Source organism: Protopterus annectens, chromosome 7.part0 (genome assembly GCF_019279795.1).
Source record: "Protopterus annectens isolate FY-2018-M chromosome 7.part0, PAN1.0, whole genome shotgun sequence".
Taxonomy (NCBI): domain Eukaryota; kingdom Metazoa; phylum Chordata; order Ceratodontiformes; family Protopteridae; genus Protopterus; species Protopterus annectens.
In genome coordinates this window covers 1,881,671,682-1,881,743,770 of record NC_056739.1, presented here as the reverse complement: position 1 = coordinate 1,881,743,770, position 72,089 = coordinate 1,881,671,682, and positions in this window count along the sequence as shown.

Genomic DNA, 72,089 nt, shown 5'->3' with positions numbered 1-72,089 from the left:
TATAGTATATTACAGACAATGCAGATGTTTTGTATGACTTTACTCTTCCATGCTCTGATCAATGATGCATTGCAATATTTCTAAAGCCTTAACTAATTTCTGAGGTAGCATAAAATACTGCAGCTATTACACTTTTGGACTCTGGAAAAGCCATGTGGAAAGGATTGGTTACAGTGGCTTATGACGGTTGATCCATCATGGTTAAAGGAAAAGTGGAGTTTTGCATGTTTAGTTACATCCTCTGATTGATCCCTGGTTGAAACTGGAAAATAGTTTGGGGAGTGCTGTCTACAATGGGAAGCAGATTTACAGCTGATTCACAAGTCGGGACATGGATTATGCAGAGTAGCACCTTCTGCACATAACCTCTTGAAGCTATTTCCAGCACAAGATCCAATGTTAGACCTTCAGGAAATACCCTCCTACTGCTTCCAAACAGGTATGGAGATGGACTGATGGAGGATGTCAGGTTTGGTAGACCTGCTGAAAAAAGTGAAGCAGTGAAAGAAGCTGATGGACGCAAGACAATCACACACACATACACACACGCACACACACACACACGCACACACACACACACACACACACACACACACACACACACACACACACACACACACACACACACACACACACACACACACACACACACACACACACACACACACACACACACACACACACACACACACACACACACACACACACACACACACACACACACACACACACACACATGCACACACATATGCATGCACATGCACATGCATGCACAAACACACATATACAGGCACACACACACACACACACACACACACACACACACACACACACACACACACACACACACACACACACACACAAAAAAAATATCTTGGAATACAGTATTTGCAGTATTTATTATGCTTCCAAAATTAATGCAGTATAAATGTAGAAGGTATTGCTCTCTTGTTTTGTGCATCTTGGTAAGTACAGTGAGTATGCTATTTTTATTTACAGCAGAGGCAGCTAATTTTCCCATACACTGAATGCGCTGATCGACATTGAAATAAGGGAGCAATGGGTCAAGACGTGTGAACTGTGGCTGCTTCATTTTATTTATCAACTTTTGAAAAGGCTTACAAGGAATTAGCAGGTGGCATCCACTTAAGTTATTTCACTGAAAGGTAAGTTATAATTTGGTGGGTACATAATAAAGTAATGATATAAAGCACCCGGGACAGAGACCATTAAGCCAGCAATTTGAGGGTTGTGTTCTTTGTCACAGTCGAGATGAAGAAAGGGCAGTGGTATATTCTCAAATACTATACCAGTAGATATCTGACCAGTGGATGAGGGTTTACAAGGAAGAGTTTTGTGGGGTCTCATGAGTTTTAGGTCCCAATAGGTGTTATTTAAAGGTGGACAGTTAAGTAGATGCAATGTTTAAGTTGGCTTTGAAGAAGGAGCATCAACGAGAAAAGAAAGAAAGAAAGAAGGAAAGAAAGAAAGAAAGAAAGAAAGAAAGAAAGAAAGAAAGAAAGAAAGAAAGAAAGAAAGAAAGAAAGACAATGAGGCCCTTATAGCCCTATAGCCTGGGTGATTTACATATAATGGACAAGGGTACAAGTGCATAGTCAGTATGGCGACGTAGCACGTATTTTCTTATTTTTAAAGGATTTAAAGTTATTTGAAGTTTATTGTACCTGTAAAAGAAGTTCTCAAGTAAACAAAGGAACCAGTAGTTATCTGTTAGATACCACCTGTGCATAGACCTGTCAATCTTCATTTTTTATTGATATATTTGGTGCAAGACAATTCAGGCTATTTGACTAGTGCATTCATATTTAATGGTTCAATGGAGAGTGTGTTGAGCAGATGGAAAGAGTACTTTGAGCGGCTGATGAATGAAGAGAATGAGAGGGAGAGAAGGCTGGATGATGTGCAGATAGTGAATCATGAAGTGCAGTGGATTAGCAAGGAGGAAGTAAGGATAGCTATGAAGAGGATGAAGAATGGAAAGGCTGTTGGTACACATGAAATACCTGTGGAAGCATGGAGGTGTTTAGGTGAAATGGCAGTGGAGTTTCTAACTAGATTGTTTAATGAAATCTTGGAAAGTGAGAGGATGCCTGAGGAATGGAGAAAAAGTGTTTTGGTACCAATTTTTAAGAATAAGGGTGATGTGCAGAGCTGTAGTAACTACAGAGGGATTAAACTGATCAGTCACAGCATGAAGTTATGGGAAAGAGTAGTGGAAGCTAGGTTAAGAAGGGAGGTGATGATTAGTGATCAGCAGTTTGGTCTCATGCCAGGAAAGAGAACTACAGATGTGATGTTTGCTCTGATAAAGTTGATAGATAAGTACAGAGAAGGTCAGAAGGAGGTGCATTGTGTCTTTGTGGACTTAGAGAAAGCATATGACAGGGTGCCTAGACAGGAGGTGTGGTATTGTATAAGGAAGTTGGGAGTGTCAGAGAAGTATGTAAGAGTGGTACAGGACATGTACGAGGGTAGTGTGACAGCAGTGAGGTCTGCAGTGGGAGTGACGGATGCATTTAAGGTGGTGGTGGGATTACATCAAGGATCAGCTCTGAGCCCTTTCTTATTTGCAGTGGTGATGGACAGGTTGACAGATGAGATAAGACAGGAGTCCCCGTGGACTATGATGTTTTCAGATGACATTGTGATCTGTAGTGAGAGTAGGGAACAGGTGGAGGAGAACCTGGAGAGGTGGAGATATGCTCTAGAGAGAAGAGGAATGAAGGTCAGCAGGACTAAGGCAGAATATATGTGTGTGAATGAGAGGAAGGATAGAGGAATGGTGAGAATGCAGGAAGTAGAGGTGGTGAAGGTGGATGAGTTTAAATACTTGGGATCAACATTTCAAATAATGGTGCATGTGGAAGAGAGGTGAAGAAGAGAGTACAGGCAGAATGGGGTGGGTGGAGAAGAGTGTCAGGAGTGATTTGTGACTGACGAATACCAGTAAGAGTGAAAGGGAAGGTCTACAAGAGGGTAGTGAGACCAGCTATGTTATATGGGTTGGAGACAGTGGCATTGACAAAAAGGCAGGAGTCAAGAGCTGGACATAGCAGAGTTAAAGATGTTAAGATTTGCACTGGGTGTGACAAGGGTGGGCAGGATTAGGAATAAGTATATTAGAGGGTCAGCCCAGGTTGGAAGGTTTGGAGAGAAAGCCAGAGAGGCAAGATTAAATTGGTTTGGACATGTGCTGAGGAGGGATGCAGAGTATATTGGGAAAAAGATGCTAAGGATGAAGCTGCCAGGTAATAGGAAAAGAAGAAGGCCTAAGATAAGGTTCATGGATGTGGTGAGAGAGGACATGCAGGTGGTTGGTGTGACAGAGCAAGATGCAGAAGACAGAAAGAAATTAAAACAGATGATCCACTATGGCTACCCCTAACAGGAACAGCTGAAAGAAGAATAAGATTCTTATTCAATGGTTCCTTGAGCAAGTGGAGTTTTCACAAACATAGGTTCATAGGGAAATACTAGGCTAGCTGCCCTTGTGGGCCTTTTTAAGCCTAGCCAATTTCCCTTTTTGTTCTTGAGATAATCTCATTTGGTTAGAGGCTGGAGTTACCCATCCCATGGTTGATAATTGTATATTGCCCTAATGAGATTTACTGACATCATACCATAGATAATTTGAGGGGATCTATGTATGGGATAAAGCATTTAGGAGCTGCCTGTATGTATTATTATTACAGGGAGCAGTCCTGAGGTAAATTTTCTGTTTCTCATCCAAAGATTTAAGTTGTGCTTAGGTTCATAAATTCATGGATGTGTACTAGACTAATGATCACTAGAGCCATTTTAAACCTAGCATGCATCCCGAGTCTCTAACAAGTTCTGTTAACCTTGGGAAGTGTACACAGGGGCTTCAGAGATAAAACATTTACAAGCAGGGGCCTTAGAGATTAACTATTTACTGGCTGCCTATGTCTGTTAGAGATATAGTTACCACACCAGGGACACATTTCCTGTTCCCTCTCCAATTGCCCAAATTACACTTGAATTGGTTTAGGGAGAAATTCTGCTTCAAATGGATGGGGAGCCTGTTCCATAAAAGGGGTAGTCTCTCGGATACATACCTGTTTTTCCAGCAGGTCTTATTTATATAACAGACAATGAATAAGTCTTTCGAATGGGTAATTCTGGTGCTGTTTGTTTTGCAGATATGCAGGAGGTCCATCAGGTTGGAGTCTGACAATGCCATATATGCCAGGCATAGATATCCTCTTCACAGCCTGTAAAAGACAGTATACAGTGATATGATTTTGAGGCAATCTGCATACAACATGTAACTTATGCCCTATATTCTTTTAGTTAGGAACCTCTGTAAACATTACAAATGTTGGATATGCTTGGTTAGGTGCATACAAAAGGGGCCTGTACTGAATGATAAGTCTAATGAATGCTGAATGCAGTTGAACAATGGCCTTCTTGGACCTAGATGTCATACCTGTGCTTATAAATGAAACAGGGTTCATCTGTTTAAAAGTTTTTATTTGCCTATGGCTTTAAGGTTAACTGTGTTAATTATCTGTCCTTGCTGATTGGTGATTTGACATTTAATTGTATTTTAATTGTATTTAAATACATTAGTCTTTCTTTTTTTGGTTCACGCTGAAGAGGTCTTTGCATTTTAAAGACAAAAGCGCTAAGCTGTATTTTTTCTAAGTTATAAAAGCTGCATGGCTGCAATCAGTTTTTGTATTCCCTGTTTTGTTTTTATTGTTGGATCTCAGTGTTTTTTCCCTGATACCTTTGTTTATAAGTTGCACAGTATTGAATGATTTCCTCACTACTGTAGAAACTTGAGGGTCAAAGGCTAGATTACTATCTATGTGTGTCCCCTATTCCCCGACTATTTTGTCATTTCTTATGGGTGTGTTGTCAATATGATAGTTACTATGGGTAGATGTCTTCCCGAAGGATATGATTATGCATTTCTTTGCATTTAGTTTTAGTCCATGGCTCTGACACAAGTAATTTGTCTGTGAAGCCCTTCCTGGAGAACATTAGTGTCAGTAGGGACTGCTCCAAATGTGCTATCGTCTGCAGATTTGGTAAACCAAAGGCCCTTGACACTGGCCTTGACTTCATAGAAGTAAATTCTGAAAAGGAGCATTCCCAGGATCAGTCTGTGAGGGAATACTCCTGTGACTGTCCTCTTTGTAGAGGTAGACTCCCCAATTCTACGTGGGTCCTGCCTGAGAGCCAGCTGGCTAGCCATCAGATGACATAAGGGTTTACATCTAACCTCTTGAGTTTGTGGACAATGCCTGAGTAAGTTATTGTGCCAAATGCCTTAGCCAGGTCAAGGTAGGCTGTGTGAACCATTTTATCCACATCAGTTGCTTTCATGACTTCTCATAGAAGTCTACCAGGCATGACCTGTCCTTGACGAAACCAAATTGGGTTGGGTCCAGTGTCTGGAGGTTTCCACTATTGCTACTGGTCATTTCCATGATAATTCTTTCAATGGCTTTGCACATGAGACTAGTGAGACATATGGGTCTGTTGTTTTTAGTCTCTAGTGGTATGCAAATGGAAATAGATGTCATGAAATTCAAGTTAGAGTGGCATAGTTTGAGATACAATCAGTGTTGATTACAGTAATCAGCTATGTAGTTATAGCAGTTTGGAGCATACCTCTCTACATCAAAACTCAAGAATTCTAGACAAAGCCAAAAATAATGGGGGGAAAAAGGGCTAAAAAATCAGGTAGAGATTTTAAATTCTGCTCTTATAAACTTATTAAGTTACTAGAATGACAGCTTTTTTTTGATAGTATGCATTTTCTGAAAGAAATGAAGTCTAAAACTTAAATGCCTATCATTATTAAAAGACTTCAGTTTGCCAGAAAACCACAAATATGAGGAACAGACTAAAAATATGACTCAAAAATCTGGACAAGTTGTGAAAAAATTGACAGTTTAGAGTTAAGATAAGGATCTGATTGTCTTTGCACTTAGTGGCAGTGATAAGAAGGATATTGTTATTGCTATATGAAAGATATACATTGTTTAAGAAACGTGTTTCCAAGAGTTGGAAACATATGATAAAATATAATTCCAAAGAAAAAAGTTCTATGTTTGATCCCTTTAGGTAATATGGTTTACTACAGTGTGATATGCTCCCCTGAATACTTCCAGAATGTGAAATCATCTACTGATAGTTACATTAAGTATGTATCATGCTACACACCAATTCATGTTCTCCTATAATTGCTATTATAATTTCATTTATTTTTATGCAATATTCCATTATATTTCTTAACTAATGAACAAACATTATAGAATGTTCTAATATGTCCTATAGGTATGTGTTCAGAAATATACATTACACTTTTATATATGTGTGTGTAGTTATTACTTTTTGACAGTTTCTTTCTTTTCTTTCCAAATACCCTACTGAAAATGGGTTTCCAATTCATTTGGACTTTCCCAATAAACAAATGCAAACAAGTACATTCATACATAAATAAATGTCAGTTTGTAATATGACCTCAAGTATAAGGATCCCACATATTACTGATTGAACAGATTGCATCTCTGAGAAGCAGATTTTGCTGTTTTCAAATTACATATGTAGTTTTTGTTTCAGGAGCTAGAGATCTGTAAGGCCAAATAAATAATTAAAAAATGGAAGGTAAATGAATTCAATTGAGAGCTGTGATGGAAGTTAGGTAAGGAAATCTGAAAGTGCATTCAGTTTAAGAAAATGAAGACTGGGGTTAGTTCAGGCTAGTTAAAAAAAACAATATATACATAAATATATATATATAGGTGGATGCTAGACGGAAAAGGGGTTTGTTGTCGTGGGATAGTGCATTGCAGTGAGAGTACTGATGCGGTTAATTGGAGAAACAAGCTGCAATTCATACAGTGCAGAGAATGCAGCCTTGAAAGCAAAATGAGCTTCTGGATTTTAGTAAGGTGCAGCGTCCATATTTTCCCTGTGAGGCTGGGGGCTGATGACTCTTTGTGATATAGGGGTGAATTATCCAATTATGGCCTTTTCTGATTTTACATGAGATGGCATGAGCTGTGCCACCAATGATTACAGCAAGAATGAGGAAATGCCTCAGTTACCAATGGATTTAACAGGACAGTTATACTAAGCTGGATTGTTGTGGGGTTTGGTGGATGTCACCACAAAGAATAAGCTGATCATGCTCCCACTGGATGACTGCCCTGATAGAGTATATTCCTGTGCTTCCTAGCCTTAGGATTAATCAGAAAATTAGGCAAATTGTGTCGAAGTCAGAGGTAATTGGCAGATGTTCTAAAGTAGCAGAATAATACAGGCTGGACAGGGTATGATCCAGTTAGTATTAGATGCCAGACTACAACAGATATGCTATAGAAGGGACAAGCTGGTAAAAAAAAAGATGATTTGATAGTAACATAAGATTTGCCTTTCTGATGGTTAGAATAAAGAATTATGGATGCCTTGATAGGTAGAAAATAAATGATACATATATCTATCAATATAAATATAAATATATATAGAGAGATAGATAGATATAGATATACATATAAAGATGTTGAATGGTCAAAATATATAAATGCATCATATATATAATAATTCTTTGTCGTAATGAATGCATAACATTGTAAATGGCTTGTAAAAGCTAACTGATTAAGTGCTCTGACACGGCTGCTACCGAGTCCTACCTGCAAATAATGCCCTGATCATACTCCAGGTTATGTTTTATTTATTTATTTAGTTATTAGAGTATGGAGAAGCAGTGCAAGACAGCTATTGTGTGGAAAAGATGAAAAGTTTATTGTATCACTGTTTGCTACCTTCTCAGCTGAGAACAAATATCTTCTTAGCAATATTATATTAATGAGACAGGATAAAAGGGACAGACAGAGAAAGTGTTCTCACACTGGAAACAAAACATAAACAGCATTTCCTACACATATATAAGGCTTAAAGCCCAGAGAGGCACTGTAGAAGTTAAACTGATAAAACCCATTTTAATAAGTTGCCTAGGGTATTGCCTGATTACATGGAGGTAGACTCGCATGCAAATGAACTCTTCATCTATACTCTTAACTATCAAGTGCAATATGTGAGAAAGAATATTTGAGATTTGTTTTACAGAGGCATAACAGGGTTAAAGTACATTGTCTAGGCATGTATACAGCCTTAAGGGAATAAAAAAGCTGACCAGCCATCAGAAAGGCTAGCCACAAAAGGAGTACATGTAATGCAAGGTCCACTATTGGTCCTTGCCACACTTTTCTTCTATTCAGAATTTTGCACAATGTCCCTGATTTCTGCATTACATTTTTGCCCTGTCCTTCATAAAATTAATGATTTTTTGATAAACCACTGAGGATTGCAGTCACTCAATAATGACAGTCATTAGACTTTCATACCTCTTATTGTTCAGAAAACTCACATTTATATAAAACCTGCCGTTCTGTTAAACTTTAAAGTGAAGTCAAGTAATACTTCAAAATTGTCACAGAATTTGGCCCTACCACACCCCATTATTTTTGGCTCTAACCAGAATTTTTAACAAAGAAGTTGAGTGGTATGGTCCTTGGATATGGAGCTCATATTACAGTTCCCTAGCAAATATAGCTTGTAATTAAGAACTGAAGTACACTTAACTTATAAAACATGCACTCAACCCTGTACAGTTTAAGAATAAACAAACAACAAAGAAAAGCAATGCAAAAACAAAAAAAATAAATACATTTTGCAGAGTCTAGCCTCCTTCACTACTTGTATAGATGGCTGTCCTTTATTAGTGTTACTCAAAAGTCACTATAAATTGGAAGAAGCGTGATCAGCAATGCACAGTGAAAGTATCCAGGATTCTGCAATCTTAGACAACATCACATAATATCACAAGAGTTTCAGCACATCACTCCTACATAAGACATGAGCAGTGTCTTCCTCAACCTGTATTTGCAACTTCAGCAACTGTGATACAAGGAATTTCATAATGAACAGCATGTAAGCACGTGTTTAGTATTTGTCTCAATTTGGAAAAGAGTATACATTATTTTTGTTTTACCTATTTATTAACCAGACCTTAGGGCACAATTATCTCTTTTCAAGGGCAACCAGGGAACACTGCCTGGCTTAGTGACTTGCTCAGTCACACATCAGACAAATAAAGGTGCAAATAGTTAAACCCTGTACTCACGGCAAAGAAAACAGTTCATAGCATTAGTTCTTTGCAATAATTGCCAGACTGTTATGCTCCTTTTCACACTCACTGGTGTTTAGCAAATGAGAAATAAATGAATGACTAGTATTAGCTGGACATACTAAAGCAATATAAATTTACCTGATCAATGGAGGTAGAATACAGTTGACATAATGACCTGCAGTCCCCTCACTAAAAGATCAGATACCTTTAGACTTGCTTAGCATAACATGAAAGGAAAAACTTAGTCAAACTTCCCAGATCCATTATGAGTCCTTGAAACTATCAGGTTTATATTGCAATTACCATGCAAATATTGCTTGTAGCTGACAGAATGAGTACAGATTTATTCAGAGCATGTATACTCAGATGTCTTTAACAATGAGTAAGGAAGTTATAAGATAAAATGCTATAGAAGTGCTTTTGGCATGAGAACTTTACATCCATACTTCATTATTCACACCCAAGATTGCTGAATATCCAAGAAAGATAACAATGACAAGCAATCAAAAGCTACCTTACTCTTCTGTCTGAGATGCTGCTGTATAACACAAGGATCGATACCATCCGAGCATTGCTTCTGTGCAGTGTGAGCAAACACACACAGCAAGCTATTGTATCAATTATTTATTTATTTATTTATTTATTTATTTATTTATTTCCAGTTTGATTACCGGCGAAGTCCACTGGGCCCAGAGAGCCCATTTTCAGTGGAGGCCTGCAGAGAAAAGCTCCATGAAACAGATTACAGTAAAGATAGCAGTCCAAGAAAAATAAAAGTACAAGTACAAATACATATCAAATAATGCAATGCGTGAGCAATATTGCCTATAGTGGAAAAATATCATGCAGATACATTTTAACAAATTCACACAGTTAAAGTCAAAAGTCAAAAGCTATTTACAATATTTACAGAGTGTGAGAGATCATACCTTGGTCCAGCTGGTGAATCTGGGAATCTTGAGGCAATGTTATAACTGCCTCATGTACACAGACAACCCTCTCCTCCTCCCACATAACACAAATACTTGCGAGAGATGCAGCTATTTAGCCAAACTGGAGGCTGAGCTCTCTCAACTCAGGACTGGGAAGACCAGACAGGAGGAGAAGGCAACTACACACACCACAAAACCAGCCTCACATAATGCTACCACACCACTGAATCAAACACATAAACACACAAAGACATACTCTGAGACTCTGAGTAAAAATTTACCTAAACAGCAGAGGCCTCCAAAGCAGACACCCAAACAACTGCTACCTCAAGACACCCCACAAGCAACACATAAACCACAAAAGCAGTGTGCAAAGCAGTCACAGCCCTTAAGGCCAAATACAACACCAAACATACTTGTCATAGGTGACTCCATAGTCAGACACACTGACGTCCCACTCACCAGGCTGAACAAGGAGAGGGTCACAGTAAGCTGCCTATCGGGTGCTAGAATCCACCACATAACACAAGCACTCCGGTCACTCCACGGCAAGTACAAATATGACACAGTCATTGTCCATGCTGGTGTGAACGACCTGAGACGTACCTCCCTGGACTACATGAAAAGAGACATAGAGGAGCTCTCTGATTATGTAGCCCAGGCAGGTATGACCCTGACCCTGAGCAGTATCCTTCCTTCACCAAGAATGATGCCACAATATAGAGACAAGATGATCAGCTTTAACAATTGGCTTAATGTCTGGTGTCATTCAAAGGGGATCCAGTGCCTGTCTGCCTGGGATGACATGCTTGACAAGCCACGCTGCTTCGCAAGGGACGGCTTGCACCTGTCACCCCTGGGATTCTGGATATTGGCTAAGGCTCTTGCCACCCCCATAGTGCCTTTTTTAGGCAAGGCTCAAATTCTAAACCTACCACCCTAGAAAACAAAAATGGAAAGAAACTGAGGGTAATGCTGCTCAATGCCAGAAGTCTAAATCTCAAAATGCACGCACTCGAGGCCCTTCTCAGTATGGAGAACATCGATGTCTGAGCTGTAACTGAAACCTGGTTCAAGGCTCCTGAGAGCACCCTGGCACTATTAGGTTTTACCTCATATCATGCGTTACGGCCCCAAAACCCGGACCACACAACAAAAGGAGGGGGTGTATCCATATTCATAAAGGATACCCACACCTCCAGGTTGGTGGCAATGCACAAAGCTTCGGAAACCATCCAGGTGCAACTAACCATAGGCAAAACTGCTCTACAAATTGTAGCATGCTACAGGCCACCCTCTCAAACTCAGGAACCCCACACAGCCTTCCTGAAGACACTAGAGGGTATAAATGTATCTCCAAACACCATCATATTGGGTGACTTCAACTACCCAAATATAGACTGGGAACATTACTCAAGCCCTAACTTTCTAGCCCAACGGTTCCTGGAGTTCATAAATTCAAATGCCATGGAACAGCTAGTTACTGTTCCCATGAGAGGAGAAAATATACTAGATCTCATTATCACAAACATGTGGACAAAATGCTCCACACCGGAAGTATATCCCTCATTGGTGAGATCTGATCATAAACTAATCTCACTGGAAATCCACATCCCGCCCCAACCCGACTAAAAAAGACGACAGTTAAGAACTTCTCTAAAGCAGATGTCACACTACTCAAGACTGGTGTGGTATCCTTCAAGGCCCCTGAGCCAGTGGAAACCACAACCCAAGCTGCGGAAGCCCTTACAAATGCCTTCTATGAACACTTCCAGGACTGCATGGATCAGGCAATCCCAAATAAAACCAAGACTCTTTCCAAAAGGGCAAACGTCCAGTCTGGTGGACCCCAGCCATTAACAAACTTTACAATAAGAGGAGAAAGCTATTACATGATAGAACAAAATCCATAAAAGGGAAGTCACCCTGATCATTATTAGTAAAAAATACGAGCACTCATAAAATCAACTAAGGCCAATTTTGAGAGAAAAATTGCCATGGATTCAAAGGACAATCATAAGGCCTTTTTCAGCTATGTTAGGAACCTGGGTGGAAACTCCCAGATATGCTCAGAATTAGTCCAAAATGATACAAAAATCACTGAACCCACAGACATTGCCAACATACTGGCAGACAGGTTCAGTGCAAACTTCACCCCTCTCCCCTAAAGGAGAGATAACTATCCCAGCAGAGTGTAGCCACCCAGACATCTCAAATGGGCAGGTGAAAGCTGCTCTCTAAAGCTAAAAACACAGCATCAATGGGACCGGATGGTGTCCCCGGCTGTGTGCTACACGAGCTAAATGAGGAATTAAACCCGCACATAAGGCAGCTGTTTAATCTCAGCCTTACCACAGGATATGTGCCCAAGGAGTGGCGAACGGCAACTGTGGTCCCACTCCACAAAGGCGGTGCCTCTACGGACCCTGGTAATTACCGCCCCATAAGCTTAACAAGTCTAGTCTGCAAAGCTATGGAGAGGATCATAATGGAGCTCATAAACAAAGATATAGGGGACTTGCAGACATTGGACCCGACCCAGTTTGGCTTCGTCAAGGGCAGATCATGCCTTTTGAACTTGGTCGACTTCTTTGAAACAGTCACCAAGGCCATTGATGAGGGAAAGGCAGTCTATACAGCCTACCTTGACCTTGCAAAGGCCTTCGACACAATACCCCACTCGGGTATTGGAGAAAAACTTACCAGCTTAAATGTAAACCCATATGTCACAAGATGGGTTGCAAACTGGCTTAAGGACAGAACCCACAGGGTTAGAGTTGCTGGCGCTATGTCAGACTCCAAGCCGGTCACAAGTGGTGTCCCACGGGGCTCGGTCCTTGACCCCCTATTGTTCGGCATCTACTTCTCAGAAGTACAGGCCAACATGGGAGGACTTTGGCTGACAAAGTTTGCAGACAACTGCAAACTGGGCGCCATAATGGAAAGTGCATCGGACACGGATATCCTTCAGAAGGGACTCACGGAAACAGATAGCTGGTGCCAGAGCCATGGCCTGAAGTTAAACGCCAAAAAATGTATAGTCATACCCTTCGGGAAAAACAAGGTAACCCCAAGCTACCATATAGGTGGCAATCCACTAAGCACAGAAGAGGTTATCAGGGACCTGGGGACCCAGGTTGACAGTGGCCTTTCTTTTGACACTCACATTGCTAAAGTGGTTAGAAAGACCTTCTACATTGCCCACCTGATCATGAAGGGATTCACATCCAGATCTGGTGAGGTCATTGTTCCCCTGTACTCTTCACTTATCAGACCAATGATCGAGTACAATGCCCCATTCGGGATGTATCTCACCCGACATCTGCAGCATTTGGAGAGACCCCAAAAGTTCCTCACCAAAAGGATAAAGGGACTCCAAAATCTGTCATATGCTGCCAGATTGAAGAAACTCCAGCTCTATTCAGTTGCATGCCGTCTGCTCAGAGGTGACATGTGCCTGACATACAAGGCCATGTCCAACCCACCTCAAAAAATCCAAATCCACCAAAACCACTAGAGCAAGTGACTCAAACCTTAGCACGGATATAAATAGGACGTGCAGGAGGGATAGATTTGTCACTCAGAGACTCCCTATGCTGTGGAATAAAATCCCGATCCATGTGAGGCAGAGCACCTCGCTGGCTCTGTTCAAGAGAAATCTTGACCTGTGGATGGGAGATCGTAGGTTTATCCCGGGAATCATCTCTGTGTCACTGCTGGACAGAGGCACAACAAACTAATGGGCACAGTATTTTTTCATATAAGGGGTGGCGTAAGCCACAAAAATTTGGGCTAGGCTTATAAATGCCTTAGGGCCGATAGCCTAGTATAAACCTATGAACCTATGAACCTATGAACCATATGGGAATAAGTAATAGAAGGTTATAGCCAGCTATAAGGTGCTTAGGAACTCAGGAGGATACCCACCCAGGGGCTTTTGTTAAAGAGTTCTAGGTAGGAAGAATGCAGTTACATTTACATTTGGAGGAGAGGTAGGTGTAAAGTTGAGTTTTGAAGTTGTTTGCTGTCCTTAGTGTGGAAGGGAGAGAGTTCCATTTCTTACCTAAGGGAAAGGAGAGGAGATGTTGTCCAGCAGGACATTTAGGTTTGTGGACAGTAATTAGGTTCTGGTGTTCAGATCTGAGAGTTCTATTTGGGGTGTATAGGAAAGGATGTTAGTTAGAGTGGGGCATTTGGTTGGATTAAATATTAGTCTATGTGCTGCAGTGAGCTGGAGGAAGTCCATGTAGTCTGTGAATTCTAACCAGTTGAGGGATTGGAGGGTAACACAGTGATGAGTGGAATGTTGGCTTTGGTGGCAAATTTAGAAATTTTGTTATAACAGTTTTTAAGTTTGGAAGTGATGGAAGAGGATAGGTTAGTTAGTAGTGGGGTGCCATACAGAAGGGAAGGAGGTAAGAGGAGGCCATAGTATGCCTGGTAGAAGAAGAGAGGAAGTGGTTGTTCCTGTAGAGCATACCTAGTTTCTAATGGGTTTTCTTTATATTTTGCTGAATATGGATGTCAAACTTGAGGTGTTTATCTATAGTTACAAAGTAAACATATGCAAATATGATGTGGGCAAATGTGTGTCAGCTCACTCAGTCCCCTCACAAAATGCACGTTCCTGTGTATGTTTTATAGCATATAATTAAACACAGCATTCACATTCAGATACATTCAGAGTTAATAATGTCTACAATGAAGGTGGGCAGCATCAGCCCAGATAATGCATCTAAGGGCTTGCCAAGTTAACCATGTCTTACAGTTCTCATATGCAGTCCCAATGCTCCAGAGGTGCAATTCACAGAGAACCATCCATGCTGTATATGATTGACTGTGCTAGGATGCTGACATGGCATAATTTCTTGAGTGCACAATTCTAGCTCTGCAAAAGTGTGTGAATTATTAATACAGATGAAGATCTCTGAGACTTTTTAATGTATGATGATATTATGTGTCAGCACTGCTAACTAGATTTTGACTCACATACTTTTTATTTTCTAACATTCAAAGTCCTACACTTTGTTAACATAGTTCGTACTTTATTTGCAGAGTTGCAAAGCACTACTCTTGTGCTCATACACACACAAAATACTAAAACAAAATGACCAATTAAAATACAACAAGCTAGTTAAAGAGAGACTATTTTCAATTAGCAACAGTCTTCAGACTGATTGATTTATTGAAGCTTGGTATTTCAGCATTAAGTATAACTTTTCCTTTCATAGTCTCTAATCTCCAATTCATTATTTACATTCAAATGCCTCTTACAAGGAGAAAAAATCTTTTATTAACCCAAAAACATGGGACAAGATTCCAAATGAGTTGCTCTTGGTGTAAGTTTTCCCTGATTCCAGAACTCTTGCTTTCAATGTAAGTGCATATTTCTGTGTAAGGCCTATACATAAACAGGCTTACACCGGGAACCAGATTCCAAACGATCTGCTCTCAGCTTTATCTCAGTGTAAGTGGTCAACTTACACAGAGATCAACCCCCAGATTCACTATAGTCCTGCATGGAAGTGGCTGTTTAGGGGCAGGACGGCAGTGCTCCATGCATATTAATGAAGGCGCACTGCCTGAGCTCCTAAACGGACATGGAGCATGTACGAGCGCAGAGGGCATGTCTGAGAGCAGAGCTGTCAGAATATACATGCCCCTGCAATGAAGAACAGCAGAGTATGAATAAGAATAAGCGAGACCACTCATAGGTGTTCGCATACTCCCAGCAACATCCCCCAGTGTTTACAAGAGCAATATATAAAACAGTAAAGATGCAGAAGTGCTTTTTTTTTTATAAAACAGATGAAATTTAACCACAGTTGCATGGGGTTGCCCATTGTTTAGCTATGGTTAATGCAGCTTAAATGGCAAAAGAGGATAAAAAGCAAGATATGTACACATGACACAGTACAGCAATAGTGGAGTGGGCAGAGATTTGCCTTGTGAGCAGTCATTCCCGGTTCAAGTCCCACTCCAGTGCAATTCATATCAAATCACTGTATGCTCAATTTATTTTGTTGCATGACCTACAATAACATATATTTATAACATTTATTTTTATTTTATTGTTGACCGGGCTAGTCCAGCTGGATCAATGTCCATTTTCAGTGGAGGCCTGAGGAGAAAAGCTCCATTGGTTAAAACAAGATTAGAAAAATACAAATACACATAAAACAAAAGCAATAAGCATAAAGGATAAGAAGATTTTAGTATAGGTAATACACATCTAAGAGTAAAAAATATCCATAACAAGAAAATATTCAAGTAAATGGTTAACGACTTTCAATACGAAATTTGATAGTATCTAGTCATACAGTGCATCAATACATTGTTTTGAAAAAATGGTAGACAATATAATTTTTTTTTTTTTTTTTTTTTTTTTTTTTTAATACAACATATATGAGATCAGTAATATCTACAAAGATATTATGTCAGAGGAAGTCAGTCAGGATATCATAGCAGGAAGGAAGAATTGTGGTAGAGGAAATGAAGAAGACAGGTTAGTCAGGGTTGGTACAAGAGCAAAGCCAGAATTTATTAAGATGTATTTGCAGTTGTTTTTTAAAGAGTGGAAGAGTGGCCAAGGAGGAGATATTTGATGGAAGGTTGTTTCATATTTTGTCAACTGAGTTGGAAAAAAGGCAAATACCTGCAGAATTAATAGTTTTGGTACTATTAACTAGTAGCTTGTCTGAAGAACGTAGTTGCTTCAGGTTGTTGTAGGGAGTCAAGAGATTACTGAGAACTGGTGTTTTAGATGGTTGATATAGAATTTTGTGAGCTATTAAGAGTTGTTGATAAATGAGCATGTTAGGAAGTTCAAGCTAGTCTAGTTGTTTTAAGTTTAGACAGTGGTGAGTTCTAAACTGAGATCCTGTGGCAAATTTTGAGCAATATTATGGTAAGATGTAGTAAGTTTCTTAAGGTTACTTTTAGAGAGATTAGTGAAAATAGGGTAAGCATATAGAAGGGTAGAGATAAGGTGTGATTGGGCTAAGGTGGTCTGAGCTTCAGGTGTAAGGAAGGTTTTGATTCTGTACAGGGATCCAATCTTTTTATTAACTGCTTTTATTGTGTTGATGTGACGATCATAGTTAATATTATTGTCAATAGTAACACCTAGAAGTTTTGTTGAAGAATCAGGAGAAATTTGAGTGTTATCAGTGGAGGTAATAGAGAAGTTTATAGAAGTAGATTTATGGGTAGGTGAAAATAGTAACAATTTTGTTTTCTTAGGGTTAAGGAGTAGACAGCGGTCAGAGAACCACTGTTCAACAGTTGAAAAGGCTTTTTGTGTAAGAGACTGGAGTTCTGTTTGAGAGGAAGCAGTGCAAATTATAATGGAATCATCTGCATATTGTATGCAGGTAGTGTTAGGGATAGCTGACTGGAGGTCATTAATAAAGATAGAAAATAGAAGTGGGCCTAGGATAGACCCTTGAGGTACTCCTAAAGAGATATGAAGGAGAGCAGATAGCGAATTTTTCCAGAGTACTGCCTGGTGACGGTTTTCTAGATAAGAAGTAAACCAAGTTAAGGAAGAGGGATCCAGTGCAAGAGATTTTATTGTGTGCAGAAGAAGTTTATGATTAACCATGTCAAAGACTTTTGATAGGTCTATGAATAGAGAAGATGTAAGTTTATTATTGTTACGGTTATAGTTGATGGTGTTGGTAAAGGAGAGTAAAGCTGTGGTAGTACTGTGGGAAGGTCTAAATCCATGTTGAGTGTTAGCAAGTAGGTTATTATAGAGGAGATGGTTAAGTAGTTGTTTGTGTATACATTTTTCCATAATTTTGGCTAAGGGAGATAGAAGTGCTATGGGACGAAAGTTAGAGAAGTCATTAGACTTGCATCCTTTGTGTAGGGGAATGATGGGGGATATCTTCCAGATCGCAGGGAAAATACCTTCTTTTATAGATCTATTTATTAGGATAGAGACTGGGTAAGCAATGGCTTTTGCTGCTATTTGCAGGAATTCTGCAGGAAGCTTGTCTGCAGATGGGGTGGAAGGTTTAAGTTTTTGGATTAGAGATTGGATATAGGAGGTAGATACAGGCTGTAGGTGAAGGGGAGGAAGAGTGTTTTTTAAAGTAGGTGAGAGTAGTTTAGAAGTGTCAGGAGATAGGTGGTTTGCTAGAGTTTGTATGAACTGGTGAAGAAAGAATTAAAGTCATTGTCTATTTGTTTGGGATTGTCAGGGTCAGAATCTTGAGGGTTGGGTGTAATTGCTTGGCCTGGGGTTAGAAGATTATTAATACTGTTCCAAAATTTTTTAGGTTCGTTTTTGGTGGTTTTCTGTAGTTGAAAGTAATAGTTCTTTTTATCTGTCAGAATGGCTTTTTTTGGTACTGTTTCTAAGCTCTCTAAAGTTTTGGTGGTCAGTTTGGTTTTTAGTAGATCGCCATTTATCCCAAGATTTATTTCTGAGGATGATTTTTTGCTTAGTATTCTTGGTTAGCCAGGGCGCTGTTTTAGTTTTGGTTCTAATGGTACGACTTGGGGCATGTTGATCTAGGATAGATAGGAATGATGAATTAAAGTATTCCACTGCTTCATTCAGTGGGAGATGTTTTAGTGGGGCCCAATTACATTGTGAAAGTTTAGCTTGAAACTGAACAGGGTTAAATTGTTTTTTTGAATGTAGAGTTCTGAAAGTGGTAGGTAAGGTTAGGTTAGTTTTGCATCTAATGATATAGGTTAGGGAGTGATCACTAAGGTCATAAGGAAGGGTGTCTGATTGGTAGGTTTGCAAAGGAGTATTAGTAAGAATCCAGTCTAAGGTGGTTTCCGTATTGTTTGTTTTATTGGTTCTGGTGGGACTATTTATGAGTTGTTTAAAGCCATAAAGGTTGATATGGGAAGTGGGGTTAGCACTGTTACAGGAATGCCAATCTATGTTAAAGTCTCCTAAGACTAGTGTTTCTTGAGGGAGTTTGGTAGAGAGTTGGTTAAGGATATATTCAAGGGTGTTGATATTATTTCTAGGAGGGAGATATGCACAAATGAGGTTTATGGATTTAGTAGTATTGACTCAAAGTTTAGAGCTAATTACTTCAGCATTATTGTCTTGAGTAAGAGTCAGGTCTAAAGGAATAATTTGGAGTTTTGTTTTATACAGAATAGCTACCCCTCCTCCCTTTCTGGTAGTGCGATCTAGTCTAATAATGTTATAACCAGGTGGGGTAATTTCAATGTCTTTAATTGAAGGCTTCAGCCAAGTTTCCGTTAGGCATAAAATATCAAATTGCTGGGTTTCTAAAAGGGCATGGACTTGACTAATTTTATTACAAATACTACGTATATTGAGATGGGCAATGGAAAGTGAGTTGGAGGGTTTAGAGAATGAGAGAGATAAAGGTTTGGTTTGGTTTTGTTGTGTTTTGGTTTTATTATGATGTGGGCCTGGATTGGGGTGAATATCTCCATCTAGTAGTAAGTGGAGGAGTGTGAAATGTTTTTGTTGGGTAAGTTTATAGAGAGAGTCAAATGTTTTCTTGGATTTAATTTTTTTTAACTTGCAGTGTACTAGTCTGTGGTATTTGGCTAGTAGGTAGATGGGTTGTGAGGGTGGGTGTAAGAAGGCTGGGGATAAAGATGTTGCAGGTGTAGAGGTGTATTTTGAGGGAAGTGAAAGAGAAACATTCAGGGAGTATTCATAGGAGGTTAGGATGTAAGTAGTTACAAGAGAAGATAATAGTAAACGGGAGATAAGTATTTTCAGTTGTGGATGGATGGTTGATATGGGCATCTTGGTTTGAATGGAGGTTTGCAGAGAAGTGAAATATAGTTTGAAGGTGTGGTGTAGGGTAGTAGTACACTGGTAAGGTGGGGGAGAAGGTAGTTCTTTGATGTAGTAGGTATAGTGTTAAGATAGGGGAGGAGGTAGTTTTGTTAAACTGGTGGGTGTGGTTTTGACAAAGAGGGTTTAGTTTGAGATGTTAGGGATTTGATTGGAGTGGATTGGAAAGGGGTGTGCCTACATGTGAGATAAATGTAGGACCCCTGGGGGTGGGTGGGAATTGGGGGTAGAGGAGCGGAGTGAGCCCGAAGGGCAAACGGAGCAGGAAGAGCCAAAGAAAAACAGATTCAGGTGAAACAATCAGTGAAGTGCTAATAGTACAGGTGAGTAAACCAAGGGGATATTAGTTTGTTTGATGGCGAGAGTTAGGAGTGAGTTAATGCTAGAAGTAGTAGAGAAAGTAGATAGAGGCGGTGGAGCATGAAGGGGCTAACAGAGGGTAAGATAAAGAGTGTTTACTGGGTAGAAATTGTTTACAGAGGGAAATATCCCTAGGAGAAGGGAGCCACCTAGTGGCAACAGCAGGTACTGCAACCATGGCTACTTACAGGGCTTACAGCTTTAAAAAGGTGAGGCAGGTTGCTGGGGATACTAATGGGAGTCTTTGGTCCGTTGGTTGGGAGAAGCATATATTTGTGAACTGGAGTACTGCATTAAATGCAGATATGAGGTGTCATTGTCATAATACTGCAAAGTCCACAGATAATCACAAGTGCCCCATACATTATATACATACAGGAATCAGGGATACAAATGGAAGGTAAAATGTGTAATGAAAGATAACTCCATACAGTTTCCAAATCCACCACCTTTCCAAGGACTATTAGATATTACTGGCTAAATTAGCATGGTGGTAAGCGGGAGTAAGTACTAGTAAGCAAATATAAGCATAATTAAGCAGTAGTAAGCAGGAGTAAGCATATCTAAGCAGTAGTAAGTGAGTTTAAGCTTGTTTGTATGGGGTAAGCAATGTGCACACAGGTTAAGGAATATTGAAGCTAACTCTCTGTAAGCATATTTAACCGGAAGTTAGCATTGCTTACCTTCACGCAAACCCATGCAAACCCGCTTACAATTGCTTAAAAGTGCCTTAAGCACTCTGTATGCATCAGCTGCTGTTCTGGACAGAAACAAAATAAACATCATTTGCTGATCTTGAACCCAGGACCTTGTACACTATAGTCACCGTAGTTAACCACTAAGTCATCACAGCAGTACATAAGACTGAGGTATCACCAAACAGATCCTCACTATAGGAAATTCAAACTAAACATGTGAAAGGAATCTATATGCAGTTTTATGTTGTATAACCTACTACATTACATAAATATGTGAACTGGAGTACTGCATTAAGCCCAGATGTGAGGTGTCATTGCAATAAAGTGTTGAAATCCCCTGATAAACACAAGGACCACATACAGTGTATGTACACATGAATCATGGATACCAAACACATATATAACATGTAATGAATAATAATTCATGCCACAATGGAAATATAATGCAACTTAAATATTAAACAATGCTAAGCATTGCACAGCCAAGCTTAGTAGGTGTAAGCAATGTGTAGGCCAACTAACTCAGTCTGCCCATTGCTATACCCCTTTAAGCAATGCCAACCTTAGGTAAGCAGGTTTGCCCATAGTTTAGCCTTTTCAAAACTGTCCAATCATGGCAAAGTGCAGGAAACCGGCCCTATTTAAACCCAACAGGTGAGAATACATGTCATAACTGGTTGTAGCTTCCCCTTGTAGGCACTATGCCTGGAATGGGAGAGGGTGTGTGCTTTTGGGCGCAGTGCTGGGGCATCCAGGAGTCCAGCGTCATGGCAGGACTCCTTTTGAAAGACCATGACATGAGACTGCTGCAGTGCCAGTACCAGGGCTCCCAATACAAAGCAGAAGCCTGGGACCATCTTGCTCGTGACCTCACCAGTGCCGCTGGCATACCCCGAACTAGTGAGCAGGTCCGGCATCACTATGCCGACCTGAAGCAGCAAAAGGGGGATCTCTTGGATCAGTGGATCCAAGAGGCTAGGAGGACAGGAGAGGTCCCAGCCATGTGTAAGTATCAGTCCCACTACCTGTTTAATAAGTGCCAGCTCATGTATATTATGGATAGGTATGGCTAAATATTCCTCTTATGTCTTTCACAGCAGCAAGTGAGCAGATTATGAACCAGGAGGCCCATGGATGTAGATTGGAGTGGTTGCGACGTGAGGCAGGTTAGTAATACTCTTGCATGTACTGTCATAGGAGATAAAACTAAAAGTAGTAGTAGGTTATTTGCCTGCATAAAACCTGTATTGTTTAAGGCATGTATACACCAGAGAATTTGGCAGGAAGAGTCTCATATAGGTTGTATGTAAATAAATGCATAATAGCCTGACAATAAAGGTCTAACTGCTGGACTGCATGTGCCTACTCTAGTATTATATGGTAATGTAGATTTGCAATCACTTAATAGTACTGTTTTATTAAGCACTGTTACCCACACTGTGCTACAAAAATAAAATTTGTAGGAATGTCTGTATATAACTGGTGTAATCCCAAGATGTCATATAGTACAACTGAGAGAGACTTAGACAGAAAATAGAGAGAAGACAGACAACAAAATCTAAGTAGAGCACTCAACTAAGACGTAAACTGTTGTTTTTTTTTTGCACACACAGCCATGGTTCAATTCCTGGGAGTGGTAATAGGCTGCATACCGAATCATAACCCACAACTGTTCAGAATGTCCAGTAAATCGGCCCATATCTGCTGCCTGTCACCCTGTCCCCCTGGGAAATACATGGGGTGATCCCAGTCATTTAGGCAATAAACAAGAAATAAAACTGATTGCCAGACATCTATAAGAACAAACCTGTCACTCTAGCAACTCCCCAAAATGTTATGAGAGTAATAAGCCAAGTATGCCCCATCTACACCTCCATGTTGTCAAGCTGTGACCAGAGTATGTACAGTAACAGAGTGAGATGTATGTTCATAGGTTCATAGGTTCATAGGTTCATACTAGGCTATCTGCCCAAGGGCATTTATAAGCCTAGCCCATAGTTATGTGGCTTCCGCCACCCCTTTAGTTTGAATAAAAACTATGCCTATCAGTTTGCTGTGCCTCTGTCAAGCAGTGACACTGAAGTAATCCCTGGGGTATATCTGCAATCTCCCATCCATTGGTCAAGATTCCTCTTGAACAAGGCCAGAGAGGTGCTCTGCCTCACATGTACCGGGATTTTGTTCCACAGCATAGGGAGTCTCTGGGTGAAGAATCTGTCCCTCCAGCACGTTCTATTTATAACTATGTCAAGGTTTAAGTCTCCCACCCTTGTGGTTCTGAGGGATCTTGATTTTTTGAGGTGAAGCATATTCATCAAATCTGGGTTTGACATGGCCTTATATGTCAGGCACAGGTCACCTCTGAGCAAGCGGTATGAGACTGAATAGAGCTGGAGTTCTTTCAGTCGGGCAGCATAAGACATATTTTTGAGACCCTTTATCCTTTTGGTGAGGAACTTTTGGGGCCTTTCAAGCTGCAGCAGGTGTCTGGTCAGATACATTCCAAACGGGGCATTGTACTCAATCATAGGTCTAATAAGTGATGAGTACAGGGGGACGATGACCTCCCTTGATCTAGATGTGAATCCCTTCATGATCAGGTGGGTGATATAGAAGGTTTTCCTAACTACTTTAGCAACATGAGTGTCAAACGAAAGGCTACTGTCAACCTGGGTCCCCAGATCTCTGATGACGTTTTCTGTGCTCAGTGGATTGCCACCTATATGGTAGCTAGGGGTAACCTTGTTTTTCCCGAAGGGTATGACTATGCATTTTTTGGTGTTTAACTTCAGGCCATGGCTCTGGCACCAGTTATCCATTTCTGTGAGGCCCTTCTGGAGGATATCTGTGTCAGATGTGTTTTCGACTATGGCCCAGTTTGCAGTCATCTGCAAACTTTGTCAGCCATAACCCTCCTGTGTTTGCTTGTACTTCAGAAAAGTAGATGCCGAACAAGAGTGGACCCAGGACTGAGCCCTGTGGGACACCACTTGTGACAGGCTTTGAGTCTGACATGGCTCCAGCAACTCTGACCCTGTGGGTTCTGTCACTTAGCCAGTTTGCAACCCATCTTGTGATGTATGGGTTTACATTCAAGCTGATGAGTTTTTCAATGATACCTGAGTGGGGTATTGTGTCGAAGGCCTTTGCCAGGTCGAGGTAGGCTGTATGGACTGCCTTTCCTCATCAATGGCCTTGGTGACTGTCTCGAAAAAGTCAACCAAGTTTAAGAGGCAGGATCTGCCTTTGACAAAGCCAAACTGAGTTGGATCCAAAGTCTGCAAGTTCCCTATGTCTTTATTTATGAGTTCCATTATGATCCTCTCCATGGCTTTGCAGATAAGGCTTGTCAAGCTAATGGGCTGGTAATTTCCAGGGTCTGTGGAGGCACCGCCTTATGAAGTGGGACCACAGCCGCGCCACTCCTTGGACGTATCCTGAGGTGAGGCTAAGATTAAACAGCTGTCCTAACTGTGGGTTTAATTCCTCGTTGAGTTCATGAAGCACACAGCCGGGGATACCATCCGTCCCATGGATGCTGTGTTTTTGCCTTAGTGAGGGCAGTTCTCACCTGGGCGTTGGAGATGTTTGGGGGCTACAATCCTCTGGAATAGATATCTCTCCTTTGGGGAGGGAGAAGTTTGCACTGAACCTGTCAGCCAGTATGTTGGCAATGTGTGTAGGTTCAGTAATTTTCACATCATTTTGAACTAATTCTGAGCATATCTGGGAGTTTCCTCCTAGGTTTCTAACATAGCTAAAGAAGGCCTTATGATTCTCTTTAGAGTCCTTGGCGATTTTTCTCTCAAAATTTGCCTTGGATGATTTTATGAGAGCTCTTAGTTTTTTACTTATAATGATCAAAGGTGTCTTCTAATACTAATGTGGAATCTGGTAAGCTCTGTGGCACCGTTCAGGTAGTGCTAACAAACATTGCTCCCACAGGTCTGTCAGATACGAACACTGTGCCTAGAAATAAACTATTGATACCCTGTACTGGTACTGTTTATTCTGGTATTGTATGCCATTGTTAGTGTTGCAGTTGCTCTGAATAATAAGGTATTACTCATCACTGTCACCCACACTGTGCTACATAATATAACTGTCTAGGAAATCCTGTATAAGTGTGTTGTAATACAATGTCCGAATGTAAAACCACAGGAGAATTATAGACAGAAATCAGGTAAGAGATACACAGCAATATCTATATAGCACACACTACTGTGATGGACACTGTTTTATTTTTAGCAGACACAGCTATTGTCCGAATCCTGGGAGTGGTAGGAAGCTGTATTCAGAATCATACCCCACAAGTGTACAGAAATGTCCAGAATGTCTAGTTAATCAGCTCATATCTGCCGGCTGTAACCCTGTCCCCTGGCATATCAGTGAGCTAATTTCTAACATGTAGGCAGCATTTCATGTCATATATCTGATTGTCAGGCCTGTACATATTGGGAAAATGTCAATGAAAACAAACCTGTCATTGTACAATTCACTAAAGGTTTATGAGAGCAATAGTCAGAATGTGTCCCAGTTCACCTGCATTTGGTCAAGACATGCCCAGAGTGTGTGCAAAAAGAGATGGACAGATATGTGCATAACCTGGGATCTGGGAGTATGTGTAAAAACAGTTAGTTAGTGTTAACAAACAATTCCTTCACAGGTATACCAGATAAGAGGTGTATACTGCAGATAAAACCAGTTCATGTATATAGTTGTCGACAGCCATACCACTGTCTAAACTAAGGTAATAGGGTAGTGTACTAATACTTTTAATGTACAGATAACCACACCGACTAGGGAAGCAATCGCAAACTACAGGATTATACTAGTTATTAATTGAAATCTTTCACTCCCCCCACCATATCTGACACAATAAACTAAATACACAACTCAATTAGTATGTGCTGACTTAACTCTAATGTTGGGATATATGTCCTATTGCTCGATAATTATTTAAATATGTTTCTATGCATGTGCTATGTTGAAATACTCCCACATTGGTGGCATGGCGCCATCAATGTACCTGCATGCTGTTGTAATTACCGCTGTGGTCCCATATATGCATGTGTTCTGTTTGCTATGCAACTGTTCCATATCTGGTGTTTGGATGAATGGGAATATCTATGCATGCTGTTATACTTAATCCTGGAATGTGTTGACTATTACAAACCCACATATGTTGATAAAACTTAAACATCATAGCATGTATGGGAATGTGGGTACAAGCAGACGCACATGTCCCACCTCAGCTGGACGTGGCACCGTCCACCAGCACATTTTGGGCCCAACCTGGGAACTCCTTGTCCATTGGTCCTGCACCACCTTTGGGTGGATCCACCTCAAGGGATGGGACTGACCCCCCTGGGAGCAGGCACAGATAGGAACCTGTCACCCGTCACCAGGTTTGGTTCATGGTGCACAGCGAGCTCTGCAGGGAGGTCAGAGATCTGCTACACCAGCTTGAAGGCCATGTGTCATGACTAGAGGGTCAGCCTGGCTCTCCTACTCAGCCCCCAGCGCAGCCATCTTCAGGGCTGTGAAGGTGCACTGGTGACTGCCCATGCACGGGGAGGGGACCTCAGTCCCACTGCATTCACTAGGGAGCTCATGGGCTTCTGCTTTCCCAACACCCCTCCCCATCAAGCTGTTTACCCCCCACATGAGTCATATACTGCCCCTGTATGCTTCTTGTTTGTCTTGTGTGTTAACCTACCCAACCTATCTCCCCAAATATACCTACTATCCTTCCCCAACATCCCACTCTCACCTGAAAAAAAAGGCAATCTGTTCCCAAAAAAAATCTCGCCTCAAACATAACTGTCCATTTCGCACACATGTCCACTCGACACATGCAATCTGGTCTAATTGGGTTAACAACATATTACTGTTGTTCTCACCCTTCTTTCAGGGGTATGAGTATCCAAATCTATCTCCAAATTCAGTGTATATGCACAGCTGTTGCTGTAGAAGAAGTGGGCATCTATGGACCTTCCCTACACCATTCCTGCACATCCCTAGCTATTTTCCCTACTGTCTTTTCCTTTTTGTGCCCCTTTTTCACCACTTTCCTATCAACCCTTTTTCATTTCTTTTAAAGAAATTAGCACAGGAGTAAGCGGGAGTAAGCACTTTTAAGCAGCAGTAAGCGGGTTTAAGCCTGTGTGTACGGGGGTAAGCAATACCTACACAGGTTAAGCAATTTAGAAGCTGAGTATAAGAAACTGTAACCAAAAGTTAACAGTGCTTACGTCCATGCAAACCTGCTTACAACTGCTTAAAAGTGCCTTAATCACTCTGTATATATATATATATATATATATATATATATATATATATATATATATGTATATATATATATATATACATATATATATATATATATATATATATATATATATAAAACACAATAAACATATGCATACATCTATAGATATATATGTCTACATATATATGTCTCTCTCTCTCTCTCTCTCTCTGTCAATATATATATATATATATATATATATATATATACATGCAGAAATATATATATATATATATATATATATATATATATATATATATATATATATATATATATATATATATGTATATACAGATATATATCTATAGATATAAAAGAAAACATAACAAATACATTTATGATCACAGGCACTGTTAATGGTATTGAGGGGGCCCAAGCAACATACGTCTTGTACGTATTGATACCCCCCCCCACAGCCAAACAAACCTGCTCTGCAATACAATACCAACTGCTGCAAGTCCCATAACCAGGAAGTGACACAACATGGCACAAGATGTTAACAGTAATCCATCCCACCTGTATGATGTCAGGGTGGTATCAATAACATATCATGCAGTACAGTCTGGCTACCATAGAGAATGTACAATGTGGAAGCAATAAACATTCTTAAGATACATATATACACACACACACATATATGCAGCTACACACGCACACACACACACACACACACACACACACACACACACACACACACACACACACATATATGTATACATATATATTTTGCTACACATACACACACAGAGATATTGTATAGTAAGATACATATTTATATAAGGGTGATGTTCAGAGCTGTAGTAACTAGAGAGGTATTAAACTGATCAGTCACAGCATGAAGTTATGGGAAAGAGTAGTGGAAGCTAGGTTAAGAATGGAGGTGATGATTCGAGATCAGCAGTATGGTTTCATGCCAGGAAAGAGCACTACAGATGCAATATTTGTTCTGAGTGAGTTGATGGAGAAGTACAGAGAAGGTCAGAAGGAGTTGCATTGTGTCTTTGTGGATTTAGAGTAAGCATATGACCAGGTGCCTAGAGAGGAGTTGTGGTATTGTATGAGGGAATCGGGAGTGTCAGAGAAGTATGTAAGAGTGGTATAGGATATGTACAAGGGTAGTGTGACAGCGGTGAGTTCTGCAGTTGGAGTGATGGATGTGTTTAAGGTGGAGGTGGGATTACATCAAGGATCAGCTCTGAGCCCTTTCTTATTTGCAATAGTAATGAACAGGTTGACAGACGAGATCAGACAGGAGTCCCCGTGGTCTATGATGTTTGCAGATGACATTGTGATCTGTAGTGAGAGTAGGGAAATGTTGGAGGAGACCCTGGAGAGGTGGAGATATGCTCTAGAGAAAAGAGGAGTGAAGGTCAGCAGGACTATGACAGAATATATGTGTGTGAATGAGAGGGAGGATAGAGGAATGGTGAGGATGCAGGGAGTAGAGGTGGCAAAGGTGAATGAGTTTAAGTACTTGGGATCAACAGTTCAGAGTAATTGTGAGTGTGGAAGAGAGGTGAAGAAGAGACTGCAGGCAGGATGGTGTGGGTGGAGAAGAGTGTCAGGAGTGATTTGTCACAGATGAGTACCAGTAAGAGTGAAAGGGAAGGTACAAGAGGGTAGTGAGACCAGCTATGTTATATGAGTTGGAGACAGTGGCATTGACAAAAAGGCAGGAGTCAGAACTTGACGTGGCAGAGTTGAAGATGTTAAGATTTGCACTGGATGTGACGAGGATGGACAGGATTAGGAATAAGTATATTAGAGGGTCAGCCAAGGTTGGAAGGTTTGGAGACAAAGCCAGAGAGGCAAGATTACATTGGCTTGGACATGTGCTGAGGAGGGATGCAGAGTATATTGGGAAAAAGATGCTAAGGATGAAGCTGCCAGGTAACAGGAAAAGAGGAAGGCCTAAGATAAGGTTTATGGATGTGTTGAGAGAGGACATGCAGGTGGTTGGTGTGACAGAGCAAGATGCAGAGGACAGGAAGAAATGGAAACAGTTGATCTGCTGTGGCGACCCCTAATGGGAGCAGCTGAAAGAAGAAGAAGAAGAAGACACCATACGGAACAGCCAGTATGCCTACAGTTGCCCCCTTACCAATTGGACACTGTATAAGTCACCCATACAAAAAGACAATTGTTGCCCGAAACATATACCCACAGAGAGGTCAAAGGATATGACACCACACACAGGTTTGCATACATGAGAAAGCTTGTGTACTAGTACAGTTGTATATGCCATGTTATATAGCTGTTTAGACTCTGAAATACATATAAACAGACTAATGCAAATCTCAATCAGATAAATTAATGCAGTATTCCGGAAAACATTACATATGTTTTTGTCCTGGCCAAGGCCTTCAAGTAGTACAACAGTAAACACAGACTGGGCCAAAGGATAACAATCAATCAACAGTACGTAATGCAGCTGTATAGTCCAGCATTCTCTATTTATACTCTGTACACAATCCCTTGGGGGTAAAGACCTCAGTGGACACAATGGGATGCATCTGTTACATAACAATACATAACTGAAACCATCATAATCACACTGACAAACAGAACAGTCTGTATGGCAGGAAACAGTAGGCCTGCATTTAGCCAAGGTGAATTGCATGGTAATGTACATCCAGATACCTTAAAGCAGCTTACCCCAATACCCCTCACGTGTTGTAACAGCCTAGGTTAGTTATGCTTCCCCCCATAGACTGACATACGGGGCCATATACAACTGTTACATACACTGACCTCTGGACTGCATAAGGTCACACATGTATTGTGCAGATGAAGCCCACACATATATGGACACAACCCCACAATATGTGTGGGGGCCACAGCAGCAGTGGAATGATGGCAGGAATGGCAGCATGACATACTCACAGGCCACTACATAACCCCTGACAGCATGTCATATGGACAAAGCCTGGTGTGTAGGTGGAGGACAGAGGCTGGAACACAGGCCCATATGTGAAATAGTGTTGTCATACACTAAGCAAGTCACTGATGTTACAGAATAGTGTGCAACATACCCTTAATCAGGAATATGAAGTCAGAAACACAAATGGATGTAGCCATGTACTGATAGCACTCAACACACACATAGCCAGTGATATATCTGACACAAGACCTGTGTGGTGGACAGGCAAAGCATAACACGCACACCTCTGGCCATCAAGTGGATAGGCACACAGTAGAGAACTATGCAGACAGACTGCAGTCCATGTTAAACTAGTATGTACACACAAACCCTGTAACACTGGTGCTATACAATGCATACAACAGTACTCACACTCTGTAGTTCTGGAACCTCATACAAATATGTAGCTGGCCTGAGTGTGAAAGTATTCCTATAAGAGGTATTGATACCTGCTGTCTGTAACACTGCTGCCCACACACAGGAAGGATGCCCACCATACAGGAAAGATAAATGGACCACACCTACAAGATGTAGGGATTTATAGTAGTGGGTTGCCATGACAGTGGTAATTGGAAGTACTACACAGCATGCTGCATGCAGGTAGCAAGTGGAGGACACTGATTGGTGCAGAGGCCATCACCTCATCATGTGCATCACCCACAAAAGCCATGCTGCAATCTATTCCAAGCAGCACAATCCATTTCCTGGAGACAGAGAGAGAGAGGTGGAGAGAGAGAGAGAGAGAGAGAGAGAGAGAGAGAGAGGAAACAGAAAACAGATGCAGAACCAAAACCAGAACCACAACCACACCAAAAACAGAAACAAAAGAAGTAGGCTAAGGCCATAGCTAAGTACAGAAAAAAAATCCAACAAGGATACTATCCACAACAGACCTCATCCCTACAACAGGTATGTGAAGTATATATACATGTAATTGACTGTAGTACTTGGTCTATAATACTGGGGTAGATGATGTGGAATGATATACATGTGCCATCAGTTGTTGTTGTTGTAATGATCTTCGGCTGAACAACTGCTATGGACATTAGAGTCTCTGTGGGTAGTGGGCAATACCCATCAACTGTGCAGTTCAGCACTGACTGACAAGATATAAGCCAATATAGTGTGTGTTGTGTACTGGAAAGGATGTATATTACTGTGGCCAATAGCTGGTAGTAGAAGTAATGCCATAATGATGGACACGTGGGTTTCAGAGCCCACCACTTGCAGGACACTCAGGTTAACATGTATTGCAGCATACTGAAATGCCATAGGTGTGTAATAGGCTTACCTGCAATCTGGCCTTATATATAGCCCCATAATGTTAGGCTGTGTCCATATGTGGCACATGGCTGTGTTGTAGCAAGGCAGAACAGTGCAGCTGTGCAGGAAGGAGAGTTAGAGATTGTGGACCTGATTTCTGTACCCCATATATAGGTATGTATATGTGTACATATATATATATATATATGTGTATATATATATATATATATATATATATATATATATATATATATATATATACGGATACCCATATGTAGATATATATATAAACACATATATACAACATAATATATATCTACACACACACACACACACACACACACACACACACACACACACACACACACACACACACACACACACACATATATATACAAACACACACACACACACATATATGTATGTAAATACATGTCCCCTATATTACCATCACAGTGCTGCATGCTATGTGTGAGGGAACAGCGCACATAGCAATACACATAGACATATGCAGCTCTAAGTGTGTGCAACATGGACGGGTATGCCACATGTGAACCCCTTGTTGGGACTACATTTCCCTTGCCTGTGAAGTAGGGGATGGGAATATGGAGAAGAATGGCAGGTATATTTGTGGAGGTGGTTTGGGTTGGTAGATATAGAGGACAGCCTACAGTGGTGGTATATGACACATGTGGTGGGCAAACACCCTGGATGTTGTGTGTGGTCTGTGATGTGGAAGCTTCATGGGCCCCCATATGGAAACAATGGGAACAAGTCTCTCACCCCTTGCTACTCACAACAGCGGTCTATGGCCCTAAAGATGCCTAGCCTGGAGGCTGAGCAGGAGGAGCATGTGGACCCTGTGAATGTTTACTGGGTGCCTCAAGGTGATGTACCACATCCCACAAGTGTCTGTGGAGCCCCCTATAGAACAGACCCTGGACCTGACCTAGGGTGACAGGATCATGTCTGTGTGTGCCCCCAGGGAGGACAACATCCCCTGAGGTGGTTCCACCTGAAGGTAGTGCTAGATGAGTAGATGAGGAGGCCTCAGGGTGGGTCCCACATGTGATGTGGCCTGGTAACATGGCCAGATGAGGTTGGAGAGGTAGTTCTGCTGGAAACTATTCCTTCAACATGCTATTGTGTCACTGTATAGAACTTATGTGGGTAGTAATAGTCTACACAATCCCGGAACATATCCAACAGCATACATAGATAACCCCAATAACACAGAATGCCAGATGTACAGCAATCATATAGCAAGCATACCACATGTATATATGGAACCATAGTGGCCCTGATAATGGCATGTAGGTGAAATAGTCCTTAACTGGCCAGCAATGATAGTGTCCACACAGGGAACATGGTTACAATCACATAGCACGATGTGTGGTACAATACAATATATGTCCCACTGGTAGGTAAGCTGTAGCCATACCTTTTGAGTTGTATGAGCAGTTTTTTGTCACTGATATAGTGGGGGGGGTGACAGAGATGTGTATAAAGAACTATGGTAACCTTGCTGTATGAGTTTCTCAGACCTGTTTCCATCTTTATGTCTTTCAGGCAAGATGGCCTATGGCTGCCTACCTGCATATTCCATGGCAGGAAATGAGGTTGAGTTGGACTACCTAATCCAGGACTATCCTGTCCTGTTTGGCAGGGCCATCCATGAGCAGCAGGAGTGGACCGCCCTGTGGAACGATCTAGTCCACAGGGTCAATGATGTCAGCCTGCATAGCTACAGTTATGAGCAGGTCCGGCACCCTTGCTCTGACCTGCTTTGCAATGCCTGTTGGTGTGCCGCTGCAGTCCGGGGGGATCACCTTGCAACAGGGGGGGTCATGTCATCCACCCCCGACACATGTTGAGGAGCTCCTCGCCAGCCTCATGGCACCTGCCCGTCCTCACACCCATCAACTGGCAGACACCATTGTGGAGGTGAATGCTACCCACATAATAGCTGAGGAGCATGCAAGTAAGGCCACAGGGCACATCAGTAGACCACTGTTGCCTATGCATCTGCATCTGTACAGGTAGATCATGCATATCTGACATGTCATATATACAGTTTGTTGCTGCATAGTAGTAATAAACAGATGTGCATAAGTGGTAATATTGTAGACATGCACCGTTGATGTACTGTAATGCTGCACCCACCCTGTAGCAGTGTTCCAGCTGTGGCCACTGACATTGCATCTCTCACACTCTTATGTAGGTCCCCCTGGTATACCACCAAGGCAGCAGCCTGTAGCTGGTGAGAATAGTTTATGATTATGCTTGCCAATACACAGGGCATGTAATGGCTATGGTATTTTCCATGTACACATCTAACACACCTACCCATAATGCATGCTGTGCATGTTCACATATTGTTGCTTTTAAATTCACTGCATCACAGTGGTGACTATGATGGGGTATCGGAAGGGTATGTCAGATACCTGCAAGATAACTAACATCTTGTCATTGTGAAATGTATCCACAGGGATTAATATAATGATGGGACACATGCCCCGGGATTCATGAAGCTCGGCGTAAGGCTTGCGCCGTCCGTGCAGTGTATATATGAAGTAGTCGCGCCATATGCATATTAATGAAGGCACGCAGCTGCCACAGCCACGTGCATAGGAAACGTGCGCAAGTGCATGGGGCGTAATGAAGTTGCGCATGGAGGAGTGTCAGTGTCGGCTGTCGATGAGCAACCTAAACTGCTGAATATTATATTCCACCTGCAATAGTAATCGCACCTATCAGTGTCCATGGATACTGAAATGTATGAAAAGCATGCAAGATAGTCCCTGGGAACAGAAAATGAAGAATCAAACACAAATGCACGGTAGGAAATAACGGGTTCCTACCCTTGAACAAATGACATGAAAACCGTGTACCTGAAGTCCAACATAGTGTTGATAGCTATACCATGTGGAAGTGAAAAGTATCATATGTTAGGGCACCGCCAGTAGGTACGTCCAGCCCAATGGAAAGGGTCACCACCTGACCCATAATGTGAGGGAGGGAACATAGCTGTGCAGATGTGTCCATAACAAAATACATGAGTAGAAATGTAGATATATGTAGTGACCGTATGTCTGAATCATATCCCACAAGGCATGTAATAGTCACATACAAAAGGTATGTCCATATTTCACATACCAAATGTGATAGGAAATAGCATACACATGTAAACGAAACAGAAGGAGCATATAAACAACTATAACAATAAGGACACATAGGCCGAAATGAAAAGTATGATCCGTACCATCGACTAAGATTACCACCTGTCCCACTTTGCGAGCGACAGTCCCTCTGTGGGCAGATGTGCCCTGACACAAACATGTAAAAATGGCAAATGTCCAGAGAATATAGGACATAATTATTCCATAGACGTCATGTAATAGTTGCATTAAACATATTTCACTGAACGTATATTACATAAATGTCATAAGAAACAAAATAAGACACCAAAATGCTACAAGAATAAGCTTAGATATAGGCAAGAATTGTAAGTTCAACTGCTGAACTGACCGTGGGTATGTGTTGGCCTGTAAAATATGCTGTGTTCACCACAAATGTCACACTGTGGCCAATTGGAAAGGTGGAAACACAACTGTCGACTGTGGGGAGGCATTGTCCACAACAGTCAGACATGTGTAAGGAATTGCTTGGACATAGGAAAAGGTGCCATCCTACCAATGAGTACAACAGGCTAGCAAAATCCAGAAGTCAGCTGTATAATCCGAATGTGTATGTGACACAGTCAAACGGGTAGTACCCGGATATACCAACCAAGTAATGAAAGTGAAGTATGGGCGTGTACCTATGTGCGTGAGGTATAGCATGAGGAAAGCAAACATGGCAGGGTAGTCCACACAACCATAAAGGTACCCGACACATGTAGGGTAGTCAATGTGTAACTCTGGCCGTGTCATGGGCCAACAACCAAAGTAGTGTTCTATGGGCTGTGATGAATTTGTGTGTGAGGGGTGGGTGGTTACTGGTAAAATCCTCAAAGGTGATACTGTGTCATATGCAGAAAAGGTGAACCGGAGGTGTACGAGGGGGCAGCGGGTGAAGTGGAAAGAAACACAACCATATGTAGAAACAGCTGCAAGACAAGCAGACAGGCCATAGTGTAGAACACAATCCCATTAACATATGAATATGGAAATGTGCGAGACAAATTTATAGATACGTCACCGTCACATACCCACAGATGGGTCCTGATGAAACTGGCCATAACAAACGCAACACACCTGGATGCATAATGGCCTACTCAGCATACCCTCCACACCACACAACCTGCCTCCATACCAGAACGTCCACCAAATCCAGCCATACTTGGTCCACTGGTTTGTTGCAGACACAGCTACACACAGTGACCCCTATGCATATGTAGTAGGTATTGTCACCCTAGGCAGTGTCAGGATTGCAAACCATGTATCCCCTTCATGTAAAGACTCCTGCACGTTTTCGTAAAGCCAAAAATATCTTCGTTATCTGACTTGTTTTGGTCTTGTCCAATTTTTGGGATATCCCTCATGGGATAACCAACCTGTGTAAATAGTAGAATGGGTGTGACGACATGATGTCCAATCCTGTAGATATCTGGACACAAGTCAGAACATGCAGTGGAGGTCCATGACACTGTCCAGCCCTAAGTAGGCATGCATAACCTACTACCCAGGATAAAACACCTTTCCGTGATGCACGTGTCCAGACACAAATATAAAAGAGAATATAATGCATACATTCACATAGTGGCAAATGGCATGAGGGTGAGGAAGACACTGACTTAAACAGGTCAACCCTGATCAAGTGTGAGGGACACTGACTGTGTGCAGGCGTGACTGACCATACCCGTCAACCTGTGTGAGCAAGATATCTGGACAGAGCCGTGAATACAAGTGAGACAAAGGTCCAAGAACAGGGACAATCTGTAAAGATAGCCCTTAGAAACATCAAAATATGACAGAATAACAGTTTGCACATTGGCATTAATGTCTGGAGTATGAAGTCTGAAACCCAACTGTCTGTCAGCACGTTCCGACTGCAGTCTTTAATGCTGAGTTACTGCTGTGCCAGAACACAACAGCGTATTACAGAGGTCCGTACCATACCACTCAACTGTCCAGATATTCGCAGAATGACTAGGGTTACCACCTGTCCCACTTTGCGAGTAACAGTCCCTCTGTAGGCAGTTGTGTCCTGTGAAAAAAATCAAGACATAGCAAATGTCCTGTGATTTTAGGACAGAGTTATTTCCTAAGTTTCTTTAATAGTTGCATAAAACAGTTATTTTATATATGAAACTTCTATATTTTATGTGAAGTAGCATAAGCAATTCAAATGTTACTAGAATAAGCTATTATTTGTGCAAAAAAGGTTAAGTTCTGTACTATGCATGGCTATAGGTATGTTTTGTCCTGGAAAATCTGACATTTCTACAGAACATGTCCCACTTTGGGCATTTGAAAAGGTGGCAACACTAAGAATGACCAGAGGTTTGCCTCATATTGTTGTTGTGTGCCTCCGACAATCTGCACCAGTCTGGTAAATAGCTGAGGATTGACATCACTAAACAATGAGAAATATCCTGAGTTCAAGACTCCACATCCTTCAGAAAAGTCATGCTAATGCAAAACCTAGTATTCTATCAATGTTCTAAGCTTGTAAGAGCAATCGTTAAAATGTGTCCCTAATTGTCCCCCCATCGTGTAGGTTTTGTGCAGATTTGGTGCTCTAAGAGGTTGAGAGGTATGGTCCGTACATATTTACAGTAACAACCATTCACATTTGTGTAATGTACAACTGCATATCTGTAGTCACTTCATGTCCAAAAATAATAATCCCTGTATGACTGTATACAGGTAATAGTCAAATGTGAATGGGAACACCCCTCACCGTGGAGTATGGGCTGTAACAACCCCACCCATAATATGCATTGCCAACATAATAAGCTGTTGACAGGTGCCCAAACACCTGTCTATATACACAGGTAAAACTTCTTAATAGGGAGAAACTCCCTGTCCATATGCTTTGTCTGACATTTGAACTCGGCCAGGGAAGTTCCGTTCACCAGGTGGACAAGCCTAAACCCAGATCACTACATGAACTCCCTGACAATCAAAGACCTGTATGTGCCAGGACTATATGCCTTGGTGTACTGCATATCCTTGGAGTGATTAACAATGCAGCTGGGGTCTACAGCAGTAGGCAATAGGGAATGTGGAATATGTATTACCGTGTTTTTCCCAGCAGGAGAATGGATACCTGTGTGGTAGGTGAAGCGGTGAGGCGTATGTTGATGTAGCTAAGTACTATGGGTATGCATATCAATGAGGGAGAACACCAATAGAATAGTGTTTCCAGCATCCGGCCAACGTGAATGCAGTCCCGTTGACCTACGACCACTGCACATATAACTTGAAAGTGTAATGAATGCGTTCGTGCTGTACACACATTTAAATATGTAAAGGTGAACATGTGTTTCACAGCAGTCCGTAAACTGGAATACAGATATGTAACTGTTACGGTCAGAATTATGAAAGTCCACGTAAGCACAGATATCTATGAAACATATGTAACCCACAATAAGGATACAAGTGCGCCTGCGCGTGTGTAATCCGCTCACAGCTTAGCAAATGAATGCTGTTTTCTCCACGTTCTATGTACATGGCTCATACCTGTTAACCCCGTAAAGTACGAAACCGGTCAAAGCCATGAAACAACTGGTACAAATAGGGACAATCCCCAGATATTGCCCTAACAAACATAGAAAGTGGATAGAATAACAGGTGTGTCACTAGCATGGATTCTCTGAAGGGTATGAAGTCGTAACCTGAAATGTTTGTCATTATTTACCAACGTCAGTCTTTAATGATATGCCACTAAATTGCCAGATAGACACAAGGTTATGAAAAACGGATCAAAGATAAGAGGCAAACAGCTGTACATGCAGCAAAAATCTGTACAGTTGAACGGTATGATATGGATATATATATACACATATATCCACAGACTTAAACCAAAGCAAATTATGAAATGAGGAATGTACAGACATATGTATATATGTACATATATATATATATATATATATATATATATATATATATATATATATATATACACACACGATACATGAATAGATATATACACAACAAACCTATGTCCCTGTACATATAATACATGTACATAAATAGGTCACAGTATAGCTATTATGGATAGACAGACAGACATGCATGAAAGGTGAATACACTGCTGCTTTTCAAACCAATGCCCGGAAAGTACCAGTGTGACAGGGCCTGCAAGTTCTACACGTTAAACATGAATATAGGTGTCCTTTGCAGGACCCCAAAAATTGATCCCGTATGAAGTGCGAACCATCATTGATGCAAAAGATGTCACAACTGCAACTACGCTATAGCTGTACATGCAACAGTAGCAGGTGCAAGGGTAATAACACATGGGTCGATAGAATGTATGACGTACGACCTGATATCCGGAGAGTGGGGAGTGCTCAGAAGTGTCCTCACACTTTATTATCGCTCACATTAAACATGTCTAATGGGTACTGTGGAGGGGTGTCAGGTATGGGAATCATGAGTATGCAGAAATGGGCCTAGGTGTTGGTTGGCACAGATCTATTAGGTACACCCCATGGGAGTGATCAATATACCTATGTGGGTATAGCACACGCCTATATTCTCCAAAAAGGTGCAACCCATCTACTGGATATCATGTAAACCACTGGGGGAAGATGTAGGGACCTATATCAGTGTCATGTAGGCGATTATCATGGATGGACATGCGTACGACCAAGATGGTAACCATACCTGCCAAACTTTTAGAATAAGACAGCTGGACTAAGGCAAAGTACATGAAATACAAATAGGGACTATATTAAATATACCCCAGACAAAGTCAGAACGTTGATAGAATAATGGCATAGTCAAGAATACAAATGTTATGAGAGTTAGTAGTCATGAAATAGAAATGTCAGTCATTATCACCTAAACGCACAGTCCATCATGCCTTGCCAGCAATCTACCAGAAACGCACATTATTATGACAATTGTAACAGAATCATAGGTCAAACCTCAGGACATTTACCCATAATGTGTACAGGTGAGAGGTATGAAGGTAACCCGTCCTAAATAAATGTACAGAACTAGTGATACTAGGTGGACAGGTGAGAAGACGTCAGGACAAATGACAAAACATGTACAAGTCAAAAGCATGTATTTCCACAAATGTGAATGACAACATATGGCCTGTGAAAGTCAATGTGAAAGGTTAATAGACTCAAAATACATGTGTCTCTCAGAGTGTCATGCAGTGTCACCGATACAGTGCCCAGTCCCCCATACTCGTACGTGAGCTCTGCTACTGATGGAAAGCGCAAATACCGGCCTACACATAAGGTACATGATAGAATAATTAGTGTGGATAAGCACCTGTTGGCCTGTGTGAGGAATATAACCCTCTGGGTGGGTGTGTCCTGCAATAGGAATGTAATGGCATCTGCCTGTGATGGTGCCATATATTGTGTGTATTGGTGTAAGAAAACTGATATCCTGTATCAGAAACATACCTCGCAACTGTACAGAGTCTCGCAGAATGTGCAGATGTATGCCTCATATGTTTGGTGTGTTCCTCTTACAATCTGTACCTGTCTGGCAAATACCTGAGAACTGAAGTCATTAAATAATGACAAACATTTGAGTTTAGGACCCCAAATCCCTCAGAAAAGTCATACTAATGCAAAACCTATTATACTGTCAACTATCTACGTTTGTAAGAGCAATATTTAAAATCTTCCCCTATTTGTCCCCCCATCATGTTAGGCTTTGTACAGATGTTTTGCTCTAGGAGGTTGAGAGGTATGATCAGAAACAGATACATGTCTGAGAAAACAGCATTATCGACCGCAAAATAACTCAGAAGGTATGAAAAGCGCTGCAGTAGGAAGTTCTGTATTGGCCGCAGGTATGTGCTGACATGTCAAATGACACAGCAGTCTACATGATGTACCTATAGAGCTGTCACCTTTACCAATGATGACAGTGGGATATACCCACAGTCATGCATGCACCACAAATAGACATAGCACACAGCAAAGCCTAGGCCATGATACACGAAGCCTCCGGCATGTATGGATTGAGTGAGAGTACAGCAAGGAAAGATGACTGCCAGGCTATTCAGCAAACACCCGTAGGGGCATGCATGACCACCCATAACACGAACATTGCACGGACAATGTTGTGATTTGCAACATACCCCATTTGTATGTGAAAGCTATGCAAATGATGTAATTACACGATACATGAAACAGTAAGCTGTCCGTGTAAGAGCAGAGTTATGTGCAGAAATGTACCCGGATGTTAGGCGACTAACGTTCTGCATGTTGCAAAATGGAGCAATGACAGCTGCAAATACAGTATGAATACAGTCGAAGAAACATGCCAATGTCCAAGACCAAGGCCAGTGGCAGCTTTGTCCATTGGATATCAATAAAACAGTAGTTGTCCTCCCCTGATCTCCGGTGTGGAACTATAGCGCAGCGCCATGAGAACACGCTGTGCTTCAAAACAAGTCAAATATGTATAATATATATACAAAATGTAGGTTTAGTTAGATGTTAGTATGCCATGCAGATGAATGGCAAGCTGGAGACAACATGGCTACTGCGTACTGGTTGTTATGTGTGGAAGTGCTCTATCAGAGATGTAATGAAGCATTTGTAGGCAATGTGATGCAAGTGAGGCTGAAGATAGTGAATCACAACATGTCATGCCATATGGGCCAAGCCTCTACAGTGTAGTGTAGGTTAAGGGGACTATTAGAGTAGAAGATAGGTAACAACATGAGTGTGTATGTATAAAACACTGTAATCACACTGGAGCAGTGTCACATGTTTGCTGTCAGTACTCAGTGGAAGAGGCGTGTTATGAGCTATCCTAGGGAATGTCAGGAGACTGACGGTGTATGCCATGGATACTACCGATGTGACTTGCAAACCTGCCCACAGTGTGTCTGTGCCTGTGTGCGCCAGTAAGCCAGAGTAAGCATGTGTGCACGCGTGTTAGCCCATGTGCACATGTGGAGGAACGAGTAAGCTAGTGTACGAATGGTGAAGCCCGTGTAATGTCGTGTATGCCAGTGTATGTGTTTGTAAGCATGTATACATGTGTACTACACACATCACCCACGTACTGCACACTCAGACACACATGCTGCCAATACTACACAAATCAGTGAAATAGCACATGGATGGAGAATACATTATCAGAATTAACAGTGCTGTAAACTATGCTACATCGATGGTCATAGCTGCAATGCATCATGCCTGCTGATATACACCTGGAAGTAACACACTGTGTGTTAACAGCATGCTAACATCAATACAGTGGAATAAAGCCAACGTGTGCATCAGCACCAGGTTAGTCTGATCCTGCATCAATGTTACACATCACAGGTGGTGGCACAGGTGACATCATATGCACAGGGTGTGGTGTTACATTTCCAGAGCTGTCATTGAGCCATTCAATGTACACATAGGTGTGTGTGTGTGTGTGTGTGTGTGTGTGTGTGTGTGTGTGTGTGTGTGTGTGTGTGAGGGACAATGGTTATTGCATGGCCCAATGGTGATGCAATGGGTTTGTGTATGTGATAGCCATAGCTGTTTGTGGTAAGTGTGTGGGTCTGCATATACACAGTTACAGCATGTGTCAGCCATATACAGGGGGTTTTGGGACAGTCACAGACTGTACCTGCCAGGCTGTAGAGATCGCCGTTACTGGCCATGGACACCCCTCCATGCATCCAACATAACCCAGTCCTGCACTTGTCAATGTATACACATACAGTCCTGGGATCTGTACCACAACCTGTGGATAAACCTGAGTCTGCAATGTTAACCTGAGTTGCATAGAATTGTCAGTTACTACATACAGATATGAACCATACTCAAACTCCAATGTAATAACCACTGCTGACTGTTGCAGAGATGTGCATATGACCATTCAAAGGTGCTGTACTAACATTGTTTCCAATGCCCATATAATACCCAGCAACACAATAACCAGTCACGACACAAGTATAACCCACGATCACTACAGCACACAGTATGTGCACTATCACAGAGCCATAGCAGATGTACATACATCCAAGGTGTTCACGTACAGATAATGCAGAACATTCAAGAGTGATAATCCCAACATACATATCTATATACAATATATATATATATATATATATATATATATATATATATATATATATATATATATTTATATGTAGATAGATACATATACACACACACAACACATGTGGCAGGGTTGGGAGCAGAACACAAACGTAACCACTGTACCACACAACAGCATTACGCAGTTACAGAATGAGCTACCGTGATTAGTAGATCATAGGATTCACACAGGCATACGTCTAGCCTGCAGACAGCAGCATCAAAGGCAAAGACGCCGCACAGATGTTATGGAGAGTGAATACTGTAAAAGCAATGTACTGTTGTCATGCAGCTGGAAATACACACTTGGCAGGGCTGGGAGTCGAACATACACCAAACTACCCTATCACACTACAGCATGACGCATTTACAGAATGCGCTACCGAGATTACTAAATACAGCAGTCCCAGAGGCAGACATCTAGCTGCGTGTCATCATCCGCACAGGCAAAGACATCGGTAGGAAATATCTGTGGTGTTAGGCATCTAAAAGCAAGACTGAGTCCCCTGGCGGACGGGAGCATGCACGCAAACACACACACACACACACACACACACACACACACACACACACACACACACACACACTTTGCAGGGCTGGGAGTCGAACATACACCTAACTACACTATCACACTACAGCATGACGCATTTACAGAACACGCTACCGAGATTACTAAACACAGCAGTCTCAGAGGCAGACGTCTGGGCGCGTGTCATTATCGGCAAAGGCAAAGATGTCGGTAGGAAATATCTGTGGTGTGAGGCATCTAAAAGCAAGACTGAGTCCCCAGGCAGATGTGAGCATGCGTACAAACACACACACACACACACACACACACTTGGCAGGGCAGGGAGTCAAACATACACCTAACTACCCTATCATATTACAGCACGACGCATTTACAGAATGCGCTACCGAGATTACTAAACACAGCAGTCCCAGAGGCAGACATCTAGGCACGTGTCGTCATCCACAAAGGCAAAGACATTGATAGGAAATATCGGTGGAGTGAGGTGTCTAAAAGCAAGACTGAGTCCCCAGGTGGACGGGAGCATGCGCGCAAACACACACACACACACACACACACACACACACACACACACACACACACACACACTTGGCAGGGCTGGGAGTCGAACGTACACCTAACTACCCTATCACACTACTGCATGATGCATTTACAGAACACGCTACTGAGATTACTAAACACAGCAGTCCCAGAGGCAGACATCTAGACGTGTGTCATCATCCGCAAAGGCAAAGACGTCTGTAGGAAATATCGGTGGTGTGAGGTGTCTAAAAGCAAGACTGAGTCCCCAGGTGGACGGGAGCATGCCTGCAAACAAACACACACACACACACACACACACACACACACACACACACACACACACACACACACACACACTTTGCAGGGCTGGGAGTCGAACATACACCTAACTACCCTATCACACTACAGCATGACGCATTTACAGAATGCGCTACCAAGATTACTAAACACAGCAGTCCCAGAGGCATATTTCTAGGTGCGTGTCATTATCTGCACTGAGAAGGACGCCGTCAGGGATTGTATAGAGAGTGATCAGTCTGAAAGCATACAGACATATTACTGTCCCACGGTAGACGTAGACAAACATATGGCAGTGATGTGATCGGGGCAACGTAAGATTTACGGAGCACCACAACAAGAGGACATAGACACAGGACGCGCCACAGACAGTACACCCTTCAAGATAGTCGACCAGTGTGTACTCGGTAGGCATCCATCGTGTCATTGAAAATGGACATCTGTTGCCTGGATGACCACCATGGCTATACAGGATGTCAATGGCCATGCCCATGCACAGAGGGACATCACCGACACAAGGTGTCACTGGCCATGGCCACACGCTTAGTAATACACGTCCGTTCGGACTGTACTGTGTGTCGATCTACACAACAGCGTACTGGGCATGCTCACACACTTAGCAGTTGCAAAGGGCCGACTTGCATGCAGACGGAGTCTCAACATGCAAGGGCTCAGTTTGGACTGTCATGTGTGTCCATCTACACAACAGCATACTGGGCATGCTCACACAGCCGTTGCAAAGGGCCATCTTGCATGCAGATGGAGTCTAAACACGGAAGGACAGGGTAAGGTATAACTGTCCCTACGCATAGGGTGGGCCATCCTGCATACAGACGGAGTCTAAACACGGAAGGGCACAGTAAGGTATAACTGTCCCCACGCACAGGGCGGTCACACACATGCAGTGACCAGTACACACTCAGCTGCCATCACAGCTGTCACAGGTGCAGATCACAGACATACACACTGCAGTCTACACTGTAGCCTGTGAGACATCACCATGTCATTGCTGCAGCAATACACAGCCATACATTACCACAGCACAGTGTGACACATGACCAGTGGACTGTACAGAGGTCTACAGCAACTGTGCAGAGTACACATGTACTGACAGGGTTCCAACAGGTGTTATGCATTGCAATTATACCACTATACATGACCAGGTCAGCTGAAGACATACCAGGGGCCCTGGGTCTTATACAGCTGTGACAGATGAGTGTTGCTGTACACCAACGAACACACATGTTTGGATATGTCAAACATGTGATTGTAGTGGATGTGTGTATGGACCACACACACAACACATATGTACATAGCTAAGCCTTTGCTGTCCCCTGTGCAGAACAGTGGCCTAAGCAATCATACGCACTCAAATGGAAGGTGGGTCCATGTCTGTTGAATGCTCACAGTACAGGAGGTAGCAATGTTGATGGAGGACACATTCCCCTGTAGTAGTCGCCCATGACACCCGTGATATCATACCACAGTCCATGTGTTATGTATGGCAACACACATGTCCACCAATAGCAATGCATACAAACATGGCTACAGGAGACACATGTAGGACCAACGCACATGTACAATCTGTACTGTGCATGCAGCAACCATGCATGTGCAATGGCCGATGTCTGTAACACAGCTGTGCCTAATTATAACATGCAGTCGCAATGCAGCCCCATCATTGACACCTGTATATGGTGACATACAGACAGTATGGTTGGGTGTACATCACTTATGGAAGGATGTGTGTACATAAAGTGGTGATCCACCTGTGTAGATGTATGTGTGCCGGGGATGGCGCACAGGTGTGTCACACGCCATCCTACCATGCCATGTGCAAACAGTACGCTATGTCACTGTTACTTGACGGTGATGACATAACGCATACACAGTGGTCAGGTGTTACCAAATGTATGTCACATGACACCTGTAACACTGACATCCTCCCGTGTGCATATAGCCACAGAATTGCCAAACATAGCATTGGTACACATACTGCAGACATTACGGCTGCATGACTATCAAACGGCTCATCATATGGCAGGTGTATCATTCCCAGCACTGCCATGTGTGTCTGCTTGTGTGACCACACATGCCACATATGGTGGGGACTACATCCCAGTTGTAACACATCCTGTACACTGTTGTAGAGATCTGTACATACTGCAGTGTGGAATGCATGACGTTGGCAGGTGTGGTGCATCACACACATCGGCTATCCGTACACACATATCTGGTCACCACAGTGTGTGTGTGTGTATGTATGTATGTATGGCTGTCTGGTGCTTGGTGTGAGGGTGTATGCTACCATACAGTGGAAACAGGATCTCTAACCCCTCATGGTGATGCAGTCTACTACCCTGTTGATGCCATCAGTCCCAGCTGTACTGGCTACCTGTGCATGTCCCTTCTCTGTGCCATGTCGTGTGGGTGCAAAGTACTGTGAGGGTGATGACCACATAGGCAAGGGTCCACACCTCAACACTATGGGGTGTGCATTATAGTGCAGTAGACCCCGTGAATGTGGCCATGTCCCTGTACTGTGACAGGGTATTACTGCTACACAGTGTGGCCTCATGCTATCAGGTAGCATTTAACGTCATCATTGGCCAGACCGCTATGTACAACCACTGCACCATGTCAACATACCGGTAATGTTTCCCGGTATGTATGTCACATCTCTGTCCGCTGTAGCCTGTTCAACTGACCACATGCTTCAGGTGCAGTATATGTGCGGACATCTGTGTCATGTTCGGACATCTGTGTCATGTTTGACTTTCCAACAGTCAGGTAGAGGGTACATTTAGCATGCTGATATTGCCATACATGCCTGTGAGTACTCCACAGTTACACATGGGGGAATGCAAACACTGCTACCTGTAGGCACATGCCAGTACACCATAGGAGGGAACCAGGGCATCATTACCAACATGCTGTTACTGTTGTAACCGAGACACATATTTTAAATATATCACAATGCATGCTGCACCTGGACTACATGGTATGACTGGTGCATGTCGACAGTACACCACTGATGTCACATACGCATCTCTCAGTATTCACAGACAACCAGTGGAACATACACATCCCTCAATATGCATACACAAGTAATGTTAGATACACCTCTCACATCTCTCAGTATTCACACACGACCAATGCAACATACACACCCCTCAATATGCATACACAAGTAATGTTAGATACACCTCTCACTTTTCTGTTCACCCTGTGCATCAGACCATTTGAGCATATCCCTGCACTCAGTATTCACACACAACCAATGCAACATACACATCCCTCAATATGCATACACAAGTAATGTTAGATACACCCCTCACTATTCTGTTCACCCTGTGCATCAGACCATTTGAGCATATATCTGCACCGATGGTGTGGATGACAGGGATGCGGCACAGACTTTATCATATGCACAGGGTGATACTGTTTGCCAGGGGCAAAGGCTGCACCAATGGATGACATCATGTGTGCGGGTAAGGGTCGGTGATTTCAATGGACATGTCTGTTCCATATGCATGTGGGTGTTGTGAAGCTCTACAGTTGTGTTTGCTGTGAGCGTGTATGTGTGCACACAGTTCTGTCATTTGTGAGGCATACACAAGGGTATTATCGACAGCTCCAGAATGTACAGACCAGGTTGTACAGCTCACTGTGACTGGACACGGCCACGTGTCCTGTGCCTGCCAGGGGTTGCACAGGCACTACCAGGCAGAGGTACAGAATGGCTACTGTCTGACAACACATGGCCACTGGAACCATGTCCCCACTGGGAACGTCCAGGGCCATGTCCACGTGGCCTGCTGTGACCTGGTGTGGATAGTGCAGCACCAGCTGCACTGCTGCTGCTACCAGCACTATGGGAGCAGCCATGTGAGGTGGCACGCTCACATTGACCTGCACTAGGTGGTGTAGCTGGCCTATGTACATGTGTCCTATGCCTCACCCCTACCAGATGTTCCAACACAGACAGCTCACGCTCGCGGATTGCCATGCCATGGTCGAGGATTCTGACCATATCACCCAATCGCCTGTCCAGAACATCAGCAAGCTGCTGTTGAGCACCTGCCAATGCCTGGATGCTGTTGTTTAGGGTACTGATAGCAGCCCTCTGCAGCCTCTGCCCTTCTCTGTTCTGCTGTTAGGCACGTGCCTGTGCCACCATTACAGTCTGGAACATGCGTCTGGTGATCCCAGCTGCTGCGCTATGTCCTGCAGGTGCATGTCTGCCAGAGGTCCTCCTACGAGCTGCACCAGCCACATGCCTGTGTGGCACATCTGCAGTCAGTATACTGCCACCATGGTGAGGAGACACACTTCTGTAGCCACCACACGTTCCTGTTCAACGCTAACAAATGCTGACTGTCCTTCCTCTATGGCCACTGTAGATGCGGTATGTGTTGGCAGATGAACTGTTTGCGGGGAAGAGGGGGACATAGCTGGGATGGCAAACGTTGGCACAGATTCCACCCCTGACATCCCTGCCTGTACCTCGTGCATATGTTCATCACTGCTAGCATCTGTGGGGACACTATCAGATGAACCGCAGGAGGGTAATGCACCTACATCACCTGTGAATGCAAAGAAAGACTCTAAATTACAATAGACACACACACACACCGACACACACTCACCGACACACACACACTGACACACACACACTAACACCACTAACACACACATACTGACACACCATGCATATGAGATGACAGATGGTATACACACCCAACCATGCTGTGTCATGTGACAGATCACTGGAGGACATACAGATGACACCCCTGCATGATGACTACAGAGTGTTAGCTGCTTGGCAACCATGTCCACACATAGCGGACCTGTCACGTCACCATTTCACACATGACATTGATTTACCATGCACACAAGGTGCACAGCTAACAGTGATGTCCTATGGCAGGAGGGGAAAAGTACAGTATCTGTGGCCTGGTGTCAGTGTCAGTGGAATCTGTGAAGGTGACTACCGTCATGCTATGACACAGACGTCATGTTCAACACAGCTTATGAGGTACACGTCACTGACACCTCCACTAGCTGTGCACAGGCATTTAGGATGTGCAGCGTACCACATCACCTGTACAATCGGTCTAGTACAGCTGTAATTGGACCATCTGTGGACAAAGTGGGACAGGGTGTATCCACATCCCATCTTCTGTGTGGCTACATGTCTCTGGCCATCCCCCATGGCCATGTGTGCACATGTGTTGGTCATGTATGTGATGGCCGTCTATCACACGTCTGTGTTGTCCCATATGACATACACCCATACATGTTGGATATGTCACCATCTACACGGCTATGCAGACAACAGGTGAATGTGTGGTATGTGGAGTATGGGTTATTGGAAATTGTGACAATATTGCAACCAAAACGCTATGTGTCTCAGACATGGATGGAACATCACAATGTGTGAAACCATTGCAGGGGCATATAACACAATAGTGATGCCTGTGGTCTGCCCATATCACTGCTCACTGTGCGGTACTGGTTTGTGTACCACACGTTTTGTTCCACTGTATAGTACATATGCCTCCATTGTAGAACACCTCCACCATTGTATGCACAGCTGGACACACATGTAGCAATGTATAATATTGTAGTTTCATGCCTGTGTATCATTTCAGTTGTATATATTGCACATGGGTGGCCTGTGTGGATGATGGGTGATGCGACCTGTATATCCATGTATTAACTGGCCACATGGCGAATAGATCTATGCTTTGACATGCCTGATACCAATGACAGTCTCACCTGCAACGGACTCTTGTCTGTGCGGCATGCCAGAGGTACCTGTATAGGGTGACACAGCAGTATGAACATTATCCATGACTGTATGACAGCCACAGGATACACAGTGCAAGTTAACACATTCGCCTATACAATAGCATATAGTCAGCACATGTGTGCGTACCATACCTCTCAACCTCTTAGAACAATAAATGTGGACAAAGCCTACTATGATGGGGGACATATAGGGACAACTGTGACATATTGCTCTTACTAACTTAGGAATTTGCTAGACTAATAGGTTTGCATGCACATGGGCTTTACATGGAATGTGCAGTCATAAACACAAATGTATGTCATCATTTAATGACTCCATTCTTCAGCTATTTGCCAGAAAGGGACAGATATTAAGGGTAACACACCGACAATATGAGGCAGACATCTAGACATCCTGGAAATACCTGTACAGTTCAGAGGTATGGTGCATACACAGGGTAGCATAAAGCATGTGTGTCCACATACCTTGCATATGTTGTTACATTACATGATGTACACTGACACATGCACGTACGTGGGATATACTGGCCATATGTTCAGTACTGACTTACCAGGCAACTCCAGGCTCATTGGTTGGGAGACACCCACCTCCCCGATGGCAGCTAGTGTTTGTGGGGGCTGTTCCGAGGGTGTTCCCAGACTGGCCAGTAGCTCCTCTGTGTGTGTGACTGGAGGCTGGGTTGGTGGCCCACCACCTGTTCCACCTTGTTCCCTGGCGATTGCAGTGGCTTGCTGTTTTGCATGACATATCAAGTCCATGCAGTGTCTGCGCTCCAGCTGGAAGGTGCAGTTCAAGCCGCCCACTTCGTTGACCCTCCAGCGAAGATCCTGCCAAAGGTCATCCCGCTGCTGTGCATGCTGTAGCATATGGCTAAATAACACCTCGTAGCTCTCATGGAGGTACGGGATTATGACATTATCCTCCTGTCGGCTGTATGCTGGTAGGCGTGTACGCGGCATTATCTGTAAGATATGATGAAGGTGATAGGTCACATTTACAGACATGTACAGTGATACTGCTGCACATACATTTCTAGAACATCTGCACAGTTATCTTTGCAAATCAACATGACACTAACACGACTGGCATGTATGTGTCACACACATGTAACACCCAGTATGCATTGGCTATCATCCCCATATATATGTGTCACCTCATTAGTGTTCCTACTGCATGTGACGTCTGTCTCCATGTGGGCATGTCTGTTTGCCTGCACTGGTGTTCTTACCTATCTACACATGCCTGATGTATCCACAGTAATGCTGTTGACCATGATGCTGTGGATATGTCACATATCAACACAGACACAGCCTTACTGGACTTGGGCAGTGGCAATGCACCAAGTATGCATGGAAACCTGTACATGCATTGGTTTTGCCATAGACATCTACACTGCACTGTACAGCTGTTCAACATCCTGCCACGGATCGCCTGTGTTGCACATGTGATAGACATGGGACAATGGCTAGTCGGACATCATTCGCAGGTAAGGTTATCGGCTATAGCATGTACGGGCTGGGTTTTCTAGATGTATCCGACACCCATTACACCACCGCAAGGGGCATCAGTGATACATTACTGATCCAAATAGATGATACTACATCTACCATACAGCCATCACACCATGTATGACAAGGATGATATGTGCAGCTATGTGAACAGGGCTGCGTGGTATGGTGGGAGTATGTCACAGGGATCTGTCCAGCATGTGGCCATCCTAGTCATAGGACAGTGGTTGTCCATGACGTATATCTTTCAGATCAGGCTATGGACATGTAGCATGTCTAACAGCATAGTGTGGCATATGTCTGTATGCAAGGTGGATAGCATGCTGTATACTGGAGGTGAGTATTGTGGAGGCTGGTATCGGCCATCCCCACATGGGCCCTACCCCTGGAGGGTGATGTGTATTCCAATATTGGTCACACGGGTGATGTGTATGCCTGTCAAATGATCTCCATGCTCATGGATACCACCCTGTCATGGGTACCTCGGATGACTACCTAAAGGGCCAGGGAGATGTCTCCAGCTCAGGGAGGTGTACTACACAACACCATCCCTAACACAGTCTCCATACTGTTGACCATAGCCTAGGTGTTTCTTAATGGATACGGGGGTATTCCCCTAGTGGTGTCATTGCTGATAACATCCACCAGAATGTGCACATTTGTCACACACATCACACACACAGCCCATTCTGTATGTTGTTCGCAACACTGTGACAACTATTGCCCATAGGTCATGGCCATTCACATCCTCACATACACAGATGGCTGGCATTTGTCTGTGTGGTATGGGCTACAATGCGGGTGGGGTACAACACATTAACCCTGGTTTACTGTAGCTGACACCATGTGATATGCACAAGTCACTGTAGCACCTATAGTAGTTGTGAGCCTGTCAACAGGCCACTAGTAGAACACTCCTGTGACATACAAAGGCATTTGTAGCCGAACATCCGTATTGTCTTGTACATCTGTACTGCTAACATCTACACTGATAATGGTTCATGGACTTGCAGACCATACCCGGCAGTGTTCTGATGCGGTGCCACCAATCATGACTGTTGTCAACACTTGTGGGTTGATATTATCCAACACCCTATCTGTAATGTATGGACATGCTCGACACTTGTTCAGAGCTTCTTGGCACGTTATGAGCTACTGCTTAGTTTATCACCCATTTCACACCAGTTCTCACAGGTACACTGTCTGTCCATACATTTCCAGCTTCATAACTGTACAACAGCTGTCGTACACACATCACTCACATACATCGTGAGACATGGTTGTTTATACGGTATGTCCACCTGGCACGTACCACTTATATACAGGCATGTCCAACTGGCACGTACCAGTGCTATTGCCTGTCACTATGATGACTATGTTGTACATGTGGCAATAGAGCTATTCTCATGCAACATAACATGCAACAGTACAACCTGTGGGGGATGCACACATGCAGCTCTGCTGGGGGGTATACTGTCACCAACCCTGACTGCACCTGACAGTCATGTGGGGATGTGCAACATTGGCAACACACCCCACACATCACATAGTCCCGCATGATCCCCACCACAGGCAACACATATGGAGACACCTTGTACAATACCCCTCCATACTCTGTGTGGACACCAACGACAGCCCACATCGCCAAACACAACCACACCAACCTATAGCCCACAGACACATGCACCCAGCACATACAGCCAATAGGGTGTCATAACATACACAACACACCTGTCTTAGGTGACTGTCGGCAGTCACACTGCTGTTCCACTCAGCAGGCTACACAAGGTGATAGTGACTTACATCCTGCTGTCAAGTAACTGGTTCTGCAACATAACCTATGCACACATGCCACAAGTTAGCAGGTACGATGTGACTCATCTTCCATGTTTGTGTGACTGAAGTTGTATCTCAGGGCACAGACTATGTGTGCAGGGACATGCAATAGTCCACCAGTGCTGTAGCCCTGATGGTATGGTCCAAGCCCTGGGAATCATTTTGCGGTCATCTGGACCTGTTACCACTGTACTATGAACAACTGTGTCATCCCAACAGTTGTCCATGCTTCTGCTGTCATTCCACAAGCGTCTAGTATACGTCCACTTTGACAGACCCAGTCAAACAACAGTTGACCTGCACCTGTCAGCCCTGGGAGTACGGATCACATGGTGTACTCTTGCTGCTTTTATACTGCCTGTCTTGCACAGTGTCCAATAACAGTCACCACCACAATGGGAACTGGCTAGCAAAGCACGTGGTCATGTCACACAGTGCTTGACATCATCCTCTGTGATGCACGCAGGCAAGGCACACCTGATACTGCACCACTTCAGTATCTCTGCAGTGACTGGGACCTACCACTTGGCTCTGCAGAGCACACCTGCAATGACTGGTTATAGACAGACCATACCTCTCAGGCACGTGCCTGGACTGGCACACCCATGGCTGAGGTGTCCCCATATTCCACTATGTTGTACACACATCCTGGATGGTTACTTAGCACAATGCATCACAGGTGCTCCACGTGCATATAACTGTGTCCGGAACTACTGCTGCTACTAATGTGAGACTGACAGTAACGCACACTTAACTGGATAGCTGCACATGTACTGACACATAAGGTGTACGCTGTGCATGAGTCATAACCTCCGCTCGGCTGGTTCAACCCATACACCACCTCCAAGACCAACAGTATCCTTGACATGGAAACTACCAACATGTGACTGCTATTCCACACCTGGGGTTATCCCCTCATTGGTGGCATCCGAACATATGCTACTTACCCTTGTTAGCCACAAACCGGCACCACACACTTCACAGCATACACAGTAGGTGAGTACTACAACACCAACTACAGATGTCGTATGACAGCGGTTGTTGTTGTCGTGACACACGTGCAGGTGGACAATGCACATGCAAATGCTGAGACATACCCCAGTGCACTACATTAGCACGTACACAATAATATGGTTCATGCTATTCCACACAGAGGCAAGATGGTACACACCACATTACAGATGACACTCTGGGGGTGCGGTCCCATGGACATACTTTACAACAACAGGTGGGGGCTGTTACACAGTGGTGTACATTCACATGGATAGGGTAACTCACTGGTCAGCTTCGGTAGGGCCAAGGATCCCTCATCACATACTCCATAACTAGCTACATACACATTACTGCGACACATTCCAAGATGTACCACAAGGCATTATGGTGGTATGTCAGTAGTCGTATGCAATACCCACATCTGCTCACACATACAACTGTTACTCTGGAACATGACAGTAACAGGTGATGTTGGCAACATGCTGTCTGATGACATCAATGCTAACATTACACCCTCTCACTCCCTGCAGGGCCACATTCCTTGCAGGAACATTGCGGTGTACCTGCAGTCACACCTACACAGTACTGACATGCACTCTATATGTCCTAGGACACAAGCCCCTTGTCACCCTACAATATCCCAGGCTGTAATGTCCACAGACCTCTGAACAGCATGTCTCCCCACTGGGACACCAAATTCAGTAATAGCCTTGTACCAGACATTGTGGCCCCTGCCTGGCACACAGCGACAGTAACACTCCACACAGGTGGCGCCACAATGCACGACTGGGACTATTGCCCTACACACCTCACTGGACTGTTATGCATGGCTATAGGGCACATCATCATGGACATCATTCGCTGAGTCTTTGTTGTGTTCCAATCCTTTGATGCCAGCTGGGTTGGTCTGGTTGGGGACACAGCATGCCTCCTACACCTGTTGAACACCTTACATACAGTCACCAGAGTAGTTGATGATGACACGGGGGACCACACGGCCTGCATTGTCCTCTCGGTGCCATTCAGCACCGTTCTCCATTCTGGTATTGACAACATACACATCCACCTGCACATCACAACATATGTCTCCGGATGTTATGCAAAGTGATTAATGGATGGGACACACACACTGAGGGTGGCATACCATATCACATACTGCATTCCAGTTACACTTGGCATACCACAGTCCTCAGTCATGGGGCCCTCATGTTCGGTATATGCTTCCCTGAGGTACAGGCTACCACTGAGGGGACTTCCCTGCCTAGCTTTACAGACCACTGCATACCCAGCACTGTTGTTGCTCCACCAGCTGATACAGACCCCATCCATACGGATGTCACTGTGACAGATACTGATATGAACATCATGGCCTCTACCTGCATGATACTTGGTATGAACATCACCTTTGCAGTACACCATCAACCCACTGGTTATCACATAGGTGTTGGTCCCCTACATACATGTCGCATTGTACGTGTTTGTAAGACACATGTATGTCGCACACACTCCTGTGATTACCACATTGCCACTGTGGCGTGGATATCCATCTGCGTGTCCACAAATGTCTGTACTGGGTGTGTAGCTGGTACATAGGCACCCATTGTACCTCTGAACAACGGACTTATACACACATCCATGGGTACAACACCCAGCTTAGGGTGTACCTTACACAACAACTTTACATAACTCAACATTAAAACGCCATGACGTTTATTGAGCTATGACTGTTAAAGTTTGTGGCTTATGTACAGACACCACGTCTGTACACATTTTCGCACTACATACTCAGGGGTGATGTCTGCTGCAAAGACAGGGCCCATGTCTGCAAATATGTTTATGGATATACTCTGCATATACGACATACACAATAGCCACTATGAGCATGATGCTCATGGATATGTGCACACACGCGACAGTGTGTGGCATGTGCTTGGGGGTTGCATTCCCAGACTGGACACTCACCATGCTTTGGAACATGATTCCTATGTACATCACGCATGGACAGTCAGTAGATGTGTTCATGTGATACCTCGCTTGGTGGATGGTGGACACATGTACACCAGGGATCACTGCAGTGGCTGTACTGTGCAGAGATGCAGGTTACACATGGCTCTTCTGTTCACAGGACACTACCCTAGAGATGTGCCACTGGTGTGCACACTGTAGTTGTTGTTACACATAGACTTGCCAGATTGCATGGTACCCCACTATGAACCTGTGGAGCTATTACATGTCCTTTGTGCATGGTTACTGATATAGCCCTTCCAGTTAGATTGGCTGTCATGCTATTACAATGTCCTGTGACTACAGGCCATATGTATACTGTTATTGTACACGCCAATCATGTTCATGTTTGTCTGTCACATCTCTTCTGCTATTCTAGTATGGGAGTAATGTTTGCGTCCTTTGCAAATGCACAAAGTGGATTACATATTATTTATTTCATCATAACTGTTTATACATATATTAATTACATACTACTCACATCACTATATGATACCTTTGTTATGCATCATATGCCTGTTCTCCTGTGTAGCATATCTGACATATCAATCTACTGTACTATACATTACACATGTTTTACATGGTATCCCATAATTCAAAGCATACTTGCACAGAGGGTCCACCTTAGACATGTCATTGATGGTATATGCCCATACACATGCGTACTGTTACAGTATATCTACATATACTACCCCTGCTATGGCACGTACTTATTGGACATACCCTGCCACTGATGGTGGGTCGTATGACATTGTTCTGTTTAAAGCCGTCATGTTGCATCCCTTGTGGTGTCTGTGCTGTTTACCATGTGGCCCACTGCTGGATGCACATCTTCTACAAGCATTAGTAGGATCAGCAAGACATCACTACATAAATACCATTCCCCACTTTATGAATGACGGACACTTTTAATTATTGCAAACCAGGATATGCATACACTGACATAACGTAATACAGAACATACTATACATACAGTTAGTGTTCTACATACGTTGATATCGTTCTGGTGTTTCATCTCTATCTCGCTCTTCTGTATCACTCTTTCACCTGTTTTACGGTATGAGCATACAGTTTGCATATCTGGCAAGTCATCCTTATATATGTCCATACCTGCAACATGTGGTTTACTACCACCAATTGGTGGTCCGGTGTGACTAATTATGTGCACTTCAGCTGTGCAGCTACTCCATTCACCAATTAAACGGCAACAGCGTGGTATAATTGAATTCTCCACTTGGGCATTGGCCATTTGCCCTGCCTTTGGGGAGACAGCCTGTATTGTGTTTTGTTGTGTGTAATTGCAACTGCTATGTGTAGAGCCAAGTCTATTTTGGAGTCATGTCCCCCATGAATTGTGTGTGATGGCTTGAGTATGTGGTTCTACCTGTGACTGTACCTGTCATCCCACCCATCTGATAAAGTACTATTGCAAACACCTGTAACATCACCGTTTGTTCCGTTATACGACGGATACAATTTTGCATGGCGCCTTTAAATGTGTCTCTCACAAGGTATGTTAACGGTTTAGCAGATGTAATTGACTAACTAGATGTTTGGGCTGTGGTTATGGTCTATATTGCTATTATTTCCAGTGTGGGGATGTAGGCGGGTGTACGTAGCATATACGGTTTTGTGGGGCTTGCATTTCTATGTAGTCCATATATATGTGTGTGGGCCCCTTCCCTAATTACATTGCTATCACTTAATAGACTTCTGTTACAGGAATTTACTTTGGGCCTTTGTTAATTGGTTTCTATATGGTATGCAGGTGAGGTTGATACTTCCATACCTCCGGATGTACGGCGATATATGCAGGGATATTTGTAAATAACCGCTATCCCGTGTATGTCTGTCCCAGATATTTGCAGTCATTGCAGTGGTGTTGGTGTCAGACCCTCTGTCACATGGCTTGCCACCTTTTCATATGGCCATAGTTGGAAACTAGAGGGTCACACAGTGGTGTTTACAGACTGACATATGGCCATGGTCAGTACACAGGATAGCACATACTTTTATCCTCATTACATACCAGTTGTTCTTGGTCCTTCACTAATCGGTTTGCATGTAAAATTTCCATTTCTTACATACAGGCATGGGTATTTCCTGCAACTATTGCATATTATTTGGGTCATACTAATGTCCTAAACTCTCGGACAGTTGCCCTTTGTAATGTTTCATGTCAGGACACACCTGCCCAGGGGAGGCTGTCCCTCCCAATATGGGACAGGTGTTTACTGCATGCCTACGGCTAGCTATACCAGCACTTACCGTAATCATCTACCTCCGAGTTGCCACCTACAGACACACAATGCGGACACACACTTTAGTCACATGGGAACACACATGGCACCCTCAACACACACATACACAGGCTACATCACTCACAACCACAGTTGTACATGGTACCTACGTGGACTGACCGCCGCCAGCGGTGACTACATGTCCTTACTATCGTCATATTACTCGCAGTTCTACTGTTCCAGTACTGTGTTCTTTCTGTCTTTCAGCCTCCTGGTTGCGCGTGTCGGTGTGTGACACATTCCATAGTTGGCGGTATCCTGTTTATTTGTACCTCAAATGTGTTTTGAATGTCATCGACCTATCTATATATTTGCAGATGTCAGTGACCCCTTGTATATCGACATATATCACACTATCGCCCTTTATATCTGTATTATATATGTGTAGATATGGGAACACTACTAAATCTCGAACGTTTGAAATCTCGAATTTCAAATGCTCAAGACCATGTAGCCGAAATCGCATATTACCGAAAGACCAGAAGCGCGAAATTCAAAATCCCGATGGTAAGAGATTTTGAGTTAGCACTTCTAGTGTTGCGGTTCAGGTAAGTATGTGTGTGTAAGTGTGTTTGTGAGGGGCTTTAGTGTGTGTGTGTGTGTGTGTGTGTGTGTGTGTGTGTGTGTGTGTGTGTGTGTGTGTGTATGTGTGTGAGGGGCTATAATGTGTGGGTGTGAGTTTGCATTGTGTGTATGTCTGTGCGATCTCGGAGTTGGAATATTAAAGTCAGGGGGTGTGGGGGCATAGCCCCCCACATGGGGGGGTGTGCAGGGGGCTTTGCCCCCCTGCTTATCTTTAGTGTAGGGTGGTTTCTTTGGTTATGGGGGGAAGCTGTGTATATGTTTGTGTGTGTGCTGTATGTATGTAGTATTTTGGCAATTTTGAATTTCGTGCTTTTAAAATGTCGGTAATGTGTGGTTTAGGGATTTTAGTCTCGGTATTGTGGGCTTCGGGAGTGTGTAGTTTCGGTATTACATAGTGATTCCGTAGATATGTATATATATATATATATATACATATATATATATATATATATATATATATATATATATATATATATATTTAAAAACATACATATATTGCTCCATGTAGTGTATGCTAAAAAATAAAAATACTATTTAAATCCTTGTTTATTAAAATACTATATAAATCCTTATTTATTAAAAAAGAAAATTATTACATCTAATTTCGTCTCATTTTAAACTTCCTATTTTTTAGAATAGGTTTTAATGGTACCCTGTCATTAAGCCCTAGACTAATGTGGGCTTGAGTTAAAAAGCATGCAGGGGAACAACCACGTTTTACTTACAAGAATAAGAAAAACCTGCATAGGTTACTATGTTTTAGAGACTCAATACATCAAAGAGAAAATTTGAGCTTTGAAGGTACACAACCATGCAACCATTGTAACTTTTGTTGCTATATTAACAATATTAGTACTTTTGTTCAACCAGTAACTGGTCAGGTTTTTTCTGTTAATGTTAGTGCTAGTTGTGAGACAAAACATGTGATTTATATTGCAAACTGTGTGTCCTGTCATTTGTTTTATATAGGCAAGATGGATAGGATGTTAAAAGAAAGAATAAGAGAACACCTATATCAAATTCGTATTAGATCCGCGGTGAATGCCTTATCTAAGCACATTAGCCAGTATGGCAATACGCACATGGTTTTGTTCTCTGTATTGCAAGTAAATGTACCCAATATTAGAGGGGGTGATGTCAGTAATTATACTGAACAAGTTGAGACACAATGGATAATAAGAACTCAAGCCCACATTAGTCCAGGGCTTAATGACAGGGTACCATTAAAACCTATTCTAAAAAATAGGAGGTTTAAAATTAGATGAAATTAGATGTAATAATTTTCTTTTTTAATAAATAAGGATTTATATAGTATTTTAATAAACAAGGATTTAAATAGTATTTTTATTTTTTAGCATATATATATATATATATATATATATATATATATATATATATACATACATAGATATATATATATATATATATATATATACATATCTCAGACAGGGGTGGTGACAGGCATGATACGCCTTTCATTGTGTGTTTGTCAGTGTATACTGTGTTTCCTGGACTCCGCATGTTTGTGTCTGTACCTGTCACATTACACACCTGCCATAGGTTAAGATTACCTCCCATCCCACTTTGCGAGGGACAGTCCCTCTTTGTGCAGTTGTGTCCTATGAAATATTTGTGAACATAGCAAATGTCCTGTGACTTTGGGACAAACATATTCCCTATAGGTTATGTCATAGTTGCATAACACACTTATTCCGTATCTGACCCACCTACATGTTACTGGACACGGAACACGTACCTGCGACCATTACTAGAATAAGCTTTTTATCTATGCAAAACACTGACGTTCTGGTTTTCATACTGGTTGGGTGTATGTGTTGTCCTGCAGACATCTGGAGTATGTCCCACATTGGTCATTTGAACTGTGGCAACCCTACTGTATGTACATCTTGCCTAGCAATAGTGTTGGGTGATTGTATACATGACTGCCTGTTCCACTCCTGGCAGTGGTCGTTTTACTCTTCAGAGCAGGTGCTATTTGTTCAGGGGTGACTAATGCTGGTGTCACCTGTTCTGTACATCATTGACCGTGATCTGCGCAGTGGTCGGTGATGCTTAGCCCTGTTTCGCGCATATCCGTATAGTCATTTTTAAACATCGCTTACCAGCTTGTGGGCAACGCTTATTCCTGGTAACATGTGCTACACATATTCTGATGACCTGCATCTGGAATGCATTACCCGTGCCGTCGGGATTACGTTACATCCCTTGCGGGACGTGGGACCGGGAACATGCATGACAATCACTGGATGTACCACTTGGACATCTGGGGGTTGTACACAAATTATGTCATTTTGTATGTGCAGTACACTACAGCAGTTACTCCACACTACACTCACATGGATAACTCCATTAGTTTACAAATTGATGGGTCCAGTTAATGGTATGTCCATGTGATGTTTACTGGCTGTACTCCGGCATTGGGTATGTATATCACAATTAGCTACACCCGATAATTTGCTACACCTTCATATGACCGTGGATGCAGCATGCCGGGGTGATGAATGCCTGTCATGGGTACATCCCCTGCCTTGACACAACATCCATGATTACATTTTGTGGAGCCCCTCAGTAATGCTGCGGGTGATCCATGATGACTGTGTGTAGGACAGTGCTTACACACGTGCTCCCGCGATTGCCTCTGCTCCAGTAGGCAACAGTTGCTTACTCGATGTTGTGGCGATGGGAGTCACTGTTTGCTCCGTTTGGTGTTTTGCCTATGAGAATCGGGTGTGTACCTACCGATGTACCTGAGAACCTATACACACAGCACCGACAGATGCTGATAGGCGCATCTACTGTTCAAGTGTTGACATTTCCGTGTTCCAATGGCTGTTGCGTGTACAATGTTTGAGGGCTGCCTATGTAGGATTCCACAGTGGGCCACATATACATCACAATTTACAGCTAGTCGTGTTTGTGTGCCATCCATGTTACTGTGTGTGCAGGTGGGGAGGGGTGTCAGTCCTTGGGAGCCTACACAGTCAAGGTATGTGCTATACGTTCCCTCTTTGCCAAGGCGTAGGCTTATTGGGCACACCTCTGTCTGCCTACTGGGGCTGTCACAGTGTGTCTGTGGTCTGGATGCTTCTGTGCCTGTGTTGGCCTTGGCAATTGCAGTGGGCTGTGAGGCCCTCCCCCATTTTGACCCTGCTGCAGCTGTTTCCGCAGGATCATATTATGTAGCATTGCACATACTATGAAGATGTGGGCACACATGCCTGGAGAGTGCTGCAAGGCTCCACCAGATGTGTCCAAGCACCGGAACTGTGATTTCAGCATCCCAAACACACGCTCTATCAAGATTCTGGTTTGTGCGTGTGCCTCATTATAGCGTTCTTGCATTGATGTGTGTGCATTTCTGATGGGGGTCATCATCCACGGCTCCAGTGCATAGCCAGCATCCCCCACAAGGTGACCTTGTGAGATGTCCCCCCTGACAAATACCTGATACAGCTGTGAGGCATGCCAGATATGGGAGTCGTGGTAGCTTCCAGGGCTGCCAGCACACACATCCATGATAAAGCCCTGGGCATTGACATGACCTGGCAGTTGATGGAGTGGAATCCCTTGCGGTTTATGTAGCGCCTACCATACTCACTGGGTGGTGACTTGATTTGTATGTGCGTGCAGTCTATCGCACCCAGTTCCTCTGGGTAGTTTGCCACATGGTGGAAGTGACACATATTGCTGGCCAACTCCTCCTGAGTTTGGGGGAAATATATATGCTCATTGGCATGTGGTAACATGGAATTCAGGAACTGGTGTAGTACCCTGGATACCGATGCCTGTGAGATCCCCATTATATCTCCAGTTGGCCTTTGAAAGGCACCTGTGGCTAGTATTCACAAGCTTACACATACCTTCGTGTCCACTAGGATGGGTTCCACTCTGTTGTTTCTGGTTCTCAGGCGTGGCCAGCACAGCTCTACTATTTGCTGTAAGATGCCCCTGTCCACCCTGTAATGCTCTACTATCTCCAGATCATGTAGCCCCTGGTAGGTTACCCTTGGTCTGAACACTCTTCTCCTTCTCCGAGGCCTACGGTGGTTGTCGGCATCATCCTCCACAACACCGTCGGTCTGTAACACATGCTGATGAATCACAGCTATGGCAGCTCCCAACATGTACATTTTAAAAGTTCCCCATCTATTTACACCTATGGTGTGGTGTTTGGGAATACACAGGTGTGTGTTGGGTGCTTTCACACTTCATACTGTTTTGCTGTGAACACTGATGATGTCATAGGGTGTGTATGTACGATTGTGGCTACAGGGTATCTTCTGTGTTTTATTAATGGAACCACTATTGTGCTGCCTTTGGTGTTGCATTACATGTGGATGCCGTGAATTACCTCCTGCCCTTCCATTTACATTTGTGCATGTTACACCTACCATTTGCTGGCATGCATCCAGCTGCCTGCTTTTATTTGTACTTTCCTAGACCGGGCTTATCTTGCATAATGTGTGCTATTGCCGATCTACTGTGGGTTTGCTTTGCTTTGCTATGGCAGTTCTCCTATATTTGCATTCCAGGTCCTCCCCTCCTTTCTTTGCAATCCTATGCCTTCCCTATCCTGTTTTGCAGGTTTCTGCATGCAGGCTTGTCTACTGCCTTCGATTTGCCGCCGTGAGTTGATTGGTGTTAATTGCTCATTAGTACGCCAATTACCCTGCTTCTGCATTTTCTTCTTTTCTTCCCCTGACCTTCCTGTTTGTGCTATTGTTCGCGGCGCGTGCATCCGCTTACCGGGTTTGGGGCATGATTTCATCCCCGTACACATGCGCTTTCGGGCACCATGTGTGCTCTCAGCTAAACAGTTCTATACTTTCCTCCCCACCCTTGTCCTGCAGCTTTGCTTAGCAATGGCCAGGCCAGATTTGCATTGCTCCAATGTGCTTACTGATACGGTGGCACAACCCTCTGGTGATGTCATGTATCACCTCTGATACACTCCTCGGTGTTATAGCGCTGCGCAGTCAGGTACATAATTAATCTGACGGGACATTTGCGATTCAGTGCTACCTGCCTCATTTGCATGGCATTGACTACTAATTCATAGTTACAGAGCTGAACACTGTCGTGGGCCCCTGGCAACCCTTGCACCTTGCTTGTGGTGTGCCATGCCTACCATTGCATATTATGGTGCAATCCTAATTTGTCTTTCATTGCGATTTTATGACATTTGTATATATTTCCTTTGTATTCCTGTTTGCATACACATGCCCTGTGGTTGTACTGTGAGTTACTATGGACATGGCATTAAATGTTGTTTTTTAGGTTTTGTACATCTTTTCTTGTGCCATTGGCTGTGTATTTCGCCGTTGGCATATGTTATCTTTGTAATATATGAGTCTGGTCCGCTTCCATAACTCCGATGTTCTGTTTGGGAAAATGTAAACCATGTTTTTTGGTTTCCATTTCCATGGGCTTGTGCTACACCTGCACCACTTCGTGAATTGCTGTATGCCTTCATTAGCATGGTGCAACACTGCGCATGGGGTGATTTAGATACCTATGCCAAGGGCTGCATAGATCTGGCTTATGCCGGTAGTGCACGTGGAGTTGGTTCGTACCTGAATCGCTCGGCGGACATATTTGACGTTGTCCCGCATGTGCTATGCCTGCACCCGGCACAGGCTTCATGAATCCGGGGGATGGTCTACAGTAGGGACATGTGTGAAACATCACCCTTATACAGTGCAACAACAGTGTGTGTATACCAGTATTACAATGGCAACTGTTACAGATCTACACTATGGCATAACATATCACTGTGGTCCACATTATTAGCTGAGACTAAGCTGTAACACATGGTGTTCAGTGTATGGGACACTGAAAACTGACACTAGCCCTAACACCCTAGCCCAAAGGTTCCTGGAATTCATAAATTCAAATGCACTGGAACAACTAGTCACCTCTCCCACTAGGGGAAATAATATAATAGACCTGATCATCACAAACATGGGGACAAAATGCTCCACACCAGAAGTATACCCCTCACTAGTGAGATCTGACCACAAACTAATCACCCTGGATATACATATCCCACCTCCACCCCCAGCACAAAAGACCACAGTGAAAAACTTCTCAAAAGCAGACTTCACTCTTCTTAAGACTGAGATGGTATCCTTTAAGCCCACTGTGCCAGTGGATACCACATCCCACAATGCCGAATCCTTCACAAATGCTTTCTATGGACATCTCCAAAAATGCATGGATCATGCAATCTCAAACAAATCCAAGTCCCTCTCCACCAAAGGTAAGTGTCCTGTCTAGTGGACCTCAGCCATAAACAAACTGTATAACAAAAGAAGGAAGCTACTGCACGTCAGAGCAAAATCCCATGAAGGGAAGACATCTCTCATCAACATTAGCAGAAAACTACATTCTCTCATAAAAACATCCAAGGCCAACTTTGAGAGAAAAATCGCTAAGGACACTAAAGATAACCACAAAGCCTTCTTCAGCTATGTTAGAAACCTGGGTGGAAACCCTCAGATATGCTCAGAGTTGGTTCAAAACAACAAAAAATACACTGAACCCACAAATATTGCCAACATTCTGGCTGACAGGTTCAGTGGAAATTTCTCCCCTCCTTCACCCCCAAAAGAAGAAATACTTATCCCAGCTGAATGTAATCTCCCTGTCATCTCAGATGTCCAAGTGAGAACCGCCATAAACAAAGCAAAAAACACAGCATCAATGGGACCTGACGGTATCCTGGGTTGCGTGTTACGTGAACTCCAAGAGGAGCTAAACCTACACATAAAAATGCTATTTAACCTTAGCCTTACTTCGTGATATGTACCTGAACACTGGCGTACAGCAACAGTGGTCCCACTCCACAAGGGGGGTGCCTCTACAGACCCTGGAAACTACCGCCCCATAAGTTTAACCAGCCTGGTCTGCAAAGCTATGGAAAGAATCATTATGGAACTCATAAACAGAGACATAGAGGACCTACAGAAACTTGACCCCACCCAGTTCGGCTTTGTAAAGGGCAGATCCTGCCTTTTAAATCTGGTTGACTTTTTCGAAACAGTCACTAGAGCCATTGATGAGGGCAAAGCAGTCCATACAGCATACCTGGACTTGGCTAAGGCCTTCGACACAATACCCCACTCAGACATCATAGATAAGCTCAACAGCTTAAAAGTAAACCCTTATGTCACTAGATGGGTTGCAAACTGGCTAAAGGACAGAACCCATAAAGTTAAAATCGCTGGAGCAATGTCAGACTCAAAGCCAGTCACAAGTGGTGTCCCACAGGGATCTGTCCTGGGACCCCTCTTGTTCGGCATTTATTTCTCAGATGTTAAAGCAAACATGGGAGGGCTGTGGCTGACAAAGGTTGCAGATGACTGCAAACTAGGCGCCATAGTCGATACACCAGCAGACACACACATCCTACAAAAAGGCCTCACAGAAATGGACAACTGGTGCCGGAGTCACGGCCTTAAACTAAATGCCAAAAAATGTATAGTCATCCCCTTTGGGAAAAACAAAGTACCCACAAATTATCACATAGACAGCAACCCACTGAGTACAGAAAAAGTAATCAGAGACCTAGGGGCCCAAGTCGACAGCAATCTCTCATTTGACACCCAAGTTGCCAAAGTGGTTAGAAAAACATTCTACCTTGCACACCTCATCATGAAGGGATTCACATCCAGATCCAAGGATGTCATTGTACCCCTCTATTCCCCCCTCATCAGACCCATGATTGAGTACAATGCCCCATTTGGTATGTACCTCACCCGGCATTTGCAACAGCTGGAGAGACCACAAAAGTACCTCACCAAGAGGATCAAGGGTCTCCAACATATATCTTATTCTGCCAGACTAAAGAAACTTCAGCTCTATTCAGTAGCATACCGCCTGCTCAGAGGTGATCTCTGCCTGACGTACAAGGCCATGTCCAATCAGGATCTGATGGACATGCTCCACCTCAAAAAATCCAAATCCATCAGGACCACTAGAGCTAAAGACTTAAACCTCGGCACAAGTATGAATAGGACATGCTGGAGGGATAGATCCATAACCCAGAGGCTTCCCATGCTTTGGAACAAGATCCCAGTTCGTATTAGACAGAGCCCCTCACTGACTCTCTTCAAGAGAAATCTTGATGAGTGGATGGGAGATCGTAAGTTTACCCCAGGAGTCACATCTGTGTCACTGCTAGACAGGGGCACAGTAAACTAATTCTATTATATAAGGGGACCTTCATTGTGTCACTACTAGACAGAGGCACAGTATTCTAAATTTATTCTGTACATTTGCTGTACCATTTCATGGGGTGGCAAAAGCCACATCACTATGGCTAGGCTTACAAATGCCCCAGGGCAGATAGCCTAGTACTATACTATGAAACTATGAAACTACATGTAGGCCATACTTGTCAAGCATCTGCAAAAAGGCTGAAGGTGGGAAGGGTGTGTCAGCATGACACACCAGTGCACTGCAGCAGGGATCCTAAGGATAGTAAGAATGGCTGCATCTGCACACAGTCAGGTTCAAGAACTGTGGCAGACATAACCCTACCCCCACAGCAATAGTGACGGCAGTGTGTGAACACCAAGGGATGTGCACTTGAGTAGACTTTGCAATCATGCAGAGTTGGGGGACGCATGTAGGGAAGACTGACCATACACTGGCAAATGCAGATGGTCCATGCTAGTATATCCCTGCCAGGAATAGTGACTGCTGTAGTACATATAACAATAGGTGCAACAAACCGTCATAATAAGGGGGTGCACACATATGCATACACGGATTGTATGCATTGTGGTCAGCATCCGCACACCTAGCACATTACTTAGACACTGCATGTGAATGTACAGGACATATGTCACATATCAGGCTCATGTACTTTTAATATATGTGGTGATGTGGTCCCACGTCAGATTAAGGAAGAGTGCGTCATATCAATAAGGGTGTGTACACTCCCCATAGCCAAGGTATTGTCTGATGGTTGTCAGTGTAATTGTATTGGATTGGTCATACATGCTCCGCTGATGTTTGGATCTGTAAACCAGACATCAGTCATTCACAAATGACATCTGTCCACATATCATCCCAGGTGTGTGTCGCTGAAAAACATAGGAGTTGTGAGCATTAGAGCAGACATAAGTGACACCGTACTACACATTCAGCAATGGGTTGTACACCTGTGAGGCTTTGTGCACAGTACATAGCAGGGTGCAGAACAGGTGCACAGCAATACTGTGTACATGGGTGTAGTGTTTTTCAGGGGAAGGGGCATCACCTGCTAACACAGCCCATGCATCACATACATGTACTCTGTTGCTAGTATGGATTGACTATAGCTGCACTGCATGCTGTTGAGTACCATATGTAATGCATGTTGATAGATGGGTAATGGGAGGACTGTGTGTACTATGTTTGTGCAATCTCACCTGTATGTGTGTGTGTGTGTGTGTGTGTGTGTGTGTGTGTGTGTGTGTGTGTGTGTGTGTGTAGAGGGGGGTATTTTTTCTGTAGGTGCAATACGGTGGAGTGGAGGGAGGTTGATGCTTGTAAGATGTGTGTGTGTGCATATGTGTGTGTTTGTGTGGGTGTTCATGTATGCACATGTGTGATTGTGGGGTTGTTTATACAGCAGTACCTCCCTTTGGGATCATGTAGTACATGGACATGGACTGACACATGACACACCAGGAATACTTTTCTGATATGTAATCACAGGACAGCTGATAGTATAATAAGGTCTGTAGCATGGAACATGCATTGGCAGGGAAAGTAGCAGGTATACCCTTAATATCGCAATCAGCAGAGAGGTGAATGACAACCTACATATGCAGCACTACAGATGCATTGGGAAATTACTAGACAACACCAGGGAGTGTATCTACATATTACAGTTGTCACAGGATAGGGTGATTGAGCAACAATTCTGCCATGTACTGAGCAATACTTACATATGACACTCCAGTGCATGACATTATTGAGTGAACGTAGTAGCCCCCTCACATATAGGGGGCCATGCTCATGATGTCCGGACATACACAGGGTGAATACTGAATGACAGCAGTGAGGCCATATAAACCCTATTCCACTCAGGTCAGGGAGGTAATGGAGTAACAGGCCTTGTGTTGTGATCACTAATCTAGGCATTTAGAGGAATGATACATTAATGAGTGGTATTAATGAGTGCATGTTACCAAGTGTGATGCAGGATGTGGAACTTATGTGAATAAACGTGGGACTGTCTGTAAAATCACGGACAGGTAGGTATTAAGATGGAATGTGTGTGTGTGTGCATGTCTGCATGTGTGAGTATGTGTGTGTGTGTGTGTGTGTGTGTGTGTGTGTGTTTACTGTTATGCACTGCTGTACAGGTCTTAAAGTGTGTTTCTTGTTTTCCCCCACAGGTGGCGAGGTAGGTCAGGGACCCTCCTGCATGCAATCTGATGTCGGTGTCCATATGAACACCGCACATGATGCTAGTACTGTTGAGACAGAGGCAGGGTTGTCAGGGACCAAAACTGCTCCATTATTTGACATCCCCCTCTTAGCCACTCCAACCCCACACACAGTTACTTTGCCTATACATACCCCATCACCAGTGGCCATAGAAGAGGGACAGTTGGCAGTTGGTGGTAGTGCACAGGCGAGTGTGGTGTCTATGTTTACTGTGTCTTGTCACAGCAGTCATAGCTGGATATCCAGCAAGGCACCACATAGGCAGATGTACCGGGGTGCGTGTGGTAGGGCCGCCGGTCATCATGCCCCTGGCAAAAGTGCCACAACTGGTACCACCAGGCACATGTTTCAGACTGTCATGGGGGTGCAAGCATGTATGGAACTGTACACAAGACAGGGCCTGAGGCTGCAGAGGGCTGCTCTCACATCTGCAAGCGACAACTTCCATGAACTGTCTGGTGCCCTCCATGATTATATTGAGGTCATGGATAGATGGTTGGGTGAGATGGTAGTCCTCATCGACCATGGTTTGTCCATGCTTGAACATTTGGTTGGAGTGTGGCGATGACCGCGTGGATGTAAGCCAGCAACACCAACAGCTGGCAGTTGATGTGGATGTGCTAGGATACCAAGGTGCTCACCTAGTGGCAGTACCAGTGCCAACACTGCAGGGGGGCACTGTCCACACCACACCACAGCAGGCCATGTGCACATCGCCCTAGCCAGTCCCTGAAGGGACCTGGTTCCAGCAGACATCTGTTATCATCAGGGGAGAGTAGCACATCAAGGCCTGTACTTGGATGTGTCCATGGAACCCCTGGCTGGCACAGTCCACATTTCCATGGCTGGAGGCGGTGAACTGCACACCCTGCCAGGTATGGTCTACAGCTGTTGAAAAAACACCTGTATAGAGCAGCCACATGCCAGAACTGTATGCATGCATACTCACACACTATTCAAACACATCTAGGGCAACCCCATACTTAAGCACACCACATCACTATGCCCATTTCAACTAATTACACCCCTCACCCACACACATGGTGACAAATGTATGGCCCACCCTCGGTCTCTGGCAAACCAACAACACACCCTATGCATATGATGATACCTGTGCCACATCCCTGTCATCCATAACATCGATGCAGGGACAGGCTAGTATGGTTCTGATGCACACGGTGACTATACTACAGTGTACCAATGTACTGCAGTGTAACATGTTGTCAGGAGTAATGTTTAATGCATACATGTCAGGTAGTTTAGCTGTCCAGCAATGATGCATTATAGCTGTTAGTAACACTGGGAGATAGTGGTCTCCGAACTGCTATCCATTTGTGTTGTATGTGTACATGTGTCAGCAGGAGGATGGTCTGCAGTCATATTCCCCAAAGGGTATGGCACTGTGGGGACACCATGGCTGTGACATATCCGGGGGACAGTTGAACACATGAGATTAGGATTGTATAAGAGTTATTACCTGTGCTACATGGACAGATGACCCGCTGGGATATATATATAATCAGCAACTTGATGTAGACCCACCCACATACATGCACACTCTTACTTGGCGACACTGAGACTAGTGTCCTACCTAGGTATGTAGCGCTACTGAAGTGTGTGGCTTTCATTGCACACACCATACAGCATTTAGGGTGAGGTGTGCTTCAGGTTACATGTTACATGCAGAATATCCCCAGACATGTACAGTATGGTAATGGGGGATGTAATGGTTGTATATGGACAATATATAGTGCAACATATCATCATATACACATTAACAGACACATAACAGGCAGACACACATCCGAGAGACCTGGGCCTATTGGTGCTAACTTACTTGTCAGTGTGTCCAATGTTTTACAGGTAGGCTGCACACAGCACATGCATAACTGGGCTGGATTGTGGTATCAGTTACCTGTATGGTTGAGGTTGACAGTGGTCACCATACAGTGGTACATGGGATATATACTGGGTGGACCATGGTGTAATGACAGTGTATATAGCACCCACATCCCACAGTAGATACTGTACTCACTGGAACCCATGATGACACCCTGACATACCCACCATCACACATTGCCCACGACTGCGATACAACCCATGGTATATCCCAACAGTGGTACTACAGGAATGTGCATCTAATGCACATGCCGCATGCATAGTAGGGTGTTGCATTGTCATGCCTCACCTATGGGCAGCAACAACACTATCTGTACTACTGTCTGGCAATGCGTATTGTAATAGGAGTATGTGGCCTCAGAATGCTGTGCCCTACAGATATACAAACATGCACACATACACACACTTGCCAGAACTCAATAGGCATCCCATGCCTATCGACCCATTTGTACAACACTTTTGTGCTGGTACTGCAAGGCTCATGTAGCCATTAGTTAGAGGAGCATAACAGGGTACATGTAATGTCCGATACAGCAGCAGCCACATCTGACTATGGCAATGGATGTTGCGGTGGTTGTGAAGGTCATCATGGTATTCCCAACTACAGGTGTACT